The sequence below is a fragment of the Macaca fascicularis genome, chromosome 1 (genome assembly GCF_037993035.2).
Source record: "Macaca fascicularis isolate 582-1 chromosome 1, T2T-MFA8v1.1".
Lineage (NCBI taxonomy): Eukaryota > Metazoa > Chordata > Mammalia > Primates > Cercopithecidae > Macaca > Macaca fascicularis.
Genome location: NC_088375.1, coordinates 39,899,214 through 39,970,399, shown reverse-complemented (window position 1 = coordinate 39,970,399; position 71,186 = coordinate 39,899,214). Strand labels below are relative to the sequence as shown.

The following is a 71,186-nucleotide window of genomic DNA, read 5'->3' as shown; positions in this document are numbered from 1 at the left end:
ATTCTCATGGGAGCTTTGTTTTATTTTCCACCTGGAGCTCTTAGCAGAGAGCAGTTTCTCTTCTATCTCTTGAGCTGGTGAGAGGAGTTCATCCAGTCTCCCTTACGAAGAAGGGGCCCCATTTCCAAATTTCCTAATCCAGCTGTTATGCAGGAATCTGAGATTTAGTTCTCTAAGACCATATCTCCTGCCCGTCCCCATTTTTGCATGGAAACCCCAGCTATTAGGACTTACATCTGGGGCCAGTCTCACCCTGCCAGTCACAGGATCAACTCATGAACTTGTCTTCTAGCTATGAGTCACATGTTATAGTTCATCACCTGGGGATTTTGGTTTTCTTCTTTAGATCTTGACTAAAACCATCTTATTTATTTTATCCAGTATGTCTTTTCCTGCAGGGGTGGGAGGTAGGGGACTAAATCAGCCAGCCATGTTGCCGAAAATGGAAGTCCTTGGAGTAGGTATTACAGAAAAGTCTGTTTTCTAGAGAAAGTAAGGGCATTTGAGTCAGGGCAGCTCTCACATCTAGGTGGGTGCTTTGCATTCTTCTTAGAGCATGGTTCAGTCAAGCCATTGTGAGCATGTGGTGGGGAGGGGGTGTTCCACAATATGGAAAGAGCTACTCCTGGAGGCTAAGTTTCCTCCCACAGGAGGGTCCTTAGTGTGACTTTCTTTCCTCCTGTCCATTCTCATCAGGAACCTTTAACACTCAGGACAAGTCAGAGAACATTGCTGGACTGGAATGGACTCCTGGGCCACCTGAAAAGGATTTCCATTTCTCCTCTCCTTGGAAGGAGAGACATAAGACAGCCAAGTACAGAAAATCCAGACTACTTAAGTCAAGGTTAGAGCACGAGAAATCGCCTGCTAAACCCTTTTCAGTGTAAGGTTTAACCCGCTAAACCCTTTTCAGATCAAAAGTAAGATTACCTGCCCACTCTCCTTAGCATTATTTCCGCCACGGACTTAACCGTAAGAGACAGCCCAGTTTCTCAGGTGAGGGAAACAGATGAGGGTCTGCTACTTTAAGGCCTCTGAGAACCTGAAGTCCCTCCTAGGTGGTCTTACCAGTTCCCCTGCATCAACAAGATTCGGTACTGTGATGCTTTAGCCAAGTATTAATAGTTACCCAGCCCAAGATGTTCCAGAACAGCCTTGTGCCACACCACATTGAAAATCAGGCCTGGGCCCTGAATACGCCACTGCGAGAGGAAACTTGCTTGAGTTTCCCATCAAGAGAAGTGAGAACTTCCATATTACCCAGAGCAACAATTTGTAGTTACTGGGGTCATTCTGAAAGCTGACTCAGGTGCATCAAAATAACTCTCATCATTTGAATGGTCATAAGAATCAACAGCTTGGCTACGTGAACATCAGGCAAGAGAAGACATAGCTGTTTTTCCTGATTTTCTGCCTATGCAGATGTAAAACTTATACATAAACATTTTCACACTTTCTGAGCAGAAGTAATGTCACTTACCTTTTTTTTTTTTTGAGGTGGGGTCTCACTCTGTCACCAAAGCTGGAATGCCGTGGCCCAATCTCGGCTCACTGTAACCTCTGCCTCTCGGGTTCAGTCTTTAGCTCCCAAGACTGTCAGGAAATGGACCCTTCATCATCCCACCTCGATTTCCCCTTTTCTCTAAGAAACCCACAGCTAATACAGTCTCAAAATCTGTTGAATAGCCAGCCATTCTTAGAAAAGGGACAGGCATGAATAGTGCTTTTGTTGTTGCTACGGTAACAAGCCCCCACCCCACTTCCCCTCCACCTCTCACCCTCATCTACCACGGGGCACTGACTCCTTAGCTCCCTAGTGATGTAGCCCACTGAAATAAAGGGACTGCCACAGCTTGGTCCGTGCTCAAGCCAGCAGGGGCTTTTGAAGGAGGACAGCTCTCTGAGTGACCACATTCACCCTGGGCCACCTCTGACACCAGTGCTCCTTGCATGGGCCTCAGGGCCTTCTGTCTCACTGGATCCCATCAGCTCTTGCTCTTTCCTCTGACGTCTTGCTCAGAATGAGTGAGTGCATCTACTGTCAGTCAAACCCACAGTCTTGTGGCCTTCCCAATCTCTGGGATTTCTTGCAGGGCAGACTGCTGTTTGCTTTTTAAACTCCTAAAACCCAAAATGTCCATCTTGACCCTTCTTCAATAGTTTGAGTACTGTACCACCAGAAGGGGCTTGCATTTTAGGGAAAAAACAGAAAACAAAACAAAACAAAAAAATCTGTCTTCTCTACTGGGTGACTAGAAGGATCCAGACTTCAGAAACACAAAGGCCTATTTGCCACCCTTTTGGTATACCCAGGACAAGACCTTTCATTCCTTCTTTCTTTTTGTTTTTCAGTTTTTCAGTTTTTTTAAATTAATTTTTTTTGGCTGGGCACGGTAGCTCATGCCTGTAATCCCAGCACTTTGAGAGGTCAAGGCAGGTGGATCACCTGAGGTCAGGAGCTCAAGACCAGCCTGGCCAACATGGTGAAACCCTGTCTCTACCAAAAATACAAAAATTAGCCAGGTATGGTGGCAGGTGCCTATAATCCAGCTACTCAGGAGGCTGAGGCAGGAGAATCGCTTGAACCCGGGAGGTAGAGGTTGCAAGACAAGATAGTGGCTCTCCACTCCGGCCTGGGTGACAGAGGGAGACTCTGTCTCAAAAAAGAAAAAAAATTTTTTTTAAAGTATCATACATAGGCCAGGCATGGTTGCTCACACCTTTAATCCCAGCATTCTGAGAAGCCAAGATGGGAGGATGGCTTCTTCAGCCCAGAAGTTCAAGACTAGCCTGGGCAACATGGCAAGACCCCATCTCTACAAAAAGTAAAAAATTAGCTGGGTGTGGTGGTGCATGCCTCTAGTCCCACCAACTTAGGAGGCTGAGGTGGGAGCATCATCGCTTGAGTCTGGGAAGTCATGGCTGCAGTGAGCTGTGATTGTTCCACTGCACTCCAGCCTGGCTGATAGTGCAAGACTCTGTCTCAAAAAAAAAAAAAAAATCAAATATAATATACTGTGCCACTTATGCTTTGATGGCATAATAGCCATTTCTGCTAAATTTTTATTTATTTATTTTTGAAATATCTTATTGATTTAAAGTTAAGTTTTTGGTGATTCACTTTATTACACCAGAAAATGAGATGTGATGACTTTGAGATTTGAGTCTTCTGCTAGTCCTCTGATCTTAATAATGGTTATGCACACAAATCACTTTTTAGTGACAGTGAAACCTCAATTTACCTTCCATCAAATTGTTTAGGAATCTGGAATGAAAATAGTTTTTGTTTTTTTAGTCTTAAAACCATTTTAGACATTAATATTGTTAAAGTGTGTAAGCCATCTCTGCCATCTTTGATAAAGTATGTTGAATTTACTTAACTTTTAATTGTTTATTTCTCACTTACTTGTCCTGTCCCACATCATACAGGAGCACCATGAGTGGTGGGAGGAGGATATAGGGTGAGTGCTGTGATTATTTACACTTAGCCCCAAACTGTTAAGATTTTTTAGGATTCTGTTCTGCTTGTCAGAGTTTATTCTCTCATCAGACTGCTGTCTAGTTCTCTCCGCTGTCATTGCCAAATTTCTCCTTCCATTAGTATGTTTCTTATAATCTCCTATTATGTAGGGAATGAGTCAGTTAGGCAAACTGGTTAACGTTGTGTCTAAAGAAAGTAAATTGGCTCTGAGTAAAGTGGCTCTCTGCATAATTTTCACTGCCTGAAACTTTAGAACATTGAATCTAGCTGAAGTTTTTAAGGATAATCTTTTGTTCTTTTTTTTTTTTTTTTTTTTTTTGAGACAGAGTCTTGCTCTGTCGCCCAGGCTGGAGTGTAGTGGCGCGATCTCGGCAAACTACAACCTCTGCCTTCCAGGTTCAATCAATTCTCCTGCCTCAGCCTCCCCAGTAGCTGAAATTACAGGCGCATACCACCACGCCCAGCTAATTTAGTAGAGATGGAGTTCCACCATGTTGACCAGACTGGTCTCGAACTCCTGACCTCAGGTGATCCACCCACCTTGGCCTCCCAAAGTGCTGGGATTACAGGCATGAGCCACTGCGTCTGGCCTGTCCTTTCTTGAACATTCTCTATATTTTGGATAATTGAAGTTTCTTATATATGATTTTTTAAAAGATAGTGGAGTGCAACTGAATGTGGATTCTCAGCAATTCCATGATAACACCTAATTCCACGCACAAAAGTGTCAGTCTGGGCACCCTTTCACATTTCCTTCTTGTGTGACATTGAATATTGCCCTGTCCTCTTCTCTCTAAGCATTCATGCTGGCAGCATATTGTAATAAAAAAATTTGCTTTCAATGTTGGGCCATCCAGTTGAATTCCTAATTTTTCTCACTATATAAATTTGGAAAGTCACATAGCTACTCTGAACCTCAAAAATCATCATCTATTTTCGAAGACTGATAATTCTTCTTAGTCACTAGGGGGTTGTCAAAATTGAAAATAATAATGCCAGTAAGAGTATTTTCTAAAAATATTATCATTATCCAAGGTAACATTTTCACATGTCCATGTTCTATCCATTTTATTCTTTCTTTTTTATCTATTTATCTGTTTTATTCTTTAAGCATATAGTGCTGCTTTGCCAAGGTTTATTGTGAGTTACTCTGTGACAGATGCTAAGTTAGGTTTTATATGTTTTTTCTCATTTAATCTTACAAAAAATCCTAATTTATGTTAATAATAATGCCAATTAGTATCTTCATTTTGAGAATGAGGAAACTGAAGATTAGAAAGCCTAAGTAATTAACCCAAAGTTCATGCAGTTAATACACATTACAGTCAGGGTTTAAGTTCAGGCAGACCAATTCCAGACCCCAGCCCCAAGTCTCCGCATAATGACAGAATTCAGATATCTTGGCTGGGGGTGTTGGGGCTGGGGATCAGGGAAAGAGAAGAGGTGATTTAGGGGATGAAATTTGCAAAGGCCCCTCAGATCACATCCCAGAGGCAGTCCTGGCTGCTGGTTCCCATAGTCAGCCTTCAGAGTTCCACTTTGAAGGAATTCAAACTCCCTTCTAGAAGGAGGTGTCAGACTTTCTTCCCTCATAGGGCATGGTGGGCTTCTATGCCTGCCCATATGTAGCTGACACTGCAACTTCTCCATGGCAGAATGAAACAAGCAAGGCCATAGCACTCAGGGAAATATATCTGATGTCTAGATAATCCCAGCCAGGGCCTAAGACCTCTTCACAGCCCAGCTACTAACCAGACTTCAGATTTTTTTTTTTTTTTATTTGCAAGAAGAATTTGTAGCTTTAGATATTTCATTCCAAGTCAAACAGGTTTATTTGAATAGAAAAGTAAAAAACAGTTAATAATCCAATAGAAAGCTGTAGTTTTGAGCTGCTGATAGAGCCCAAACTCACCAGTTTACAAATATTTTCTTTGCCTACTTGTTCCCTCTGCCCATGCACCTGCCCAACCTCTCAGTATCAAAAGCCCCAAGATCAAAGTAGTCTTTATTCCTGGAATGCAAGATTGGTTAAACACACAAATCAATAAATGTGATTCACCACATAACAAGAATTAAAAACAAAACCCATATGATCATCTCAAGAGATGCAGAAAAAGCTTTTAATAAAATCCAACATTGCTTCATGATTAAAAACCCTTAACAAAGTAGGCATTGAAGGAACATATCTCAAAATAATAAGAGCTGTCTATGACAAACCCACAGCCAACATCATACTGAATGGGCAGAAGTTGGAAGCATTCCCCTTGAGAAGAGGAACAAGACAACGATGCCCACACTCATTGCTCTTATTCAACATAGTACTGGAAGTCCCAGCCAGAGCAATCAGGCAAGAGAGGGAAATAAAAGACATTTGAATAGGTAAAGGAGAAGTCAAATTATGTCTCTTCACTGATGATATGAATATGTACTTAGAAAACACTAAAGACTTTGCCAAAAGGCTCCTATAACTAATAAAGTTAGTAAAATTTCAAGGTTTAAAATCAGTGTAAAAAATCAGCAGTATTTCTAACACCAATAATAATCAAGCTGATAGTCAAATCAAGAAAACAATTCCATTTATAATATCCACATACACAAAAAATACCTAGGAATACATCTAACCAAGGAGGTGAAATATCTCTACAAGGAGAACTACAAAACATTGCTGAAAGAAATCATAGATGACACAAACAAAGGGAAAACCTTCCATGCTCATGAATTGGAATAATCAATATTACTAAGATGGTCATAGCAATCTACAGATTCCAGTGCTATTTCTATTAAACTACCAATGTCATTTTCCACAGAATTAGAAAAAATTCAGCCAGGCACAGTGGCTGATGCCTGTAATCCCAGAATTTTCAGAGGCTGAGGTAGGAGGGTCACTTGAGCCCAGGAGTTCAAGACCAGTGTGGGCAACATAGTGAGACTTCATCTCTATTAAAATTTTTTTTTTTTTTTTGAGACAAAGTTTCACCCTTATTGTCCAGGCTGGAGTGCAATGGCGTGATCTTGGCTCACTGCAACTTGTGCCTACTGGGTTCAAGTGATTCTCCTGCCTCAGCCTCCTGAGTAGCTGGGATTACAGGTGCCTGCCACCATGCCCAGCTAAGATTTGTATTTTCAGTAGAGGTAGGGGTTCATAATATTGTCAGGCTGGTCTTGATCTCCTGACCTCAGGTGATCCACCTGCCTCGGCCTCCCAAAGTGCTGGGATTACAGGCTTACAGGCATGAGCCACCACGCCGGGCTACTAAAAATTTTTAAAATGAAGAAGGTATTCTAAAATTCATATGGAACCAAAAAGAGCTCAAATAGCCAAAGCAAAATGAACAAAGTTGGGGTATCACATTACCTGACTTCAAGTTGTACTATAAGGCTAGAGTAACCAAAACAGACACAGAGACCAATGGAACAGAATAGAGAACCCAGAAATAAAGCCACACAGCTGCAATCATCTGACCTTTAACAAAGTTGGCAAAAATAAGCAATGGAAAAAGGACTTCTTGTTTAACAAATGGTGCAGGGATAGCTAGCTAGCCATATGCAGACGAATGAGACTGGACCCCTACCTTTCACCATATACAAAAATTAACTCAAGATGAATTAAAGATTTAGATGTAAGACCTCAAACTATAAAAGTCCCAGAAAAAAGCCTAGGAAATACAATTCTGGATACTGGCCTTGGCAAAGAATTCCTGACTGAGTCCTCAAAAGCAATGGCAACAAATTAAAAAATTGATAAATCAGACCTAATTAAACTAAAGAGCTCTGCACAGCAAAATAACCTATCAACAGAGTAAACAGACAATGGGAGAAAATATTTATAAACTTTGCATCTGACAAAGGTCTAATATTCAGAATCTATGAGGAAGTGGAACAATTCAACAAGCCGCTGGGCATGGTGGCTCACACCTGTAATCCCAGCACTTTGAGAGGCCAAGGTGGGTGGATCACTTGAGGTCAGGAGTTCGAGACCAGCCTGACCAATGTGGTGAAACATTGTCTCTACTAAAAATACAAAAAAATTATCTGGGTGTGGTGGTTCACTCCTGTAATCCCTGCTACTCAGGAGGCTGAGATAGGAGAATTGCTTGAACCTGGGAGGTGGAGGTTGCAGTGAGCTGAGATTGCACCACTGCACTCCAGCCTGGGCGACAGAGTGAGACCTCTGTCTCAAAAAGAAAAAAAGAAATTTGACAATCAAAAATATAACTCCATTAAAATGTGGACAAAGGACATGAACAGACACTTCCCAAAATAAGACATACATGTGGCCAAGAAATGTATAAAAAAATGCTCAATGTCACTAATCATCAGATAAATGCAAATCAAAATCACAATGAGATACCATCTCGCACTAGTCAGAATAGCTATTGTTGAAAACTAAAAAAATAACAGATGCTGGTGATGCTGCAGAGAAAAGGGAACACTTATGCACTGTTGGGAATGTAAATGAGTTCAGCCACTGTGGAAAGCAGTTTGGAGATTTTTCAAAGAACTTAAAACAGAGTAATCCCATTACTGGGTATATGCCCAAAAGAAAATAAATCATTTTTCCAAAAAGTCACATGCACTTGTATGTTCATCACAGCACCATTCACAATAGCAAAGAGATGGAATCAACTTAGATGCCCATCAGTGTGGGCTGGAAAAAGAAAATGTGGTACATATATGCCATGGAATACTACACAGCCATAAAAAAGAATGAAATTATGTCCTTTGTAGCAACAGGGGTTCATCTAGAAGCCATTATCCTAAGCTAATTAATGCAGGAAGAGAAAACTAAATACCATATATTCTCACTTATAAGTAGGAGCTAAACATAGGGAATTCATGGACATAAAGATGGAAACAATAGACAGTGGGGACTACTAGAAGCGGGAGGAAGATAGGGAGACAAAGGCTGAAAAACTACCTATTGGGTGCTACGCTCACTCCCTGGGTGACAGGATCGTTCGTACCCTAAATCTCAGTGTCACACAATATACCCATGTAACAAACCTGCACATATACCCCTGAATCTAAAAGTTCAAACAGAATCCCCAAGATCAAAAAGAATTATTGAGTCATAGTCTGAAGAATCCCGAAATGATGGCATCCTCTTGTTAGAGCTTTCCTGATAACCTGGACCATATGAACAAAATAGGATTGTCAAAGAGTAGACTGTCATCTGCAGCCGAGTGGACTTCACCAGGCAGAACTGGCAAGTTTAGGCCAGAAAACATCACTGTTTCTCCTGCAGTTCTCCACTTGCTCCTTCAGTTACCAACTGGCCTGAACAGGATGATATTTTTAAAAATTAGTATTGGTGATAAACATTCTTCTTATGCAACAAACACTGTAGATAGTTAATCTTCATAATCAGCATCATTCTTATTTGACATGCACAGTGATTGAGGCTCAACAACTTGTCAAAGGCCATGCAGCCAGGAGATGGAATTGGGATTCAAAGCCAGGTCCAGCTGGGGCCAAAGCCTGGTTTGCTTGTGGTGTGCCATACTCACTGTCTCTCGGACCCATCCTCACCACTCTATCCTCTGGTAAATGGACTTCGCCAACGCGTCTGGCCAATCTCAATATCATATGTGACAAGATGAATTACTGTGCCTCTAAGCTACTCAATTAGGTCTGAGTTTTCACTGTGTGTTCACCCGGATCCATGGAAATGGGAGAGGACCATTAAGGCATACATGCCCCTGTCTGAGAAAACAGAGCTTGCTGCTGACAGCCAGGTGAAAGGACGGTGCCTGGCTTTCTGCACAGTATGTTGTAAAGCCAGCATCCAATATACTCATTGAGGAGGACCCTTTCTCCCCAGGCCACCCTTAAATGCCTAAAGCGAGTTTCTATTTCCTATTACTCTTTATCTCCAGGATTTTACTCCCAAGATTGCCCTAACTCAGAGAAGAAACTGAAGGTTGGAGTTAGCATAAAAACATGCACTTCTCATTAGATTGTCCAGAGTGTCAGTTGTAACCTGCCCCTTTTCAACACTTGGAATAGAAGCACAGCACAGAAAAATAGAACTACATTCTCATTATGTCCCTGACTGCTCGAGACCTCTGGCTTGTTTGTTATTGATCAGACCTAACATAAACGCCACAATGGGGCCTTCCAGGTCTTCTGTCAGCTGTGTCTCCAGGTCCCTCTATTCAAGCCTTCTGGTTCTCCCACCCCTTCACCTCCCCTTATATCAACCCCTCTTCCCCCTGCAACTTTGGCAGGCAAACTGCTCCTCCCCAAACCCCTCTCCCTCCCATCTCTATGCTTTGGCTTATGCTTAACACACCCTTTCACCTCTATGTTCCTCCTCTAACATCATCATTTCTTTTAAAACCCAAACGAAACGATGCTCCTATTCCTGCAGTCCTTTTTACTAACACTTATTCAGTAGGCCTACAGTTACTGGACACCTCCCATGGGTCATGGAGCTCCTCTTTGGACAACATTTATTGAGTTTTTTTTATGTGCTAGGCACCAACTGCCTTGCATACCGCCTTATTTCTCTGCTCCTCTTTACAGGAAATCTCAGATATGCCATTTATAGTCATTTCTCAATCCCTGTCTTTCCATGCTGTTTGAACCAACTTCAAACAGAGTCTTGACCCCTCCTCTCCACTGAAATTGTTCAAAGTTGGTAATGATTTCTACACTGCTAAATCCAGTGGTCATTTTTTTTTTTTTTTTTTTTTTGAGACGGAGTCTCGCTCTGTCGCCCAGGCTGGAGTGCAGTGGCCGGATCTCAGCTCACTGCAAGCTCCGCCTCCCGGGTTTAAGCCATTCTCCTGCCTCAGCCTCCGCAGTAGCTGGGACTACAGGCGCCCGCCACCTCGCCCGGCTAGTTTTTTGTATTTTTTAGTAGAGACGGGGTTTCACCGGGTTAGCCAGGATGGTCTCGATCTCCTGACCTTGTGATCCGCCCGTCTCGGCCTCCCAAAGTGCTGGGATTACAGGCTTGAGCCACCGCGCCCGGCCAGTGGTCAATTTTTGATCCTCTTCTTCATTAACCTCTCAACAATATTTGATACAAGCATCTGACAACATGTTATTTTAATGAAGAAGTGTTATTTAAGAGAAGTAAGATAATGTTCAAGAAAATATTTTTCTTCTTCATATTTCACCTTATGAACTAAAGGCTGAATAAGTACATTTTTATATATATATACACAAAATCACTATAATTACATCAGCTATAATTGGAGTCTGATACAAGTGTGGTGATTCAAACAACTGGTATTGCTGCTAGCAATGTATTTTTTGTATGTGTTGAATAACTTTTGATAGAATTCTGAACAAAACAAAGTACAATGTTTCTTTGATTTAAATGATTTAATTTTAAGTGTATATTAAGATGTACTAAGAATACTTTGTACAGTGGAGACAGGGTGTAGGCTTAGAAATTACAGGTGTTTTGCCTGTAAACCCAGCATGTTGGCAGGCCGAGGAGGGTGGATCACTTGAGGTCAGGTATTCAAGACCAGCCTGGCCAATATGGCAAAACCCAGTTTCTACCAAAAAATACACAAATTAGCCAGGCATGATGGTGCACACCTGTAGTACCAGCTACTAGGAAGGCTGAGGTGGGAGGATCGCTTGAACCTGGGAGATGGAGGTTGCAGTGAACTGAGATTGCACCACTCCACTCCAGCCTGGGCGACAGAGTGAGACCCTGTCTCAAAAAACAGAACATTAAAAAAAATTATAGAGTTTTTGTTTTCCCCACTTAAGTAAATGCTTACCAGAACATTCAAAACTTGTGTGGGGCATGAGATAATTCATTTTGCTTGATACTCTCTCATACATTGTGGAATATCTAATATACCTGGCCCTGGCCCATGAAATGACAGTGGCACTGTCAGTCATTGTGAAAATCAAAAATGCCCTTTAAAATTTCCACAGTGCTCCTCAGGAAGGTAATACTTTGTTGAGAGACAATTTCCCACAGATCTGTCTCATTTCTGCATGGCTCATGAGCAGGGCCACTGACTGACTTTATTCTGGACTGTCTTTTCAAGGATAACTGTATAGCAAAAAGCATTGGGACATGGAAAGAGTGGAGCCATTGGAGCAAAAGGTATGTATGTTTCTTGCTCATTGGAAAAAGTTCAGGCCTCCTAAGCCTGGGGTCCTCTCCTCTAATGCGACTTACTGCATGTGCGGACATCTGCACTCTTCATGCTGCTTGAGGAATTGAGACCCTGGGATCTGGGATAGCAAACTGCAGATACTCTGGCTCCTGCTATTGCTGCAGTAAAGCCCTCGGTCTGTGAGCTGAGAGTCTTACATCTTCTGCAGCATTAATGAACCTGTGGCAGGCTAACTTGTTAGCATGCAGATTGGAGAAGAATCTCAGTTTCTTCATCGCTCTTCATACCTACTCCACTGAAAATCACCAGAACTATATGCTAACTCCCAAATCTATCTATACTCTCCTCCTGACCTTTCCTTGAACTCCAGGCTTTTATAACCAGCTACAGCCATTAATACTTAAACATCATTCAGGCATCTCAAATTTTTTATTTTAATTTTTTTTTATCACTCCTACTATTCTGAACACCTCAAACTTTAAATGCCCCCAAGTAAACTCCTAGTCTTTTCCCAAAATTCTTTTCTCCCCGAGGGTGTGCCTTTTATTAAAGTTGTCACTGTTCTCTACTAGCTCCTAAATTGCAGGTATTGGATCTTGTCTTTGTGGCTCAGACAGCTCCGAAAGGTATGGTAGATGACACAAGCTGTGGCTAACGAAATGAGCTCAACCCATCCCAGTGCAAGCTGATAGCAGTTTATCTTTCTTACCGCAGGCCCCTGTAAACCTGCCCTGTGGAACTAATTTTCTTTGCTCTTGGACAAAAACCTCAGTCACTCAGATAACAAAGGCCCAGTCCAGTGTAGTCATCAAATAATTCATCCCAATTCAAGGTAATATCTAAACTATAAACATCTTTCCAACTTAATACTCCCCTCCCCCTTGCTGGGCTGCTTCAGGCTGAGGAGTCTGCAGAGGTTGGAGGTGGCTGTGACAGGGCCTTAGTCAGCTTCTCTCTTCCTGGCTTCACCTCCTACCCACTCTGTAACTGCCCTCTGTTATCCTGCTCCCCCGGGGCCCAGGGAGGAGAGACTGGGGAAACAGCACTGTCTTCTGTGGCTGATGGATTTGCTCATGTCCTCTGAGTCATCTCTCTCCAGAGGTGTCTCTGTGGCTGCTGCAGAGATCCTGAGATCAAGCACTGAGGCACCCTGGATGTCTACAATGCCCCTCTTCCAGACAGTGAAATAGAAGAAGGAGACTTCTATTCCTCCTCTACCTCCAAAGGTCCCTTTTATCCCTCCAGGATGTCTTCTGGGGGAAGAACCCATGAAGAAGATCGCAATGCTGCTGGCTTTCCTGGGGTTCATACGTACACCCTACAGACAACTGCCACTGCCCTTCTCCCATCAGTGGGTGTGGGCCCAACTCCCACTCTGAGCCCCTCCTCCCTCTGACCAGGCAGGCCCAGCCCCACGTGAGGGTCAGACACAGCCTCTCGGTCCCTCAGACCCCGAAGAACACACACCTGTTCTCCACACGGCATCCTTGAAGCCTTTCTCACATGGCTGAACGGCAGGGGTGGGTACCCCTCATCTTTCCCACTATCCGGGGAAGGGTGGGCTGCAGAGAGTGCACAGGACACTGATAGTTCTTTGCAGAGAAATCTCCTTTGTCAACCTCTTGCCAACCTCTATTCCTTACATAGGCTAAAGCTGGGGATGACCAAAGACTAATGGCGGCATTGACTCTCGCCTCCATTTCAACCTCCTGTATAGGCGCTCCAGCACCACGCCTTGGAATGACGGTGGGACTTTCCACCAACACTTTCATTACTAGCTTCTGCTGAAACTCAGAGACAAGAGGGTTGGCTACTGTGAAGATCTTGTTTCAAATGTTTGTTGAAATGAATTCCAAAAATGGAAAATGACAAGGTACAGCTCCAAAGGAGGTCTGCTGCTCCCGAGCCATGCCCAGAAGACCAGTGCTGCCAAGAACAGAGCATCTGATGAATTCTTAAGCTTGCTGGGAATATCTTCAGACTGGGGAGGCAGGGAAAGAAATGTTTTTGAAAAAAGAGTTCTTTGGGGATGTGGATGTGGCAGGACACTGGGAAAAAAAGATCACACCACCCAGGAGGTTGTAACAAGGAGGGGAACAGTGGGGGAATTCAGCCTGGAGGTTCCAGTCCAGAACTCATTCTCCCCAGGACGCTAAGGTCTTTTATGACAGAAGGGAACTGCCCCTGCTGGGGGCTGCCTTTGGCAATCCCAACCCTCCTTAGTTAAAGATCAGTACTTCTCAACTTCTACCTGAAAGTGTATATTTAAAAGTGAATAAATAAATATCAGTGTTGATCTCCATTCTCCTTTTTGCCCCAAAACTCCATATCCCAGTAGAAAGTCTCAGAGATCTGCTTCTTACCAGCTTGAGGACTAGAATAAAGAAGGAGAAACAGAAATAGATGTGAGAGACAGTAACCACCATTATTTGAGCACATACAATGATCTAACTCCCTAGCCTATTACAATACAAATCATTTGACCTTTACAATTCTGAGGAGTGGATGGAACTAGCTTCATTTAACTTATAGGGAAAATGAGGCTTAAATTGATTGGGAGATTTTCCCATGAAAACACAGATGGAAGAAACAGGGTGAGTACAACTTGCTTCCCCCAGAACATTCCCTGGTCTTTCCTGCCCGTGCTCACACTGTGTGTTCCACCTAAAGGGCTACTATTTTTTTTTTTTTTTGACATAGAGTCTTGCTCCATTGCTCTGGCTGGTGTGCAGTGGTGTGATCACGGTTCGACCTCAACCTCCTGGGCTCAAGTGATCCTCCTGCCTCGGCCTTCCAAGTACCTGGGACTATAGGCATGCATCACCACGCTCACCCCGCTAATTTTTTATTTATTTTTTGTAGAGAGAAGGTCTTACTATGTTGCCCCGTTGGTCTCAAACTCATGGGTTCAAGTGATCCTCCTGCCCCAGCCTCCCAAAGTGCTGAGATTACAGGTGTCAGCCACTGCACCCAATCCCCATTATTCTTAAAAGGGCAGCTCTCATCTAACTCTTGCATCTGGCCATTTCAGATGACTCCAAGGTGGAAGCAAGCGCATCTTCCTCTATCAGATGGGACTTTGTACCTCTTTTATGACGTGTCACAGTCTTCTCCTAATGTGGCCACCTGTGTACGTCTTATTTCCTCTCCTAGAATGTGAAATCCTTAAGAACAGTGACAGTGTCTTATTCAACTAGGTATGACCCAAAGAATTTCATAGGAGCATTAGAGAAGTTTCTTGTTCACTGTAGGTGTTTGACACATGTTTGTTGCATGAGAAACACAGAGGCATTGCAAAAGATGAAATCTCAGGTATGCTGGTACCACAGCCCCTTGTTTGCAGCTCAGATGAACTAGATCTGAGGGTTCGCTGTCATCAAAAGCAAACGCTGGCCAGTTGCCAGAGGGCATCTACCCCATCCTGGCTTCTGCTTCAAAGTTTCTCCTAAGTCCCAGCCGCAGCTCTCTTGATCTTTCCCTATTTGCTCATTAAAGTTAATTTGGGACATGAAAAGATCCAGAACCAAATATTTCATTAAGTCCAGGTCTTAATGCAGCAACTGCAGACAAAACAGGTAAAAATAGGGCAGAGCTTCTGAGTATGAGGCCAGCAAATGTGGCACCTGTTTAAACCTCAGGCCCTCTGTTCATGGACTGATATCTTCAGTCAGCTTGGGGGATGCTGAGAATATCAAGGGAAGCCAATTATATCTCTTTATAGAGAAATTTTAAGTATTCAAGGAGCTCCTCAGTTCTCATTCTTGAGGTATTAAAGAAATAACAGGCCAGGTGCAGTGGCTCACACCTGTAATCTCAGCCCTTTGGGAGGCCGAGGCGGGCTGATGACTTCAGGTCAGGAGTTCGAGACCCACCTGGACAACACGGTGAAACCCCATCTCTAGCAAAAATACAAAAATTAGCCAGGCATGGTGGCGCACGCTTGTAGTCCCAGCTACTCGGGAGACTGAGGCAGGATAATCACTTGAACCCAGGAGTCAGAGGTTGCAGTGAGCTGATTGTGCCACTGCACTCCAGCCCGGGTGACACAGTGAGAACCTGTCTCAAAAAAAAAAAAAAAAAAAAAAAGAAGAAGAAGAAGAAGAGGAAGAGGAAGAAAAGAAAGAAAGAAACGACAATTTTTGTAAAAAGTCTCATTGAGAGTCCTGGAAAAGGACTAAGATACCAATTATTAATATTAGCTACCATTTTCTGAGTTATTACAAGGATTGTGCTGAGTATTCTTACATAAATTATGTTTTCTAATCCATACAGTAACAGTAACCCTCTGAAGTGACAGAAGTTAAGCTATTGGCCTGAGCTCTTATAACTACTGAATGGCAGAAAACATGACAAAGGTGAGGCTCCCACCATGGCAGAGTAGTCCTAGAGTCTGTACCATTAAACGCCTCACTGTGTTGCTTGTTAGGGTATCTCATAATGTCCTTTTCCTTCTTTTCTTTTGAGACAGAGTCTCGCTCTGTCACCCAGGCTGGAGTGCAGTGGTGCGACCTCTGCTTACTGCAAGCTCCGCCTCCTCCTGGGTTCACGCCATTTTCCTGCCTCAGCCTCCTGAGTAGCTGGGACTACAGGTGCCTGCCACCACACCTGGCTAATTTTTTGTATTTTTAGTAGAGATGGGGTTTCACTGTGTTAGCCAGGATGGTCTTGATCTCCTGACCTCATGACCTGCCTGCCTCGGCCTCCCAAAGTGCTGGAATTACACCTTGTCCTTCTTAACAGGAAGAAAAGACACTAGCCAATAACTGCTGCATTAGATGGTGCTGCTCTGAGTGAGATACCAGTGAGGTGAGGCCTTGATGTTAATTAAATCTCATATATAAAATTCATTTATTTGAGGAACAAAAGAGTAGGGGCTTCACACAAACTATTGGTGCTACGAGAAACCAAGGACATCTTTGCCTGTGACATGCCTCTATTGCATGTCAAGGCTCTTAAGATCCAATGGGATTGTTTGTAAAGTTTGACAAAGCTGGAGCTGGAGGAGTGAGGAAAGCTGGAGAACACAGAAATATGGTAAATTGTCCCCAATCTCAGGCTTCTCTAATATTTCATTCTAACACACTTATCTTTTTTTAGGGGAAATTTTAATTCTAGTAAGTGTAAGTTACTCATTCTTATGGAATTCTTTTTAAAGGAAGAACTGGGGTCCGAAATATATCAGTAAGTCTAAATACATTAATGATCACATTAAATTTAAGTATCTTAAATTCCTTTGTCAAAGTAACACAGATCTTCTGAATACCCTAAACTATAGTGTTAAACTATATAGTATTTAAAAGACATATTCTTAAACTAAGGGGGCACAAAAAGGCTGAAAAACAGGCATTAAAGTATACTAGATAAATAATAAAAGAAAGCACAGGCTATAATGCTAATATCTGACAAAAGAAAATGAAGTGAGAAGCATTAACAATTAAGAGGGGCAAAGATATTTTTCTTTCAATTGTATTCAATTCACCAAGAAGATAAAACAGTTATGAATCTTAATGCATTGACAATATGGCATTATATTTTTGTATATATAAACATATGCACTAAATAAATGCTGATAGAAATAAAGAGAAATAATACAGAGCCATGGTCAAACAACATAATACATTCGTTTCAGAAATAATCATATCATATATAAAATTAATAAAAATTAATTGTGTTTGAATTAATTTTAAAGATTTGAATTAATTATTTTGAAGATTTGAACACTGCTCAAGGAACATTTATTAAGAAAAAAATACATCCCCTTGCTCTCCCCCACTCCACTCAAAGCAGAAATAACATCAACATAAAAAGAATGGTAAAAGGAAACAAAACAATATATTTGGAAATTAAGACATTCTTCTAGATAACTTTTGTGTTAAAGAGAAAATAAAAATAAACCTGGAAAAACTAGTAAGAAGTGAATGGTAACTCCATATGTCAGAGACTCTAGATTGCAGCCAGAGTAGAATCAGGAGAAAAAGGAAGTCTCCTCCAAACCCTCCAGGGATTATGAGTAAGAGGTAGCTGAGCTAGTTGCCCCTTATAGGTTCATCCCACATTGCCAATTCCCCTGAGCCTTCAGACTTTCTTAGAGTGGCACTATCCAATACAGTAGCCGCTAGCCCCAAGTGATAAATTTAATTAATTAAAGTAAAGTAAAATTCAAAATTCAGTGTCTTAGTTGTTCTGGCCACATTTTAAGTACTCAATAGCCACAGGTGGCTGGAAGTTATTGTGCTGGACAGCACAAGCTACAGAACATTCCATCATAGAAATAGAAAGTTCTGTTTGGCAGTGCTTCTCTAATGTTTGCCAGGGACATTCCAAAATGTCAATTCCACTGACTATAGGCCACCACTGAGTCCAGGTTTCAACTGGCCAACCTAGCGGACTGTATGTACTACTTCTATTTGCTCAAGCCAACATATTAAATTCAGAATCTCAAGGAAGTAAACTCATATTGAGAAATGTGGTTAAGTCAGCTCTTCAATTTTACTTTAGATGGTTAAATAGCTTTAGGATTCATTCATAGCCATGCTCCCCAAACTCTGGCCAAAACTGATTGGTGAAGCCTCATAATTATTGTAGTGTGTCAGTTTCCTCTCCCACCTCAGACCAGGTCTTGTACATCCTTACCTGGGACCTACTGTTGTTATGATCTCGGAGGTACTTAGAGAAGTGGGAATGGATCCTACAGAAGTCAGCATCCCATGGGGATGGCATTCTCCCAGGTGCAGTCATTGAAAGGTGTTTATACAGAGGAAGGTGCCCTCTCTGGTGGGAAGAGGGGTTACCTCAATCAAAAAAGGAGGTCATACGGAATTGGGGAGTTCAAAGTTTTCAGCCTGCCCAGGCGCAGTGGCTCACATCTGTAATCCCAGCATTTTGGGAGGCCAAGGCAGGCAGATTGCTTGAGGTCAGGAGTTCGAGACCAGCCTGGCCAACATGGTGAAACCTCATCTCTACTAAAAATACAAAAATTAGCTAGGCGTGGTGGTGTGGGCCTGTAGTCCCAGCAACTCGGGAGGCTGAGGTGGGAGGATCACTTGAGCCTGGGAGGTGGAGGTTGCAGTGAACTGAGGTTGTGCCACTACACTCCAGCCTGGGTGACAGTGAAACCCTGTCTCAAAAAACCAAACCAAACCAAACCAAAAAACCCAAAGTTTTCAGCCTCACCTCTTTCTCCCTCTCATATCTCAGGATCTCCTTTTTTCTCCCACCAGTGCCCTTTTAGTCTTAGAGACTGGCAGGGGCAAGCATTTAATTGGCTCTGCCACTGTGCAAGTCATACAATCCAGAGCTTGATGTCATCTTTGCCATATCTGCCATGAAACTAGAAGAAATGAGGGATTCCTTCAAAGTTGGCATAACAGTGCTTTCATTTTCCACCCATCTTCTGAATTGATTATTTAAGGCCTTCAATTTTTCTTTTCACTCCGTACACTCTCTTGTGCAGCACTGTCCAATACAACCTTCTGCATGGATAAAAGTGTTCTCTACCTGTGCTGCCCTATAATATAGCAGTCACTAGCCACATGCGGTTTTTGAGCACTTGAAATGTGGCTAGTGTGACTGAAGAACTGAATTTTAACTTTTATTTAATTTTAATTAATCTTAATTTTAATATAAATAGCCACGTGTGGTTAGTGGCTACCAGACTGGACAGTGCAGCCCCAGGGCACCAAAAGGAGTTAGCTGACCCCAAATTTTTATAATCACTATTGTCATCATCTTACCAATTTGCCAAAGTCACTTCCTCTCCCAACCCCTTGTCCTCCACTTGCACTTCAGTCCATGCAATAATGGTGTGATTGTGATGCCACCATAACTTAGAAAGGAAATGTCTCCTTTTCCCTGGCAAGGAGGTTATCCATGCATTTCTAAGTGTGAGAGCAACCTAGTCCCAGAATTCTATCTTCAAGGCCACTCCTGAGGCCACTCTTGATATCTGTTACTCTATCCATCATTGATCTAGAATTGCACACTCACATGGGGTAAAACTGTTACGTGTTAACTAAAGGAGTCACTTAAAACACTGTTGGCAGGAAAGCTAACATATCCAAGAGTTAGCGACAGTAAAGAGCCATTAACTACACCTAGGCACAGGGAAGCAGCTGACCAGACCTGAGGGGTAGCTCTAGCTATAGGAGCTGGCCTCCTGCTGGAGCTGGGGCCCTCTATAGGTGATGCAAACAACCTCTGCACTCAGCAGAGAGGCTACCTGGGAATGGATATGTCAGACCCATTCTCCTCCTGCTCACCTCCCTCCTTCCTCCTTCCTGTGCCTTCCTTTAACAAACCCAACCAGAAGCCAGAATGTGAAGAAGGTTGTTATTGCCATCCATAAAGTGCGGCCTCCAGAGACATAGAGGGTGGGCAAAGGTGGAGGGTGGTTCTAAAGTTGCAAACAAAACATTTCTCTGTTTGTGCTACTACAGTAGCTCACCCATGTTTGAACTATTCAGAAAAAAGTCTGGACAGATGAAGCCTGGACTCTGACCTTGTGCTGATTCCCCATAGAAATGCCACCTGTGAATTCCTGATGAAGGCAGCTGGTCTTCCCTCTCCTAGAGCTATTTCCTAATGAAATAAAATGAGTTATAAACTTTAACAATGACAAACACAGTGAGGAAAACTTAAGCAACCAAAGAAGGACAAATTTAAAAGGTGATTTTGAAAGAATCTTACAGTAAAACATAGTAAAAGGCAGTTTTCTATGACAAGTCTAGAGATGATTCCTTGTACCTTCCCCAGAAACAAGTCTTGTTACTGAAATCCTCTAAAATGCATTCTATACATCACTCACCATGAAACTCTGTAATTCTAAATAATTCTTTAATATAGGTTTGTATATGTAGTGTGTGAGTATGTATACTACACTTTTAGTGATATCGTAAGCTCTGTGAGGACAAGATTACGTCACCACAATTAGTAAATTCATATTTACTGGATTCCTGAGGACCTTCTTGCTCACTGGAGCATTTCATGATGCTAGACACAGTGGTAAAGGCTGTGCCTGGGGCCCCTTGGGACTGTGGGATGGTGCATCGGGGAGACAGACGTTGGGGGAGTCTCACCATGGAGTAGACAGGCCACAAAGGACTTCCTCGGCTCTTTTGATCAGTCTGAGTTTCCCCCACGAAACAGCTTTCCTGGTACTCTGTGTCCAGACTCTGGAGCTGTCTGGCAGTTCTGCTAATCATTCACCACCTTTGGCTTCTTTCTCAGCTACTGTGGGCAGTGTGTCTGGTTTGGGATGGGTGATTCCTATCTTCAAAGTCCTGGGATCAGGATGTTCATGTTTTAAACGAACAACACGTAGCTTTGATGCCTGGCCAAGGAGGGGGACTGGACACCACAGATAGAAGGTTATTTTGGGGTTATTTATTCTGCATCCATATAATTTTCAGCCTCCAACATCTGGTGTTGCAGTGCACACTTCTGCCCTCCTCCTCCTCTGACTGTCGACACCCCTGTTCCAGTTGTCAGGAGTTAAATAGGGTAGCCAGAAGATGAATAGTATTTGTTTGTCCCCCACATCTGCTGTGTCCCTAGACCCACTTCCCAAAGGCAGTAGAAGTAATATTACTAGTGAACAAATTCAGCCCACCTGCATGCCTGTAGTCCATTCTAGGTAGAACTAGGTTACTCAGAAGCAGGCGCTGGTTCTTTGCTGATGGTAAACACTTATGGGAGCACTGGACTTCACTGCACCAGGGGACACTTTTCCTCAGGGCAGTTCAGTGATTTCCCAGAGCACAGGTAAGAACCAAAGAGAATCCCAAGCATGTCTCCTCCTTGGTCCACTCCATCACAACGTCACACCCACAGCTTCCCTTGTACCTCCTCTCCCTGAGCATGCAGCTCTTTGAAGTTTTCTGAATGTTTTGACCACTAGCTAAAAAAAGACAATTGTGGAGTAATAAATACTCCCTTTCTATGCAACAACTCCGTTCTCTCTCTCAATTTAGAGAATACATGTCAAAGTCTTTCCTTTCTCTAACAGAAATAAAGGCTTTGCTAATTAAGAGAAAACTGGGACCAGAACCCTGATCTCCTAATTTCCAGTCAATTTTGTTTTTCCATTTCATCACCCTGTCTTCCTAAAGCTGGGTTTCTACAACAAAATGTTAACAGTGGTTATCATCAGGTTATGGGATTGCAAGTGTTTCTTTTCCTCTCATTTTTGGATTCTGTATTTTTCCAGATTTTTCTATAAGAGTTATGTACTAGCTTTGCATTAGCTTGGATGAACTAGCTGCACTAACAAACAAATGCAATAATTTCCATTCCTTAATTTTAAAAAATTAATTTATTTTTATATTCATGCGTAGTCCAAAATGAGTGTTCACGATCTGTGTATAAGCCTCCTACAATGAGTAATCCAGGAAATCTGTCCCTTACATCTTGGAGCTCTTCCATCCTCAACAAAATATGACTTTTAACTAAGCTGGTATACTCTGTATTAAGCCAGAAGAAAGAAAAGTAACATAGAAAAGTATGTGAGGGAGGATTTTATAGATAAGAACAGAGAGTAATATATATCACTTCCTTCACACTCTATTGGCTAGGACTCAGTTGCAAGCCTGCATCTAACTGCAAGGTAGGATGGCAAACAAAAGAAGAAAAAGAAATGAATTCTATGAATTGCTAGCCAGTATATGCCATATTTGTATATACTAAAAAAGGAGGTTGAAGTTAAAATGGAATAAGGAAGTCAAGTCCCTCTGGAAAGCAATCTTACAGTCTCTTTCCTACAGTATTTTCACACTCAAATCTCCATTCTCCCACTGGTAAAAAGTGGCCTCCACCCTCCAGGGTATAGAGAGATTGGATTTTCCTGATACAATCATGTGTCACTTAATGACAGGGATATGTGCTGAGAAATGTGTCATTAGGTGACCTCATCATTGTGCAAACATCTTAGAGAGTACTCACATAAGCCTAGATGATATAGCCTCCCACACATCTAGGCTAAAAGGAATAGCCTATTGCTCCTAATCTACAAATCTGCACAGTGTGTTAGTGTGCTGAATACTGTGAGCAATTGTAACACATGCTAAGTATTTATGTATTTAAACATACCTAAACATAGAAAATATATAGTAAAAATATGGTATAAAAGATTAAGAAAAATAGTATACTTGTATAAGGCATTTAGCATGAATGGAGCTTGCAGGACTGGAAGTTGTTCTGGGTGAGTCAGTGAGTGAGTGGTGAGTGAATGTGAAGGCCCAGGACATTGCTGTATACTTTTATAGGACTGGCAGTGCAGTAGGTTTGTTTATGCCAGCATTACTGTTACAGGACCAACAGGTTCATATGCCCACTGTGCAGCAACAGATCAATATGCCAAGACAGCAGGGTTTGCAGCAGAGAAAGAGTTTAATGATTGCAGGGCAGCTGAGTGAGGAGATATGAGAAACCCTCAAATCTATCTCCCTGAGGAATTTTGGGCTGAAGTTTTAAGGGGATCATGGAGGGCACGAGGCTGGAAAATTGAGATAATTGATGATTGGTTGGGGTAAAGCTGATGAAACCATCAGGATGTAGGGACTGAATTCTTTAGTGAGTCAGTTCTTTTGGACTAGCTGACATCAGTAGTTTCACTGATATACAGGACCTGAAAGAATATCTCAAATGAAAAACATAATGTTTCACAATGTTCAAGTTGTTGTCTATAGAGCAGTTAAGGAGAACTACAATCTAGGCTCTGCATGATTCTGCGGCAATAGACAGCAAAAAACTATGAGGAAGCAGGTCAGAGAGCAAGCTGACCTAATGATTAATGCTGAATGTGCTGCAAGCTTGGTTTATTTTCATTTATCCCTCTTCCTTCTTCCCTGATTGAATTTATAAAATTTCTATGGATGGTTTCATCACCACAAACATGTGAGTAATGCGTTAAGCTATGATGTTGGACAGCTATGATATCACTACATGACAGAAATTTTTCAGCTCCATTATAATCTTATGGGACCATGGTTGAATATGTGGTCCATCATCATTATGAAGCACATAATGGTATTAAGTACGTGTGAGAAATATTTGGATGGATAGGATTAAGTGGGGACATAAGTAAGTGTGAGAAATATTTGCATGGGAGAGAGAGCTCAGAGGCAGCGCAGTGACCTAGGTGTAAACTCTCCTTGTGCCCACGAGGGGTGTCAGCACACAGATGCTGTCTCTCTGCCCTACAGCATTGCTTGTATCATGAAGACAGATGATACAAGATGTGGAGGATCAGAATCAGCATGATTTATGTTCTGTGATGAACTTCTCCCTTAAGCACACTTATCACCCTCAGAGAAATTCCTATTCCATGTACCCTCTGTAATAAACCCAGAAATATTTGTGTGCCTATGCCTCACGTTCCCTGTACCTTGTTCTCCATACCTTCTAAATGAAGACTTTCATATATTTTGGAAATTTGCCTCTTACCAGATATATGGCATCTTAGTCCATTTCTTGTTGCTTATAACAGAATACCTGAAACTGAAAAAGAATTTATTTCTTATAGTTATGGAGACTGGGAAGTCCAAGGCCAAGGGGCTGCATCTGGCGAGTGTCTTCTTGTTGATGAGGACTCTCTGCAGAGTCCTGAGACAGCATAGGGCATCAAATAATGAGGGAGCTGTGTGTGATAACTCAGGTCACACTTCCTCTTTTTTTTTTTTTTGACAGAGTCTCACTCTGTCACCCAGGCTAGAGTGCAGTGGCACAATCTCGGCTCACTGCAACCTCCACCTCCCAGGTTCAAGCGATTCTCCTGCCTCAGCCTCCCAAGTTGCTGGGACTACAGGCATGTGCCACCACACCCAGCTAAATTTTTGTATTTTTAGTAGAGACAGGCTTCACCGTGTTGGCCAGGCTGGTCTCGATCTCTGGACCTCAAGTGATCCACCTGCCTCAGCCTCCCAAAGTGCTGGGATTACAGGTATGAGCCACCTCACCTGGCCACCCTCTATGTTTCTTATAAGGGTTATGGTTTCAGGTCTTACATTTCAGTTTTTAATGCATTTTGAGTTGATTTTTGTATATGGTATAAGATGAGGGTCCAATTTCATTTTTTTTACATGTGAATATCCAGTTTTCCCTAAGACATTTATTGAAAAGACTATCCTTTCCCCACTGAGTATTCTCGGTTCTCTTGTTGAAGATCAGTTGAACATATATGTGTAGGTTTAATTTCTGGGCTCTCCATTCTATTCCATTGGTCTATGTGTTTGTTTTTATGTCAGACATAAAATGTTTTGATTACTATAGCATTGGAATATAATTTGAAATCAGAAGTGTGATGCCTCCAACCGTGTTCTCAAGATTGATTTGTCTATTTGGGATATTTTGTGTTTCCATTTGAATTTTAGAATTGCTTATACTACTTCTGTGAAAAATGCCATTGGAATTTTGATAGAGATTGTATAGAATCTGTAGATTGGTTTTAGTAGTATGGACATATTAAACATTTTAATTCTTCCAATCCATGAGTATGGGATATTTTTCCATTTATTTGTGTCTTCTTCTTTTTCTTTCTTCAATGCTTTATAGTTTTCAGCATACAGATCTTTTGCCTTTTTGATTAAATGTAGTCCCAACTTGAAAACAACAAAACAAATAACCAGTTTAAAAATGAGTAAAGAACCTGCATTTCTAGACATTTTTCCAAAGAAGACATAAATGGCCCGTGGGTATGTTAAAAGGTGCTCAACATCACCAATCACAGAAAAATGCAAACAAAAATCGCAAGGAGATATCACTTCACATCTTAGAAGAGCTATAACAAAAAAGACACAAGATAACGAGCATTTCTGAAGATGTGGAGAAAAGGTAACCCTTGTACAATATGGTGGAAATGTAAATTGGTTCAGCCGTTATGAAAAACAGAATGGAAGTTTCTGAAAAAATTTAAAAAGGACTATCATACGATCCAGCAATCCCACTCCTTGGTATATATCCAAATTAAATGAAATCAGTATCTCAAAGAGATATCTGCACTCTTATGTTACAATAATCAAGATACAGAAACAACCTAAGTTGGGGCCAGGTGTGGTGGCTCATGCCTGTAATCACAGCACTTTGGGAGGCTGAGGCGGGTGGATCACTTGAACCCAGATGGATCCACCAACAGATGGGTAAGTAAAGAAACATATATATAATGATATATTATTCAACCTTAAGAAAGAAGGAGGTCCTGCTGTTTGTAACAATATGGATGAACTTCAGCTGGGCGCAGTGGCTCATGGCTGTAATCCTAGCACTTTGGGAGGCCACAGCGGGTGGATCGCCTGAGGTCAGGAGTTGGAGACTGGCCTGACCAATATGGTGAAACCCCGTCTCTACTAAAAATACAAAAAAATTAGGCAGTATGGTGGCATGCACCTGTAGTCCCAACTATTTGAGAGGCTGAGACAGGAGAATTGCTTGAACCCACCAGGCGGAGGTGGTAGTGGGTTGAGATGGTGCCACTGCACTCCAGCCTGGGCAACAGAGAGAGACTTAGTCTCAAAACAAAAAAAAAAAAAAAGAAAAAAAAATATGTAGCACACTTCAAATACAGTGGTCCCCCTTTACCTGCAGTTTCATGTTCTTAGGTTTCAATTACTCGCAGTTAACTGCAGTCTGAAAATATAGTATTTTGAGAGAGAGAGAGAAATTATATTCACACAACTTTTATTTCAGCATCATTTTATAATTGTTCCATTTTTAGCTATTATTGCTAATCTTCTGCTGTGCCTAATTTGTAAACTAAACTTTATTATAGGTATGTATATATGTATAGGGGAAACCAGTATATGTAGGGTTCAGTACTAACCTATCCCAGGTTTCAGGCATCTACTGGGAGTCTTAGAAAGTATCACCCATGGATAAGGAGGGGCTATACAGACATTAATTTTTATAAAAAAATAAATGGGGGCTGCTTTGCCTGTGGAGTAGCAATTCTTTCATTCCTTTGTTTTCTTAATAAACAGGATTTCATTTTAAAAAATAAAAAATAATGAATAAATAAATAAATAGGGCCAGGTTTGGTGGCTCACACCTATAATCCCAGCACTTTGGGAGGTTGAGGTGGGTGGATCACTTGAGCTCAGGAGTTTGAGACCAGCCTGGACAACATAGTGAGGCCTCATTTCTACAAAAAATACAAAAAATAGCTGGATGTGGGGGCTCATGTCTGTTGTCCCAGCTACTCAGCAGCTGAGGCAGGAGGATTGATTGAGCTCAGGAGGTTGAGGCTGCAGTGAGCTGTCATCAAGTCACTAAGCTCCAGCCTGGGCAACAGAGCGAGACACTGTCTCAAAATAAAAATAAAAATAAAAATAAATAAATGAAGACTCTTGCCTTGGATGCAATCCATCATATGCAACTGGTTGCTACCTAGTGCCTAGAACTCTTTCTGCCTATATGTGTTAACACATAGTAAATGATAATTAAAGAGAGAATAAAGTCGAGGACCTAATTCACATTAAAATATAAGCAACTCATTGGATCTACTTATCTCAACATATCTGCATTTTAATAAAAAATTACAGCTTAACATTCCAAAATTGATCTCAAAAGGTGACATTTTACGTTCATCTACTGTTCAGTGGAAAGACAATTTGGGGCAATTGAGTGGTTTTCTTTGTGGTCCCCAAAAACTGTTACAGAAGAATAAAGAGAACAAGAGCTCAAATATATGAACACACACCCAAATGTTTTCAAACTTTTATGTCTGGGAAGAATATATTTGCTCTTAGTATATGACCCAACATATGAGTAAGGAGTCTTTTTTTTTTTTTTTTTTTTGAGACAGTCTTGCTCCGTCACCCAGGCTGGAGCGTAGTGACATGATCTTGGCTCACTACAACCTCCGCCTCCTGGGTTCAAGTAATTCTCCTGTCTCAGCCTTCCAAATAGCTGGGATTACAGGCACTCATTAACATGCCCAGCTAGTTTTTGTATTTTGAGTGGAGACGGGCTTTCACCATGTTGGCCAGTCTGGTCTCGAACTCCTGGCCTCGAGATCTGCCTTGGCCTCCCAAAGTGCTGGGATTACAGGCTTGAGCCACCAAGCCTGTCTGAGGAAGGAGTCTTTTTTTTTGTTGTTGTTGTTGTTGTTGAGACAGAGTCTCGCTTTGTCGCCCAGACTGGAGTGCAGTGGCCGGATCTCAGCTCACTGCAAGCTCCGCCTCCCGGGTTCACGCCATTCTCCTGCCTCAGCCTCCCGAGTAGCTGGGACTACAGGCATCTGCCACCTCGCCCGGCTAGTTTTTGTATTTTTTAGTAGAGACGGGGTTTCACCGTGTTAGCCAGGATGGTCTCGATCTCCTGACCTTGTGATCCGCCCGTCTCAGCCTCCCAAAGTGCTGGGATTACAGGCTTGAGCCACCGCGCCCGGCCGAGGAAGGAGTCTTAAAGGATGCATGAAGGTTTGTGAGTAACCCAGGTCTTCTCTGGATAATCTCCGTGCTCAGGCACCTCTCTTTTCCTACTCTGAACATTGAACAGGGGCAGAAGGAAGCAAGCCATGAGAGAGAGGGACAAGTGTGACCAGAAGGTCCTCAAGGGCCCAAAAGCAGAGCTCCTGAGAGCACAAATTCCCACAGGTGCATACTAAAAAATATTTATGTTTCTACTTTGGCAGAACTCAATTAGTTCCCAATGTACTGGAATGAAATGGAATAATGAGACATACCTCACTAAAAATCTAGGCTCCTGTCCAGAACTTTCCATTCTGTGAGACAGCAGTGGGCAGAAGGAGATGATAAAAGTAGGTAGAACTTAGCTCTGTATATATAGACCCAAAACTCCAGGGGCCTGTGAGGGAGAGGAGGGTAGAGAGGTCCTGAGTATCGTTCTTCATGCTTCAGTCAGACAGGCCTCTATTCCATGGGAAAGTTCATTGGCCATTTTTACCCGGGGCTATTTCTTTTCTCTTATGGACTATATCAGGCCACAGTGGTCTCCAAGGGCATGATACTCAAAGGTTGTGTCCTGTATCCTTTGTGCTCTCCGAGGAATAAGCAAAGATGTTCCAGGCTGTGGAAAATATCCTATGGAGGATTACTGAAGATAGTGACTGGCTCCCTCTTAACATTTTATGTGGTACTCTGTCTTGATAGCGGGATGGTGCTTATGAGCAAGCAGGTGCCATCAAGGTTCATGTACCCCAAAGAGTGGCAGCACCTCACCATGTTCATCCTCCTCACTCTCAATGGCTGTGTGGACTTCATGAGCAAGAACGTGCTGCCTCAGAGGTGTGTGGGCCTAGAAAAAGGTACCCTGGTCCTGATCATCTACCAGCTCCTGCTGCTGATGGTGTCACATGCTAAAGACTCAGAAGGGGTGGAGCTGCACGTTCACTCTCTGCTCATTTTGGTGGTGTTCCTGCTGTTGCTGGTGTTGACTGCACAGCTGTGGGCTCCCAACATGTGTCATCTCCAGCTGATGGAGACCTTTCTGATGCTGATGATGGGCTCCTGGCTGATGCAGGCAGGCTTTATTCTATATAGACCTGTCTCTGGCTACCCATGGCAAGATGATGACATCAGTGACATCATGTTTGTCACCACCTTCTTCTGCTGGCATGTGATGATCGATGCCTCATTCCTGTTGGGAATCTATGGCTTCTCTTCCTTTTGGTATCATTGTTACAGTCCCAGCTTGAAGCTGACCGGACCCAAAGAAGCTCCGTATTATGCAAGCACTCCAGGACCCCTCTACAAGTTGCTACAGGAAGTGGAGCAGTCAGAGAAAGAGGACCAGGCTCTCCTTTTTTCAAAGAGCTCCCCCTGAGACAGGGCCTACAGTGACTGGCACGTTGTCCACCTCATCTTCCTCCTGTGGGCTTCTTAGCCATGAAAATGGCACCCTCTTTGGTCCCCAGTGAAGGGAATGGCCCTGAAGGACAGTAACTGGCCCCGACTGTTGTCCCTGTAGCTGGGCCTCAGATTGCTGAGGACATAGGGAGAGAGAAACCTGAAGAGGGGGCACAGATGGGGTTATGTGGATGGGGCAAAGTGGAAGAGGAGGAAGAGGCCCAAAGGGGTAGGAATGTGGCCAAGAAATATCCATAGCGGGAAGAGAACAATCAAAGGGAGGCCTCTGAAAGGAGGAGGGTGGAGCCCAGCAGTGATGCCCTCACCAGCTGTCTGGCCTGGTTTTTACCTAAGGAATAAAGACTTCTCACAAATCAAGATTGCAGTGATGGGTATTTCTGTTGGCCAGCTAAGGCGAAACAGCATAAATAGATGGAGTACCATTCACTTAACCCACCTGATTGAAATAAGAATCTCATATATATTTTTAACTTGGGTGGATTAGCATAGTTTCAAATTCTACACATAAAGTGAGAATTAAAACTGTTTACATCATAGTTTTTCAAGTCTCCATAAACCAAACTTTCACTAAATGCCACCACATCTCTAACTCCTGACCTCTAACCCAGCCAAAGCAAAGTGTTTTTCTACTTGTTTAACCACCACTAGCCCCAGCAGCAGTTTACTAGATCCTGATTTACTGGAGCCTACACTTGAGCCTTTCCAAATAACGCTCTCTACAAAACCCATCGGCAGTCACATTTTTACTACACAGTGTCATTCTACACTCAGCAATAAATTTCATGTACCACTTCCACCAAAAAGACCTCCTCCAGAAAATTCTCATAGACTCCTTGGGTCTGGAGATCTTCAGAAACTCTGTAAATCTGTGTTGCTATTTGCCCGTGCTGCTGATATACTCTCCTTTGCTCTGTATCTCATATTGCCCCTCTCCAGGAGGTTTTGCTCCACCAACTACAAGGCAGGCTCCCGAACAGCAGGGAATTTATCCTATCCTTGTTACCCATTTCCGCTGCATGTTCCAGAAGAATATAACATTGTCCTCTGCACAGTTCATGCGTAATAAAGTCTCATTTGCTTCAGGCACCTCCCTTTCCTGTCTCTTCTAAATGTAGTGTCTGCTCTGTGAACTCTCAGAGGGGCAGTCATGGGCTAAGACTGCATCACATAGCAGCAGGTCTGAGTATAAAATAAACTCCACTGACCTGTTTAGGAGATCGGTTTACTCTGTGTATCATCTTTTACTGGACCTCTATGAGGTATGCCCCATTGGCTTCCCAGATGTCTCCATTTTACATATAAAAAACTGAAGACTTCCACAGGTGTCTGTGCCCAAAGACTCACGGCCGCCGGGCGCGGTGGCTCAAGCCTGTAATCCCAGCACTTTGGGAGGCCGAGACGGGCGGATCACGAGGTCAGGAGATCGAGACCATCCTGGCTAACACGGTGAAACCCCGTCTCTATTAAGAAATACAAAAAACTAGCCGGGCGAGGTGGCGGGCGCCTGTAGTCCCAGCTACTGGGGAGGCTGAGGCCAGAGAATGGCGTAAACCCGGGAGGCGGAGCTTGCAGTGAGCTGAGATCCGGCCACTGCACTCCAGCCTGGGTGACAGAGCGAGACTCCGTCTCAAAAAAAAAAAAAAAAAAAAGACTCACGGCTGGTCAGAGACAGGACAGGAACATATGCTCTGAAAGTCAAGCCCCTGCTTCTGTTGTCTGGGCTCAAATGACTTCTCTGCAGAGAAAGGTGGAGGAGTGTGACTGATGTGGAAAACAAGATGGGCAGAAAGCAGGTGGCAAGAAGCCCCGGTGTGCATGAGTAGAGCACTGCAATGACCCCTAGGCCTCCTAAAGAGTATGTGCACATCATACCTTCTGTCTGTATCTTAGGCTGCCCTGGGTGTGCAGAGGATGCTGGGCTTCCATACCCCTGGCAGGGCTAATGTTTTGGGTACAGGTCAGACTGGAGCCTGAGACAAGATGCTTCGAATCCTTCTTGTTTATTGGATTATGTCTAATTACTGGGCTCTTTTTCATTATTTATCATCTGGGCTCTCATTTTTTATTGTCTTTTTTATTTTTTTTGTTTTGTTTTGTTTTTGAGATAGAGTCTTGCTCTGTCACCTAGGCTGGAGTACAGTGGCATGATCTCAGCTCACTGCAACCTCCGCCTCCCAGGTTCAAGTGATTCTCCTGCCTCAGCCTCCCAAGTAGCTGGGACTACAGGCATGTGCCACCATGCCCAGTTAATGTTTGTATTTTTAGTAGAGACAGGGTTTCACCATGTTGGCCAGGCTGGTCTTGAACTCCTGACCTCAGGCGAGCCGCCCACCTTGGCCTCCCAAAGTGCTGGGATTACAGGCATGAGCCACCGCACCTGGCCTTATTGCCATTCTTGAATATAGTCATGGTAAATAATAAAGAAACCACTTCCTTATTGATCTCATCAAGTCATTCATATCCTAATTCTAAACTGCTAAGCAAATCTCTGATAATTAGTGAATTTCTCCCAACATAATATCTCATAAAATATGTCTTCAGCTAATATATCTGCATTTGTAGAAACATTTAAATTGAGTGTACTCCTCTCCAAAAACATTCCCAATATAAGTTTAACAAAATTCAGCAAACCCATTGTAAAATATATCTGAGAAAGGAACACTGAGACAGCTCAAGCATTTTTTTCCCAGAAGAAAAAAATGAGGGAGAAAATTGCTTTGCCAGCTTTCATAATCCATTATGAAATTAACTAAAGAATTAAAACAGTGTGGTATAGGAGGAAGCAAGTAACATAGGTCCATAAATCAACATGGTATAGCTTAATAGAGGCTCCAGAAACAGAAATATGGAATGTGAGAATTAAATACATATTATGAATGGTTTATTCAATTAATGTGAGGAATAACTGGCTTTTTGCTTGTAGAAACAACAGCTTTGTTTCAAGGTGTAGGCAAGGTTTGTTCCTCATAGATGCTCTGATGTAAAATATGCTGCGTATCTCCCTCCTAGCTTCCAAAGACTGCTGGTAGTCTGGCATTCCTTGGCTTATACCGGCATCACTCCCAAATATGCCTCCAGCTTCACATTGTCTTCTCCTGTGTGTTTCTCTGTGCCTTTAATCTCCTTCTGCTTTTCTCTTACAAGGACACCTGCCATTGGCATTAGGGCCCACCCCAAATCCAAGGTGAGCTCATCTTGAGATCCTTAACTTAATTATATCTGCAAATACTCTTGTCCAAATAAGATCACATTCACAGGTTCTAGGGGTTAGGACTTGGACCTATCTTTCTGGGTGCCACCATTCAATTCACTATCCTTTCATATATAAAGAAGTCTCATGTCCCATGTCCTACTTGGGGCCTAGAGGCAGTTAACAGCTCCAACTATTACTCAAGTATCCTTATGGTCTCCTTATACTCTGTCCACATCTGTAAAAGAAGTACCTTTATTTATGTATTTTATGTATTTATTTTTGAGACAGAGTCTCGCTCTGTCACCCAGGCTGGAGTGCAATGGTGCAATCTCTGCTTATTGCAACTTCTACCTCCCAGGTTCAAGCAATTCTCCTGCCTCAGTCTCCTGAGTAGCTGGGATTGCAGGTGCCCGTCACCAGACCCAGCTAATTTTTTTTTTTTTTGTATTTTTAATAGAGATGGGGTTTCACCATGTTGGCCAGGCTGGTCTTGAACTCCTGACCTCAGGTGATTCACCTGCCTTAGCCTCCCAAAGTGCTGAGATTACAGGTGTGAGCCACTGCACCTGGCCCAGAAGTACCTGTATTAAACCCTCTGTGAACTATCCCAATTTGGGTTTCCATCTATTTCTAATTGAAACTGTACCTGAAACAGCAGTGGAGGAATTATACTGCAGGCCAAAACCTTAGAAAGAGTTTACCCTCAGATGTTGGTAAGAGTGAAAAAAGAAAACTTTCACTACTGAATTTCACAAAAGTGAAGATCCAGTGAAGGACACTTATTTGTAAACATGTGGTTAATAAATAGAGATTTTTCACCTCCAATCAAAATGACCAAGGGATTAATTAATATATTTAGGAATCCTAAAGAGCTACTCTTTTCAAGGAACTATGCAAGGATTGGCAATAAAATAATGAGAAAAATACAAATAACAATATACATAATTATATTGTAACTATGGTAATGGTTGAAAAGGATAATTAGATAGTTTGGTAAGCAGAATTCTAAGATGGTCCCCAAGATTCCTGCTTTTGGTGTACATATTCAGGTTAATCCCCTCCCCTTGAGTGTTGCTGGGACCAGTTCATATAAGGAAATATAAAATCTAAGCTTAGTTACTAATCAGTTGACTTTGAATTAATCAAGAGGAAGATTGTCCTGGATGGGTCTGACCTAGTCAGATGAGCCCATAAGAAGAAGGTGAATCATCAAGGATTCACTCCTGCTGGCCTGGAAGAAAACTCACAGCCATGTCATGATTTGTCTATGAAAGCCATGTGCCAAGAACTGAGAGCAACCTCTAGAGCAGAAGATTCAGCCGGCTCCTGTTGGATTCCTGACCCATACGAACTGTGAAATGGTCAGTTTTCATTGTGTGTGCTCCTAAATTTGTGTTAATATATTGTTACAAAGAAATAGGAAACTAGTAAAGGTGGTGTTAAATTTTAGTAAAGGTTTATCCAGCACTGTGAGCAGTAGAAAACACTGTATCATACTGAGACTTGTGGCCCTGTAACAGAAAGATTTTATCCAAAATGAAGTAGGTGTACAAAGAGGAGCTAGTACCATTCTTACTGAAACTCTTGCAAAAAATCTAAGAGGAGGGATCTCTTCCTAACTCATTCTACAAATCCAGTATTACCCTAATACCACAGTCAGGCAAAAATACAACAGAGCAAGACTCCATCAAAGAAAAAAAAAGAAGAAGAAGAAGCAGGAGAAGGAGAAGGAGAAGGAAGAATCCAATGTCATTTTCTATAGCCACACAAAAAAATAAAAACTAGAAATACATTTGACCAAAGAGGTGAAAGATCTCTACAAAGAAAACTACAAAATACTGACAAAATAAACTGTAGAAGACACAAATAAATGGAGAAACATCCCGACACCCCATACTCATATACTGAAAGAATCAATATGGTTAAAATGACCATATTACCCAAAGCAATCTACAGATTCAATGCAATTCTTATCAAATTGCCAACATTATTTTTCACAGAATTAGAAAAGCAATCCTAAAGTTCATATGGCTCTATAGAAAAGCCTAAATAGCCAAAACACTCCTAAGCAAAAAGAATAAAGCCAGAGGCATTACATTGCCTGACTTCAAATTATACTACAAACCTAAAGTAACTAAAACAGCAAGGTATTGGTACAAAAATAGACTCATAGATCATGGTACAGAAATAAAGCCACATACCAACAACCAATTGATCTTTGATAAAGTGGAGAAAAATAAAGAGTGGGGGAAAGAGATGCTAAATGGTGCTGGGTAAACTGGCTAGCTATATGCAGAAGAATAAAACTGGACCCCTATCTCTCACTATATACAAAAATTAAAAGGAAATTGATTAAAGACCTAAATGTAAGACCTGAAACTATAAAAAAAAAAACCTAGAAGGACACCTAAAAAAAAAAAAAAAAAAAAAAAAAAAAAACTCTTCTGAACATTAGCCTAGGCAAAGAATTAAAGAATTTATGGTAAAGACTCCAAAAGCATTTGTGCAACAAAAACAAAAATAGACAAATGGGACTTAAACTGAGATGTTTTTGCACAGCAAAAGAAATCATCAACAAGATAAACACACAACCTACATAATGGGAGAAAATATTTACAAATTTTGCCTCCAACAAAGGATTAATATCCATAATCTGCAAGAAACTCAATTCAAGAAGAAATAAATGAACAATTCCATTAAAAACTAGGCCAAGGACATGAACAGACATTTCTCAAAAGAAGAAATACAAGTGACCAACAAACACCTGAAAAAATGATCAACATCAAAAATCATCAGAGAAATGCAAATTAAAACCTAACTGAGATACCAACTCTCAGCAGTCAGAATGGCTTTCATTAAAACGTCAAAAAAATAAATAAATAAAACCCAGATGTTTCCTTTTATTTTATTTATGTTTTTATTATTATTATTTTTGAGACAGTGTCTCATCCTGTCACCCAGGCTGGAGTGCAGTGATATGAATACAGCTCACTGTAGCCTAGAACTCCTGGACTTAAGTGATCTTTCTTGCCTCAGTCTTCCTAGTAGCTGAGACCACAGGTGGGCATCAACACACAAGGGTATTTTTTTATTTTTATATTTTGTAGAGGCAAGATCTTGCCTTGTTGCCCACAGCCAGTCTTGAATCCTACTCTTAAGCTAGGATTGGCCTTCCAAAATGCTGGGATTACAAGTGTGAGTTACCTCACCTGTCCAAAAAACAACAGATATTGGTGAGGATGCAGAGAAAAGGGAACATTTGTATACTACTGGTGGGAATGTAAATTAGTTCCACTTCTATGGAAAACACTATGTACATATTTCAAAGAACTAAAAATAGAACTACCATTCAACCCAGCAATCCCACTATGGGCTATCTACCCAAGGAAAAGAAATCATTATATAAAAAGACACCTGCACTCATGTGTTTGTTGCAGCACTATTTACAAAAAGCAAAGTCATGGATCCAACCTAAATGTCCACCAAGAGTTGATTGGAAAATGTGGTATATATACACCATGGGATACTATGCAGCCATAAACAAGAACAAAATCATGTCCTTTATAGCAACATAGATGGAGTTGGAGGCCATTATCCTAAGTGAACTGACGCAGAAGCAGAAAATAAAATACTGCATGTTCTCAATTACAGGTGGGAGCTTTCTTCATCTTTATGTCCATGAGTGCCATTGTTATTAAACAAATGATACTCATGGACATAAAGATAGAGAAAACAGACTCTGGGGACTCCAAAAGATGGGGGGTAGGGACATAGGGTTTAAAATTACCTACTGGGTACGATGTCCAATATTAGGTGATGGGTACACTAGAAGCTCTACCCCCATCATGATGCATGTAATACCAATGTCCAATGCAACAAACAAGTACCCCCCAATCTAAAAATTAAAAAAATAATAAAATGAAGCAGATACTGTTGAGAAGCAGCAGCTTCACAGCCATTTACTTCTTGTGCTCCTTACTTCATAAGGAAGCTTTTGTGAACTTAGGTTCCTGAGCCCCAGAAAGCAGGTGACTGAGACAGGGCACATAAGTATTGTAGACCTGAGATATTGAAGGCAGGGGAGAGGATTGGGTGAGAATAATTAGCTTAACCCTTCAGGTAGTTGGTCATAACTGATGGCCAGGAGTTGCATTTACATGATCTTCCTGTAGTCCTCTTAGAGAAATGGTAGACAGCATGTATTAACTAACTGATTTAAAGAGATAAACCCTTCAATCTTACTGGCTTAACACAATAGAAAGTTATTAATCCCTACACATAAAGTTGAATGCCAGCATTCCTAGTTGGCAGGGAGCCTTCCATATAGTCTTTCAGAAGCCAGGGTCCACCCATCCTGTGTCTTTGCCCTTCCGCAGAGCCCCCCAGTTCTCTATGTTCAGCCAACAGATATGAAAAAAGAAATGAGCAAGAGGGAGGCTTCCATGGGCCATGCCTTGAAGTGGAATACAGCACTTCTACACACATTCCATTGGCTCGAGCTCAGTCTCCAAGAGGCTGGGAAATGTAGTGCCTGCCTGGGCAGCCCCCTTCCACTGCTCTACCTGGTGTAGAGTGGTCACATAGCTGTATTGTCCACATGAAACTTGAAGTTTAGAGGGATTCCCAAACTGCAGAATGAAGAATCCTGAACAAAAGGAAGCAAAGGTTAACTCCTAACTAGGGGATGCATATTCTGGTTTGGAATAGAAATGATCTTGAAAAAACAGATTCACGGAGCTTGAGTTCTGTCCTCAGCCACAGGTTATGAGTCCATAGCACGGTCATAAGAGAAGATACAGGAATAACAGAGGTAGGGGCCAGGTGCAGTGGCACTTTGGGAGGCCAATGGGGTGCAGATCACTTGAGATCAGGAGTTCAAGACCAGCCTGGCCAACATGGTGAAACCCTGTCTCTACTAAAAACACAAAATTTAACTGAGGTCGTAACATATACCCGTAGTCCCAGCTACTTGGGAAGCTGAGGCAGGAGAATTGCTTGAATCCGGGAGGCATAGGTAGCAGTAAGCTGAGATTGCACCACTGCACTCCAGCCTGGGCAACAGAGTGAGACTCCGTCTCAAACCAAAAAAAAAAAAAAAAAAAAAAAAAAGGAATAACAGAGGTAGGGTGAGTACATGCTTCCACCTTGACAAAAGTTTCCATAAGAAAAAGAAGTTTGCAGCTATTGAAATGTGATCATTGAAAAGCACCTGAAACCAATTATACAAATGGTGAAAATGAAGTCATGGTTATGCAATGGAGGTACAAAGCTCACATTATACACAATTTTGAAGAGAAAAATTATGAGCTAGTGTGCCAGGTGAAATCAAGGATATATGACTCTTTTTTTTTCTTTTAACAGAGTCTCACTTCGTTGCCCAGGCTGGAGTGCAATGGCACGATCTCAGCTCACTGCAACCTCCACCTCCCAGATTCAAGCAATTCTCCTGCCTCAGCCTCCCAAGTAGCTGGGATTACAGTCACCCACCACCACACCCAGCTAATGTTTTGTATTTTTAGTAGAGACGGGGTTTCGCCATGTTGGCCAGGCTAGTCTCGAACTCCTGACCTCAGGTGATCCACCCGCCTAGGGCTCCCAAAGTGCTAGGATTATAGGCGTGAGCCACTGTGCCCAGCCAAAGGATAGATGACTCTTGAACTAAAAAATTAGAATGTTGCTTTCCATTTCTTTTATTTTTTTCTCTTTGTCTTTCCTTTTTCTTTTCTGATCTAATTTTTTGCTGTGCCTTACCTGAATGCCTGGGCCAGTGGTGCAGGTGCAGGCAGCAGGAAGTTTTCCAGCTCTTATAAGCCTTGTTTTCATAAGTCAGTGACAAATCCCAAAGCTTAGTAAACCTTACTTCAAATAAGATGAAAGTTTGAAACATGAGCAGATGAGCTCTCTCTGACCTTGTTCTGATTTCCCTGGACCCACTCTCTGTACGGCTTTCTCAAGCCTCCAGCCTTCTGACCTTCTCTTCCTAAGGTGTACTTGGCTTTGCCAACGATGCCCCTCCTAAACAAAGTTAAATTAAAATATGTCTTTGAAAAATATCACAGTCTGTGGAAAAATCCCACAGTCATTAAGTTTATAGTGTAGTGCTCTAGATGCCATTTCTGATCAAACTTCTACCTCTTCAATGAACTGCTTTTTTCACTAAAATTTTAAAATGGATATTTCCCTCAACAGGTCATTCAATTCCATCCAATATCTGTGCAATCCAACATGGTAGCCATTAATCACATGTGGCTATTGAGAACTTGGAATATGGTTTGTCTAAATTGAGATGGGCTGTAAGTGTAAAATATACACTACAGTTTGAAGATTCTGTATGAAATAAGAAAGATAAAATACTTCATTCAGGCTGGGCATGGTGGCTTATGCCTGTAATCCCAGCACTTTGGGAGGCCAAGGTAGGCAGATCACCGGAGGCCAGGAGTTAGAGACCAGCCTGGGCAACATAAGGAGACCCTATCTCTGCACAAAATTTTAAAAATTGGCTGGTGTGGTGGTGTGTACCTGCACTCCTAGTTACACAAGAGGTTGAGGCTAGAGAATAACTTCAGCACAGGAGTTTGAGACTTCAGTGAGCTATGTTTGCACCCCTGCACTCTAGCTTGGGTGACAGAGTGAGACCCTGTCTCTTAAAAACAAAACAAAATAAAACAACTTGTGGCTCATGCCTGTAATCCCAGTGCTTTGGAAGGCCAAGGCAGGTGGATCACTGGAGACCAGGAGTTTGAGACCAGCCTGGCCACCATGGTGAAACCCCATCTCTACTAAAAATACAAAAATTAGCTGGGAGTGGTAGTACACACCTAATCCCAGGAGTTGGGAGGCTGAGGCATAAGAATTGCTTGAACCTGGGAGACGGAGGTTGCAGTGAGCTGAGATTGCACCATTGCACTCCAGCCTGGGTGGCAGAACAAGACTCTGTCTCAAAAAAAAAAAAAAAAAAAAAAAAAAGTAATTCATAACTTTTATAACTTTTATATTAATTACGTTTTGAAATAGTATTTCTAATATATTGGGTCAAATCTCACTAAAATCAATTTCACCTTTTTTATACTTAATGAATGTAGGGGTTGGAAAATTTAAATTTACATGTGACATTTGATTTCTATGAAACAGAAGTAGTCTAAAAAGTAGTGTAAATAGTTCCCTAATGTGTGTGTGTATGTGTGCATGTGTGCATGTGTGTGTAGAGGTGTTTGTTGTGCCTTCAACTAAACAGTGAGCTCTTAGAGGGAAAGAATTTGTCTTTATACTCCTTTATAAGCCCTGCAGACTCAGAAGGGTCCACGGCAGTTAGGAAATCCAATGTTTACTGTGTTCCTGAGGACGTTCTTGAGTACTCTGGCATTTCACGATGCCAGACAAAAGGCGGTGGTTTTACCTGGGCTCCCTCGGGAATGTGGGGCGGCAGATGGGGAGGCAGGTCTTGGTGGAGTCTCACCATGGAGCAGCTGGGCCAGGAGGGACCTCCTGGACGCCAGTAGTAAAGCGATTTTTGGAAATTCAGTTTCCCATTGTTTAGGAAAAACTTTTAAACTGTGTTTTTCCTCTGCTTTCACACCACAGCATTCAACACAGAAGACTTCTGTAAGCAAATGTGGGGGTTTTCCTTCACGCGCACCAAGTGGCAGACACCAGCAGGGTGTTGGTAATTAAATTCCAAGACTATCTACCTGGAGATAGCGTCACATCCCACAGGGTGAGGGCTCAATCGCCAAAACTGCCCCTCCAACAGCAGCTGCAAGCACGGACTTTCAGAACTTCTGAAGACCAACTTTAAGTTGGGGTTCCCATAACCCTGCTCTTTGGATTTGATTAATTTGCAAGAGCAACTCACAGAACTCAAAGAAACACATTTGCCAAGTTACTATAAAGGATATTGCAAAGAATACAGATGAAGAAATGTGTAGCGTGAGGTACGGGGGAAGGGGCACAGGGCTTCCATGCCCTCCATAAGTGTGCCACTCTCTAGGAACCTCCACCTGTTCAGCCACCTGGAAGCTCTCTCAACACTTCTTTGGCCTTTGGGCTTTTTTTTTTTTTTTTTTTTCTGAGATGGAGTCTCACTCTGTGGCCCAGGCCAGAGTGCAGTGGCGTGATCTCGGCTCATTGGAACCTATACTTCCCAGGTTCAAGCAATTCTCCTGCCTTAGCCTCCTGAGTAGCTGGGATTACAGGCATGCACCACCTTGCCCAGCTAACTTTTGTATTCTTAGTGGAGACGGGGTTTCACCATATTGGCCAGGCTGGACTTGAACTCCTGACCTCAAGTGATCCACCCGCCTCAGCCTCCCAAAGTGTTGGGATTACAGGCGTGAACCACCTCACTCAGCCCTTTGGGCCTTTTAAGGAGACTTCATTGATCGTCCATGAATGATGCATGGATAACTATGTCAAAATGTGATTGGACAAAAAGGGCATTATGGAAACCCAGGAAGGCCTGTCTGTTCAGATTCTTCTTGGTCTCTCCATGCAACATTCCTTCCTGCAGAGTATGGGGCAGGACCCTCTCTGGAATGAAGGTCTTATGACCTGAAATCAGATTAGGGTCCTGCCTTGGGCAATTGAAAGGAGGGGAGGAGAAGGTCAGAGAGAGATTCTGTTTCCTGAGGTCTGCTTCTGAAGCCTAAGGTGCTCCCAACATTATGACAAAAGACTGTCTCAGGGTTAAGGGAGATATGAGCTAGGAGCCATGGACAAAAGCCAACATGTATATACTCATAATATCACACCCATGAAACAGCTTTCCAGGTGCTTCGTGTCCACAGACTCTAGAGCTGTCTGGCAGTTCTGCTAATCATTCACCACCCTTGGCTCCTTGCTCAGCTGCTTGTGGGCAGTGTCTGGTTTGGGATGGGCGATTCCTATCTTCAAAGTCCTGGGATCAGGATGTTCATGTTTTAATGAACTATGTGCAGCCTTGATGTCTGGCCAAGGCGGAGGACTGAACATCCCAGACAGGACTGTAAGTGGGGCTACATGTCCTGCATTCATGCCACATTCAATCTCCCGTTGCTGTTGAGTCAGTGCTGCTGTTCTCCCTCCTCTTCTGACCACTGGTGCCCAGCTCTCCGCTGCCAGGAGCATCTATGGCAATGAGTGTGTGAGCCGGAATAAGCTCTGCTACTCCCGCCTTGTGTGGACCACAGACCTGAGGTTCAAGAAGCAATATTAAGAGTAACCATTGTGATAGATGCCATATACTGCCCCCTCCACCAAAAAAGAGTGACCAAATGCAATTATTCTTGAGGCCTGAAGACCACAGCTCCTGGAGGAGCAACAGACTGCCTACTTCTCCCAGGACAAATTCAAGAACCAAGGAGAGTTCCTGGGGTTCTCTTCTCTGTGATTCACTTCGGAAGTATTGCTCTCAGATTTTCCCTTTGAATCTCCTTCCTCTGAGCATTCAGGTCTACAGTGCTTCCATGTATTTTGATAGTTCACCAAAAGGGAGAAGGAGACAGGAGACAAACATGCTCACCTCTGTGTCGCAACATCTATGCCTTTTTATTTTCACTGTAGGAAAAATTAAGTCCAATGCTCCTTTTTGTAGATAAGGGTATGACATTCAGGAAATCAAGAGAAAACTAGAACTAGAACCCAGATTCTGACTTCACATCAGTGTATTTTCCACTTCCTCATGGTGCCTTCTGAAGACTGTCTCTACACCTCCCTGGTGACAATGGTCACATCCAAGTTGTGGGATTATCGATGATTTTTTTTTTTTTGAGATGGAGTTTCACTTTTGTTGCCCAGCCTGGAGTACAATGGCGCTATCTCAGCTCGCTGCAACCTCCACCTCCCAGGTTCAAGCAATTCTCCTGCCTCAGCCTCCCAAGTAGCTGGGATTACAGGCATGCACCACCATGCCCGGCTAATTTTGTATTTTTAGTAGACACAAGGTTTCATCATGTTGGTCAGGCTGGTCTTGAACTCCTGACCTCAAGTGATCTACCCACCTCAGCCTCCCAAAGTGTTGGGATTACAAGTGTGAGCCACAATATCTGACCTTACAGATGATTCATAATGTTCTTTTCGCGTATATAATTTATGTTGTACTGAAGGGGTGTGGAAAGAAATGAAACAGAAACAGAAAGAAAGAGAGACAGAGAGAGAGAGAGAGAGAAAGAAAGAAAGAAAGAAAGAAAGAAAGAAAGAAAGAAAGAAAGAAAGAAAGAAAGAAAGAAAGAAAGAAAGAAAGAAAGAAAGAGAAAAGAAAGAGAAAGAGAGAGAAAGAAAAGAAAAGAAAAAAAGAAAAGAAGGAAGGAAAAGAAAGGCAGGAAGGCAGGCAGGCAGGAAGGCAGGAAGGGAGGGAGGGAGGGAAAAAAGGCTGGCACAGTGGCTAACACCTGCAATCCCAGCAGTTTGGGCGGTAAGGCAGGAGGATCACTTGAGCCCAGGAGTTCAAGACCAATCTGGGCAACAAAGTAAGAATCTATCTTTGAAAAGAAAAAAGAAAAAAAAATCTGATTCTTCTACAATGACTGTATATTAATTCTATAAGAACACCTAAAAATTAAAATTAAATAAGCAAAGTAAATTCCTTCAGAAAGCAGAATTAAGTTTTGTTTTTATAGCCTACCTTCACATTCGACTCCCCAGCCACACCAGATCTCACAACTGCAAGAAGAAGTATGAATTATTGTCATGCTCAACTGCAGAGAGTGATATCTAATTTTTCTGGCATAAAGTGGGCTTGAGAAAGTGTAAGTAAGTTAGGCATTTGGATGGGAGAGAGGGCTCAGAGGCAGCACTGTGCCCTGTGTGTAAACTCTCCTCCTCCCCACTGGGGGCGCCATCAGCACACAGGTGTTGCCTCTGCTTTACAGCATTGCTTGTAGTGTGAGCAGGGATGATTACGCAGAGGACTGAGTCAGCAAGGTTCACCATCTGTGATGAACTTCCACTTGCCTCAGCACACCTATTGCCCTCAGAGAAACTCCTGCTGCAGGGACCCTCTGCAATAAACCCAGAATCACTTGTGTGCCCAGGGATGCTTCACATTCCCTGTATCTTGTTCTCCACCATCCCCCTTTCTCAGGCTCGGAGGGCTGTTACCCAATACCTAGAACTCTGTCCTCCTAGATGCATTAGACACTCATCAAGTAATCACTGAGAAAGGAAGCTGGTGGCTATTTCATATGAAAATATCAGTGGCCAATACCAGCTCACTGGGGTGATTCCTCTCAGTGGTATCCCCATTTTCAGGACTCATCTTACTTTCTTATATCAGTTAGGGATGGCTGATGGAAGCAGAGTGATGGGATACGGATGCCTGATAGAAACTAGACCTTACACATGGGAGCTGGGGACAACATCTACGGAAAGCTGTTTTCTCTCTGCTGTGTTGGGGACCTGAAGTCATTTCAGGTTGAGGTGGCAGCAGTCAGCAAGAACCATATTATATGAATGAGGGAAGGCCAAAGACAAACCAAAACCAAAACCTACCAGGACAAACTGGAGCCCATGTCCTCTCCCTATCTCATACTTCAATGGCAGGCAACCTGCAGAAGGAATTGGCGCCCTTCACGCAAAGAGTAGCTCAGGGCAGCTCTAAGCCTGGCCGCTGCTCATCTGGGAGGTGAGCCTGCAGAACAGTGATGCAATGCATGAACTACAGCAGTACCCAGCACCCTACGCCTTAGGAGTATTCTTAGGTTGCTGCTTCACTTCCGGCTTCAGATTCTCATGTAAATTCCACCTGTAGCCAAACCTAATTTGGAACCACACTGGGAAGGAAATTCTGGGTTCAAGCTCAGTTATGCTGACACTACTACAAAATCACCACAGCCCCTAAAATCAATACCCAGGGGCGGCTTTTCAGATTCATCTCCTGGCCGGTAGAAATTTTGAAGTGGTAGGCCGGGCGTGGTGGCTCAAGCCTGTAATCCCAGCACTTTGGGAGGCCGAGACGGGCGGATCAAGAGGTCAGGAGATCGAAACCATCCTGGCTAACACGGTGAAACCCCGTCTCTACTAAAAAATACAAAAAAACTAGCCGGGCAAGGTGGCGGGCGCCTGTAGTCCCAGCTGCTCGGGAGGCTGAGGCAGGAGAATGGCGTGAACCCGGGTGGCGGAGCTTGCAGTGAGCTGAGATCCGGCCACTGCACTCCAGCCTGGGCAACAGAGAGAGACTCCGTCTCAAAAAAAAAAAAAAAAAAATTTGAAGTGGTGGTGGTTGGGGGAATGTGAGCGGGTAACAGGGGGATGTTCAAGGGGGCTTTCTTGGAGGTCTTCAAGATGAGTCTATCATAGATAAGTAGAAAAGCCAGATAGGTGCTAAATATACTATATATCCAAATGTTCAAAAGTATCCATAAAGAAAATGTTTGACTTTACAATTGGAACAAAATGATGTCTGAGAAGGACTAAAGTATACTCAAGAGTTTATGAGTGTCCATAATTTGTTGGATATCGTCATGGCAACCCACTCCATTTTCCTCTCCTTTTCTCCTCCGAGCTCTGGGAAGGACAAGAGGAAGGAAGCCATGGGACGTAGGGATGAGTATAACCAGAAGCACCTCAAGGGCTGTAAGAGGGTCCTCTGAAAGCCCATTCACCAACTTCTTTGGCAGAAGCCAGTGCATTCCCAATGTACCAGAATGGAATGGAATGATAGACCATATTCCACCAAATGTGTAGGCTTGTCTTGAGAAACATTTCCTTTTTGTGGGGGAGCAGTGGGTGCAGTGAGATGATAAAAGTAGGTGGAAGGCAGTTCTTTCCAAAGCCCAGAACTTGAAGTGGCTGCATAAAGTGAGGCTGTGCCTGAGTATTGCTTTTCTCTCCTTCAGTGGACAGATTGATGGTTCCATGGGAACCTTTATTGGTCATGTGTATCCAGGGCTGTTTCTGTTCTTATATGGACTATATCAGGCAGTAGTAATTTCCAAAGCTATAATATTCAGTGACTCTCTCCTATATCCTTCATCCCCTCCCAGGAATAAGGGAAGATGTGCCAGGCTGTGGAAAATATCCTATGGAGGTTTGTTGAAGATGGCGACTGGCTCCCTGTTGACAGTTTATGAGGTCAGTTGCATTAAAGGAGGGTTGATATTGATGAACAGGGAGCTGCCACCAAGGTTCATGTACCCCAAAGAGTGGCAGCACCTCACCATGTTCATCCTCCTCACTCTCAATGGCTGCGTGGACTTCATGAGCAAGAACGTGCTGCCTCAGAGGTGCGTGGGCCTAGAAAAAGGTACCCTGGTCCTGATCATCTACCAGCTCCTGCTGCTGATGGTGTCACATGCTAAAGACTCAGAAGGGGTGGAGCTGCACGTTCACTCTCTGCTCATTTTGGTGGTGTTCCTGCTGTTGCTGGTGTTGACTGCACAGCTGTGGGCTCCCAACATGTGTCATCTCCAGCTGATGGAGACCTTTCTGATCCTGATGATGGGCTCCTGGCTGATGCAGGCAGGCTTTATTCTATACAGACCTGTCTCTGGCTACCCATGGCAAGATGATGACATCAGTGACATCATGTTTGTCACCACCTTCTTCTGCTGGCATGTTATGATCGATGCCTCATTCCTGTTGGGTATCTATGGCTTCTCTTCCTTTTGGTATCATTGTTACAGTCCAAGCTTGAAGCTGACCAGACCCAAAGAAGCTCCATATTATGCAAGCACCCCAGGACCCCTCTACAAGTTGCTACAGGAAGTGGAGCAGTCAGAGAAAGAGGACCAGGCTCTCCTCCTTGCAAAGTGCTCCACCTGAGACAGGGCCTACAATGGCTGTCACATCGTCCACCTCATCTTCCTCCTGTGGGCTCCTCAGCCATGAGCATGGTACCCTCCTTGGTGAAGGTAATGGCCTTGAAGGCTAGGAGTTGGTCCTGTCTGCTGGTTCATTTTCTTTTTTCTTTTTTCTTTTTTCTTTTTTTTTTTTTGAGGCGGAGTCTCACTCTATTGCTCAGGCTGGAGTGCAATGGCACAATCTCAGCTCACTGTAACCTCCGCCTCCCGAGTTCAAGCGAATCTCCTGCCTCAGCCTCCCAAGTAGCTGCAATTACAGGAGGCTGCCACCATGCCCGTGCTGGTGCATTTTCTGTCTCTGAGCCTCTAATTACTGAGAAGATAAGGGGAGAGGGATTGAGAAAGAGATGCTGATGGGATTTGAGGGAGGGAAGGAAAAGGACCAGGAGAACAAATTAGTGTGCAAGAAAAGCCACTGGGAGAAGAGAATGTAACAGAAGGAAGAGCTGTGAAGGGAGGAGAACAGAGTCTAGCAGTTATGCTGTCACTAGCTTCTTCGTCAGGCACAAGGGATTGCCTTTTACCTGAGGGAATCAAGACTTCTCACAACTCACAACTGGACCCATTCAAGTCCCATCTTGATAAAGAAAAGTGGGCACTTTATGTGCTCACCAAAGTGGTGTCACCACGTGGAAGCAGCATGATAGAATTTATAATTAACTCATACAGGCTGAAATTATGCTCGTTTTGCCTCCTTCTCTTCCCCTAGCTTTCAAGAATTGGCTTCATTTCAAATGTTACATATAAAGTGAGACTTTTAAAATACTTAATAACATTTCAAATTTCCATAATTTAAATTTGTATAGAATTCAAATGCTATAGCATTTTTATAGAATTCAAATGCTCGGTACTTTCCTGACTTCTCATTTTATTACTCTTACTCTAGCCCAAACTTTCCTATTTCACCATGACCACCCTTGCACAAGCAATTTAGCAGATACCATTCTTGGGTCTTTGCAAATTTCTTTTCCTTGCATGTCACAGTCAGTCATACTACAGTCACATATTTACCATGTTATTCGATTCCCAGAATAAACCTACATCCACTCCCACCACACTGAGTACCCCCAAGGTGGCCTTCTCCAGAACTCTTATTGATTCCCTTGTTTTGGAACTCTTGGGCACTTACATTAAATCTGCCTTGTTATTTTGCTCATACAGGTGACACACTTTCTTTTATACTGCTGCTGAAATCATTTTCTTTTAGGAGGTTTTTCCTCACCCACTAAAGCAGAGGCTTCTAAAGGGAAAAGGCTTTGCCTTATCCAAGTTACCAAATTTCCTATGTATACTCCAGCTATGGATCATGGTTATGTTTAATAAAGGCTTCTTTGCTTCCAGAATCTTCCCTAATCCTGTTTCTTCTAAATGCGTTGCTGGACAGGTTGGAGGTTTTGTGAACCTCTCTGGGTGACAACAACAGTCCTGAACACTGAGTCATTGCCTTAGTAATGCACCCACTCTCTTCCTTGTTTTGGGGTATAATAAAATCCAATAACTTGTTCCTGAAGTTGACTCCGTTATTGTTTTTAATCCTCACAAATGTTTCTATAAGGAATCTCTAGAAAACTGAGACTCCAGCAGGTTGACTTGCCCAAGTCTCACAGCTGGTATGAAGCAAGACAGGAATTTAAGTGCAGGTGTGTCTGACGCAAGCGTGACTGTGTCCTCTGGGCCACAATGACTTTGCTAATGGCAATGGAGAAGCAAGTTATCTCAAAATGAAAAAAATGAAATTGTGAAAGAAAGAAGAAAGAAAGATGGCTCACGCCTCTAATCCCAGCACTTTGCAAGGCCAAGGCAGGTGGATCCCTTGAGGTCAGGAGTTCGAGACCAGCTTGGTCAACATGGTGAAACCCTGTCTCTACTAAACATACAAAAATTAGCCAGGCGTGGTGGTACACACCTATAATCCCAGATGCTCAGCAGGCTAAGGCAGGAGAATCACTTGAACCTGGTAGGCAGAGGTTGCAGTGAGCTGAGATTGCACCACTGTACCCTAGCCTGGATGACAGAGTGAGACTATGTCTAAAAATAAAAAAAGAAAAAAGAAAGAAAAGAAAAGAGAAAGAAAGAAAGTCAGCCAGCCAGAAAGCCCAGGTGAAGCAAACAGTACAGTGTAAACACCCTAGACCTCCCTTAGGAGTGTGTTTATGCAACACTTTCTGTCCTCTACCCCGACCCCCATCTCCCCTAGGGGGTGAGAATCTGGCAGACTCTCAACTTCTGGCTGGGTCTTACATTTCTGGGCTCAGATCCAGAGCAAGTGCTGGGGATAAGACTTGTTTGTGACCAAGGCTTCTAATGCTTGCCATTTCCCCTTTACTCTTGGTTCCTAGACTTTTTTCAATTACTTTTCTTTGGGAGCCTTCTTTTTCTCTTTACCTCTCTTACACATTGACGGGAGGGGATGAAAAAGCACAAACACTTAGCTGCCTGTTTCCTGTAATGAGGCCTAATTCTATAACAATAAACCTCTGGTAATCAAGTGATACCCCCAACATAATAGCTCTCAAATATTCAGTGTAGGCAATAAGCCTGCATGTTATTAACTTACTAGATTTAAGATGCAACAGAAAGGTCCTCCCACTAAAGGCTACTCAGGAAAAAACTCAAAACACTCAAGCTTTTGGGGAGAAGTTTGTCATTCTCACAAACTTCCACCAGAGGGCACTAGGTTCACACCACCCTGGCCAAGCTTCTGATTCTCCAACCCCAGTAAACAAGTCTCCCCAGAACGGGTTTAAAAGAAGTGGGAGAGGAGAAAGGAGAGGAAACATCCAGAACCGGACTAAGAATTGCCCAAGCATCCGGAAAACATACCCTAGGGCTGTTTGTTTCCCATTAAAATTTGGCGAGTGAATGTGAAATAAACAGGGATCCAAATTAACTAATGAGGTGGGAGGGGAGGAAGGGCTGTGGATCCCATTGAGGATTTCTTTGGGAATGGTACCAACTAAAGCACATACTCTGATCTAAATAATTTTTTGATCAGAATGCTAAATTCCCTAAATTTTTTAATTAGCTTCAATAATGTTCCAATCTACAGAACAAAGATCTGTACAGTGTAAATTGAGAATAAAGGACTAAATGTATCTACAAAAACCTCAGATTCACAAAACAATGAAACCGGAGGCAGATTATCAGATGTGAAAAATGATCTCCAAAGAGACTTTCAAAGAGAATCTGTCCTACGGTGTTTTTTTTTTTTTTTTTTTTCTGATAATTTAGTTATTCACAAAGAAAATATATATTACGTGTCTGCTATACGGAAGTCACTGGGTAAGCACACCAAGATTGAGAGGGAAATGGTTGGTTCCTGTCCTCTGCACCTCCCTCAGTGAGGACTGTAGGAATTTCAGTATTTTAGAGATGGTGGCCCTGGAACAGATCACCCACAGACCAAAGAGACTAAAGGAAAGGGAATAGAAAAAGAACAGCACCTTGAAAGTTCATTAGGCTCTAAAATACTGCCCTCATGTGACTTCATCAAGTTATTATGATTTATCTAAGCTTCAGTTCCTCCTCTTTAAGATAGAATGATGTGAAGATCTAATTCTAGAATTGTAAGGCTTTAATTTTCTCAATAGGACATATTTCCCCATGTTGTTAACTAAGTTGAACTTCATTCTTCCCAACTTTCCACGTAATTTCCTGCTAGAGACATGATTCAGGGTAGAGCTCAAATAGACCCAAACCTTCCATCATAACATGCAGTTGGGGAAATGAAGCGTTCCTTGTATTTGACTGATTTCAGTAGGCATCCTACAAAACTCAAATCAGGCTAGAGATATGGCTGAGACTTGAATTTCCAATTTCCTGTCCTGAACTGAAAAATACCAAACAATCAAAGACTATAAAGAACAATTCCTCCATTCTCGATGCTAGTTATTGAACTGAAGTATAATGTAGTCTTTCCTTCTGTAACTGTATAAAGTGAAATTTGAAAGCTTTGCCAACTACAGCTTTTCCCTAAATTATGGTTTAAGAATAATGCTATCAAATTCCAGAGCTGTTTCATTTCTTCTTCATTTTTATTATTATTATTTTGATTTGGTTTAAGATTCTACTATGGTCCATTCTTTTGGAAAGAATTGATGTTGGTTTATTACATAATAATAATTTTTAAAAGAATATTATACAATTCTGGGTTGGGTTTCCAGGGTGTTCCCCAACGCTGAGTCTCAATTGTGTCTCTTTAACATGATTTAAAGGTCTCCCGGAATGCCTGTTGAAATCATTCATACGCAGGGAAAATTCCATTTCCTAAACAGAAAAGGTTTGTTCGGTGTGAACCCTACCCTAAATTTCGTGTCGAATGTGTACAAGGCAACCACAGAGGCCCTGGGAAGGCACTCCAGATCGCCAGGTAAAGGATTCCTTACTTGCAGAGTGAGAATGGACCCTTTAAAAAACAGAGACAGGGCCGGGTGCAGTGGCTCACGCCTGTAATCTCAGCACTTTGGGAGGCCAAGGCGGGCGGATCACAAGGTCAGGAGTTCAAGACAAGCCTGGCCAATATGCTGAACCCCGTCTCTACTAAAAATACCAAAAAATTAGCCGGCTATGGTGGCACACGCCTCTAATCCCAGCTACTCAGGAGGCTGAGGCAGGAGAATTGCTTGAACCCGTGAGGCAGAGGTTGCAGTGAGCGGAGGTTGCAGTGAGCCGAGATCGCGCCACTGCATCCAGCCTGGGCAACAGAGTGAGACTCTGTCTCAAAAAAGAAAAAAAAAGAGAGAAAAAGTTGTTTCCTAATAGAGATAAGATTTGGGGGTAGAGCAAAATCCTAATACAAAGCGTTTATTTCAGGCAGCAGAATAACATTGAAGAAATACTTTTAATCTCAGGCTATTTCTGCAGATTTGGAACAAAATCTTTCCCTGTAATTGCTCTCCCACTCCACCCACCCCTTGGACATGGCAATTCTACTCTAAGAGAGAAAAACATGACTTCAAAGCACATGCAATGGAACCCCTTGTCAGCACTGATACGGTGTGTACCAAGAAACAGAAAAGTTCATGGGTTCAAGCATTCTAATGCTCTTTTTATGGTGGGGGTGAAGAATGGGGGTGGGTGGCAATTTAGGGAAGAAGGGGAGGGAGAAGAAAGGGCAGCAGACACAGCAAAGTCAAACTGGATGAAACAGGCTGTTTTACTTTTAACTTCTCTAAAAGTACAGTCTGGGTTTCTGGGGGCGAACCAGTTAGGGGTTTTCTTCCGCTTTTACTTCTTGCCTATGCTCAAGCCTCCCTGGTCAGTTCTTGGACTCATCTGGGCCCTAATTTCGTCACTTTAAGTAAATGTGGGGTTGGCCGAGGAGGACAAGACCTCTTGTTCACTCCTGAAAGAGTCAGTGGTCATTATATAGGTATTACGTTCCTAACCTTACAAAGCGTGCCCCTGGTCACATGAATGGATCAAAGCAAATCCATTTCCATTATCAGAAAAGCAGCTCAAAGCACGTGTTCTCTTGATAGTGCCACAGTCACTTCTGTATGGTTAACAAATACCATTTATTGAACACTCACCCTGGACACTACTGCGGGATATGACAATGAATAAACTGCTCAATGAGGTCAAGACATCTAGCAAGGGAAGCAGGCACTCAAATGGCAGAAACACTGTAAGCCTGCAGAACTGGACTCCCACCTTACCATTCCGTTCTCTGTTATGTTTGCCATCCCCACCTCAGGTGCTGGTGGTGTGTGCAGCAGAGGCTCTGGCTTATGGTTTGGTAGTTTGGTATCTGGAAATGATTAAAAACATCTTGTAAAATAAAAACGTCACTTTTCTCCTCCTTTGCTTCCCTTCCTCAACCATTTAAACTCACACCTTTACAGAAAGAAATGAAGACCGCACACTGTGTTACCAAGGTTAAGTCCAGTTCGATACAATGAATGGTAAAGCATTACACTGAGTCAGAAAAGTTGTATTCAAAAGTCGCTACAGGGAAAGAAAGAATCCAGTCACCTCAGATTATAGAACTTGGCCTATGATAATTATAATTGCTCTTTTCTAAACATTTAGGATGCACCAGGGACTACTCAATCTCTTCTGCATGTACTATCACAATTAATCCTTTTATAAGGTAACAATTATTACCCCTCTTTTATTATAGACAAAACAACAGGCTTCATGTGGCTAGTGATTTGGTATGAAGGGAAAGCCTGGATTTGAACCTAGGTTTGCCTGACCTGCAGCCGTGCCTGTAGCCACCACAATGGAATGCTTCAAGGGGAGGCACTGAAATTTAACGAGGAATTTGTAAGGCAACCTACACAATCCAAAATGTCACCAGTCTGAAACATCCCAAAAACCCCTGTTTGAGATGAATGCTGCATCTGTCATTTAAAAGTACTACAGTGTTATACACTCTTAAAGGAAAGGGTGTTGACCAAAGAAGCCAAGTTATGTGTATGTGGTCGCAGGCAACATTTCTTTTCCATATTTGCGGTACAAAACAACCAGAAGAACAAACTTCTTCCCTTCCTCTTCCAAAGGCACTGGAAACATAAATTCTTGCTCTTTAAACTGAAAGAAGCAATAAAAGCTGGACACCATCAGGTAGATTTCAGGCACTAAAAACAAAACGATCGAGTAACAGTACGGATAGCAATATCTACCTACCTACCTATCTACCTATGTTGTGTCTCTAGGTACACATATAATTATTGTGCATCTGCTGACAAACATCCATTTCAAGATTGTGTTCACATACACATTTTCCCAACCATCACGGCAAGCTGAGAGGAGAGGTATGTATTCCCATTTTCCAGATTAACAAGAAGCCGCACTTGATAAAGCAAAACCAGGGAGAATTCGTTTAAGACATTTCTTGACAATTCCTGGACTTCGAAAGGGGCAAGTGAACACCTCGATTTCCTTTCGGCTGCTCAGGGGGCAGTCTGCACACAGAATTTCAAATCTAGTGGGCGGCTCCACAGATCGTTTTCGATGACCACTTTATTTTGCAGATGAGGAAACTTGGGCCCTGAGAGACCTGCCTAGGGTCTGGCCAGCGGTATGACACAGGTCTCCAGACTTAGTTTCTACCGCTCTCCAGAATCCTCTGTGAAATTAGAGACACAGCACGTTGATTTCAAATGTGAAATGGCAGAGTTCTGTTTATTTCCCCAGAGCCAACAGAGCCGGAGCGGGCGGCTCTTCCAGGCTTTGGGAACCCGGACCCGTCCCCAGGCCCAAGCGGCACCCACGCTAGCCCAGGCCCGCCCAAGGTTCCCCCGGGTCCCGCGGCCCGCGCTCCCTCTCAAGCTAACCCCTGCCCGCGGGAAGCGGGGTTCGGAGGCTCCCTCGCAACAAAAGGCTAAATTCGGTTTCCCTGGTTCCGCATTTCCCCAGGGAGCTCTCCTCGTAAAACTATTGCCCGTAAAGACTGCAGGGCAGAGGTCCAGGGCGCTTTGCTGGGAGCCTCGGGGCCCCGGGCTGGGGGCCGTCGGGCGGCACCTGGCGGGCCAGCGAGCGGGCGGGCGGGCGGCGAGCGAAGGCTTCCCGGCCTGGCAGCAGCTCGCCCCTCCGCCCTCCGCCCTCCGCCCTCCCGGCTCCGCTCCCCTCCCCCACGCCGCCCTGCCCCTCCCCCACGCCCCTTTCTCTTTCTTTCTTTCCCAGCTCGCTTGCCCCCACCCCAGCGGCGCCCGCCGGGCTCCTCGCCCAATGGCCGCGGGGCCGGGGAATGCATCAGCTGATCGGCCCGGGCTCCCGGCCGCTGGGAGCCAATCAGGGCACCGGGGGCGGCCCCCGGCCGCGGATAAAGGGTGCGGGGCCGCGACCGGCCTTGCAGAGTCGAGAGTGGGAGAAGAGCGAAACGTGTGAGCAGCACTACGGCCTCCTCTCCTCCTAACCTCGCTCTCGCGGCCTGCCTTTACCCGCCCGCTTGCTCGGCGCCCAGGTAAGCCCCCGGACGGCCCGGTGGCACCCAAGCGACACGCACCGCCCCTGCTACCCCGCGAGGCGCGCCACCCAGCCTCTTTTTTCGGCCGCCTGCCCCTCCAGTCCCAGCCCTACGCTGCGGCCTCTCTGGCCCGGGCCTGAGGTCCGGCTCCAGTCCTCCTCCCGCGTGCTTCCGCCGCCGATGGCTTGGACCCTCCGGGGCTGGCGCTGGTGGGGCGCGTCGTTGGCCAGGCTCTGGGAAGGGCGGGGTGAGTTGTTTTGATCTTCTTTTCACTACTTGCGGCCCAAGCGCCGCCCCTGGAGGCCTTTGGGCTGGCCCGCGCCCTGGGGCTCACAGTGGTATTTGCGCTGTGGATGGAGTGGCGGTGCGGTCCCCTGCAGACCGCAAACAAGGCGCTTGGTTGGCGCGGGCGCCTCGCTGCTTTCCTCGTGGTGGGGCAGTCGTCGTGGTTCTGGCGATCGTTGAGACGCCTCGATTGCGGCGTGTAACAGTGAGCGTTGTTTGCGCGGCCGGCTCCCGCCTCGGGGTCCCGGGGGCCTTCCAGTGTGACCGAACAATGGAGAGCCCGGGCCTCGGCGCAGTCGGTGGAGAAGCTGGGCCGGGCGGAGGCAGCAGCAGCGCGCGGTCCCTCCGGCCTGCGCCCCCACCCTCCCCGGGGACCCCGCAACCCCTCGGCTGTGGGGTATGGCCACCTCCGTGAGGCCCTGAGATTCAGACGGGGGCCCGAGGGGCGGGGCGCCCGCTTTAGGGACATTTCAGTGGGAAGGGTCTGCTCTCAAAGTGGATAATTACAACTCCCTCGGGGGCGGGAAGCGGGGATCCTCCCCCAGCCGCAAGTTCACGAAGAAAGCAACCAATGAAAATTATGAAGACGACGAGAAGTCAGACTCCTCCGGGTCGCCCTCCAACTGTTTCGGCTTCGTCGCCTACTCCGTGAACTCCGGGGAGAAATCTCGAGTCAAGATTAAGACCTTAACCCACCAACCGGCCTGTTTCGACACCCCCCGGGCCGACCGCTGTGTGTCCCCTTCGACATCGCCCTCGCCCAGAAAGCTCCGGTGCTTGGACCAGCTCGAGTCTGAGAAAGAGGAGAGGCGCGAACGCCACTCCAAAAAGAGAAGGGCTAAGGAGGGCAACCCTAACAATACGCTTGACTTTCTGTGGCTGGGGTGAGTGAGGGGGCAGGGAGGACGACCCCGGAGTTGGTGAGAGCTGCAGAAACGGCTAAAAGCTTCAGAATCCATTCCCCCCACATAAACTTGGCGCCACGGCAGCAGCAGTTGATAGAGTGCTGGCATCCAACTGGCTCACGGAAAAGAGCAGGAGATCCGAAACAGGCTTAGGACAAAGTGTGCATGATATTGGTGGTGTAACAGGTTGGAGAGGACAGCTGAGAAATTGGGTTGTAGCTTTTTTTTCTTTTTTTTTCCCCCACCGACAGAGTCTCGATCTGTCGCCCAGGCTGGAGTGCAGTGGTGCAAGCTCCCGGCTTACTGCAACCTCTACCTCTAGGGTTCAGGCGATTCTCCTGTGTCAGCTTCCCGAGTAGCTGGGATTACAGGCGGGCACCACCAGGCCCGGCTAATTTTTGTATTTTTAAGAGAGACTGGGTTTCACCATGTTGGCCAGACTGGTCTCGAACTCCTTACCTCAGGTGATCCGCCCGCCTAGGTGGGTTGTAGTTTTTAGCGGGAGCTGAAGGGTTCTGGGACGGAGGTGGGAAGTAGGATTTGGCCGACTGAATCTTCTAGAGGCAATATTGGGGTGTTGGTCTTCCCCAAGGGGAAGGGTGGTGAGGCTGTCAGAGGGAGAAGCAGTTATGTTTTCAGCTGGGCAAACATGGACGGTTGCCCATAGAAACTTTGCCACTGTACTTCAGAACGTTGCCCTAGTCGTTGGAGGAGAACAATGTGTTCCCTTTCTAGCCATCCTGGGCCACGGAGGGAGGAACGTTTCCTCTTCGGCTGTTGTGGCTTCAGAATTTCTGTTCTTTCAGAGGTTTTGTGGTAGTGGTTGGCAGTTATTAGTATGCCTCATGGCTTTTAAAATTCCAGATCTTTTTGATTTCGAAGTGGAAATTTCCTAATTACTTGAAGTCTTCTTGTGGAATTCCATAATGTTGTGATTCTTGCTCACTATCTTAAGTGAAACTTTGCATGAGACCTATGGAAAGTATGGCAGCATGCCCCTTAGAATCTGGTTTGAATCAGCTTTTGTTGTAGGAAACTGCTAGCCTTTAAAAAAAAAAAATATTGTAACCTTGTTTCATCCTCAAATCTAAATGTGTAGTGGGTTTTCTTTTGGTGGGGAGTGGCTGTGGGTTTCAGTTAAGACCACAGCTAGGATGAAAGGCAAAGAGAAAAACAGAAACCTTGGAAGCCAAGCCTGTTCTGTGGCTGGATTTTACTTGTATTGGAAGAAGTTCTATGTTTTGTAAATTTGTGTATTGGTTTGGTTTGTTTCCTCTGATAGATTAGTATTTGGATAGTTTAGTGTTACCTCAGCTACACTGAAGGAATAGACAGTCCTCACAAGTGTAAGTTCCAACTTGGAAGCCTGGGATCTGCAGTAGCTGTGGAACTTAAGCCTTTGAGCTCCGAGATGCAAGAGGCATTGAGTTACTACCAAGGGCCTGATCTTTTCTTTAGCAGGCATCTGTGTTAATTGCTTCAAAAGGTGGTGATCAGTTTTACAGTCTATTATAAAGGAGATTTTCGCCTACTATAAAACTAATCCCCCTGAAAGAGTGAGTAAACATAACTTTCTGTGCGTTGACTTCCACAGGGGAAGGAGTTGGCACTTATACCTTGATTCACAACTTTTGATTCAGTTGTCCCTCTGAAGCCATTTTTGCAGGAGATCAGTTTGGAGTGGGCGTTAACAATGTTATTTTTTCTCTCTCTCCAGAACACCTTCCACCATGACCACCTCAGCAAGTTCCCACTTAAATAAAGGCATCAAGCAGGTGTACATGTCCCTGCCTCAGGGTGAGAAAGTCCAGGCCATGTATATCTGGATCGATGGTACTGGAGAAGGACTGCGCTGCAAGACCCGGACCCTGGACAGTGAGCCCAAGTGTGTGGAAGGTGAGACAGCAATGTGGAGTGGAGCACACGCTGGGTGGGATCTGCAGAGGGGTGGGCCTTTGACTCAGCCTCTGGATTAGGCCTCTTTATTCTGTTTGTAAAGCTTTTCTAAGGCAGGGCTTTCCAGACTTCATTCAGTCAACATTAAGCTCCTACACTGCCTCAAAGCAGAGCAACAATGGAACCCTTTATTTAAATGGAATTGTGCATGTAGGCCAGTGTATTGAAGAAAAACTACGTCTGGTTTATGGAGAGTTGGCATGGGGCTTAGAGACTGCCGACCTGGGCATCCCCACTTACCTGACTCTAAGGCACCCTCAGAAAACCACTGCTCTAACCTGAGAATGCCATCTAGTTTACAAACTCTTAGAAAACTGTGCTTAATACTCACATCACTGGGCTTCTAGATGTGAAGCAAATGCTCTAAAATGGTTTTCAAATAGGACTGATTTTTAGTTGATGGCACTTTTGGAAATTCTTAAACTGTCTTAATTGCTTATCCCTCTAGGAGCTACAGTTAGATTATAGTTGTGACCTTCATTTTTCAGTCTAAAACAAGCCATAGTCTTCCCTCTTCCAGAAAGGGGCCAAGTATCACCTCCTACCTAATTTAGGATAGCTTTTTGAATAAGTGAATGATCATAATACAAAGCCTATATTGTGTACTTGTTATGTGGCAGATAGTTCACAGACACTGAAGATACAAAGTGAGAGTCTGGTCTCTGCCTTCAGAGAACTCAGTCAGCTAGAGAGACAAAGCAGTCTTTAAAACAGTGGGAAAGGTGGATAGGTAATAAGGGAACATCCTTGAGTAAGTCATCTTTCTAGGATTGTCTGTTCCCTCATCTATAAAATAAGGACATTACTTGCCAGAATACACTGGGGGCATGAGAAGAAGGAAGCGACACATTGCCTAATGGAAGAATCAGAATCCTTCACTATCTCAGTATTTTAAGTGACTGATAGGCTGGTAATGGTAACAGAATGCTTCAGTTTGTCTCCTGGAAGACATTTGGGAAGGGAGTGTCTGATGTATTTAAGGAAGTGGTACAGTGGTCTTACTTGGAACTCAGATAGGAAGGGCTGTAGGATCAGGTACAGGTGCCAGGGTATACATATTAATGATGGCATTTATGCCTTAATAACTTCCTGGAAAAGAGATCTTTAGAGATGGGAAGGTGAGTGAAGGGCTGGCTGTATTTGCATTGCTTGGAAAGCTCCTGTACGTTTTAAATGTAATTTTCCCTCTTTTTGCCCCAGAGTTGCCTGAGTGGAATTTCGATGGCTCTAGTACTTTACAGTCTGAAGGTTCCAACAGTGACATGTATCTCGTGCCTGCTGCCATGTTTCGGGACCCCTTCCGTAAGGACCCGAACAAGCTGGTGTTGTGTGAAGTTTTCAAGTACAATCGAAGGCCTGCAGGTATGTATAGCACAGCTATAGATTCCTCTCCTCAATCTGTAAATGCTGTGAAGGGGAGGGAGGAGACATTCTGCAATCAGTATTGGGAAGACTAGGCTATTTCATGACTGTTTTAAGAATCTGAGTGATTGAGCCTCTTCCCTGAACTTCTCCTTTGAGGAAGAGATAATATGGCCCATCTTTCTATGGTCTTGTCTGTTGGTAGCATAAAATAGCATTTGATTTGTCCAGATCTGTTTGCCGGTCTTGGAGTCCCCAGTAACAGCCCTCCTGCCTGGAATGTAGGCCAGGACAAATGTAAACCAATGGACAAATGATTCTCAAAAACTATAGAATGGCTCCAAGTGCCTGAGAAATGAAGAATAAATCTAACAACCAGAAGCAGCTGTCTTGTGAATAGAGGGTTAAGTGCCTGGCATTTGGTGCTTGGGAGGTGGCCAGAATGCAGATAAGGTGAAAGTTGCCCTGTTCTAAATCCATTCTCATGTGACTTGGTTGTAACTGAGTTTAGTTAAAACTGAAGTCTTGCAGAGTCTTCCTACAGATGTACAGTTATAGCTTCTCTCATTTTTCTGACTCAGTGACTCAGTGATCCCAAGAAGGCCTATACTGGGTCATTTCAGCCCATAGTGCACACCTCAGTTGTATAGAATCCAAAGACTGTTCTCCCATCAGCATCGGTATTCAGCATCAGATCCCTGATGGCGTATTGTTCACTCTTTTTTCTAGAGACCAATTTGAGGCACACCTGTAAACGGATAATGGACATGGTGAGCAACCAGCACCCCTGGTTTGGCATGGAGCAGGAATATACCCTCATGGGGACAGATGGGCACCCCTTTGGTTGGCCTTCCAACGGCTTCCCGGGGCCCCAGGGTAAGTCTTCTTGAGTTAGAGGTGAAATTCCCAGAAGTGTCTTAACTGTTCCAGAATGCCCCTTCCCAGGGATGGGAGTGACTTTCTGAATAAGAAGCAAAATAATACAGTAAAGGCGAAACAGCCCTCATATCACCAAAGTCCAAAAATGGATATAAATGTATAAAGTAAGGTTTTAGGGGGAAGCTTTGGCCCCACAGGTGAAGAGGAACTCCCCTGTTGCCCCTCCCCTGCCCTGTACCTACAGATGAAGGCAAGGATAGTGATTCAAGAGGGCAAGGCTTAAGGGCCTTCTGATCTCTGACTTTGGGATTCTCTGGATTTCTTGACTCTTAGCGTTTTGTCTTGATGCTTTTGTAGGTCCATATTACTGTGGTGTGGGAGCAGACAGAGCCTATGGCAGGGACATCGTGGAGGCCCATTACCGGGCCTGCTTGTATGCTGGAGTCAAGATTGCGGGGACTAATGCCGAGGTCATGCCTGCCCAGGTAAATATAGCTCCAGTCCATCAATGATGAAGGGCAGGTAGGTGCATATAGGACTTTTGCTAGTAAGGGCTGCTGATACACCACTCACTAACCCAAAACCTAAGAATGGGTTGGAGTAGAGGTGAGAAGAGAACAGGTTTAGGAGCTTCTGAGTTGGAGTGAGCAGTTGGCTTTGTTTTAATGGCCAAGCTTCTCGTTTCTAGTGGGAATTTCAAATTGGACCTTGTGAAGGAATCAGCATGGGAGATCATCTCTGGGTGGCCCGTTTCATCTTGCATCGTGTGTGTGAAGACTTTGGAGTGATAGCAACCTTTGATCCTAAACCCATTCCTGGGAACTGGAATGGTGCAGGCTGCCATACCAACTTCAGCACCAAGGCCATGCGGGAGGAGAATGGTCTGAAGTGAGTACCTTCTGCTGGGGCCATCTTTAATCTCCTGTGGCAGAAAACTTGGGAAGAGACTTATCAATCTCTCAGCAAAGTCTCCTTTGCAGGATGACTTGCAAATATTTACCAGAGTTAAGTAAACTTGACTTCTCAGTCTGGACATACCTTAGCTGTTGACACTTCAAATTCTCATTTTGTTCCTATTTGAAAAATACCAAGTAATACTTCTGATTCACAGTGATAATTATTATATAAATTATAACAAATAATTATTAGTCATATATCATTATATAAACACATTGATATATAATATATATTTGTGACATATATATGTCGTGACAGGGAAAAGTTGACAAATTCATGCATTTGAAAATCTTTTAGAACTAAATTAGTTAATAATACAGGCATGTGGATAAGCTTAATGCTTATGAGGGGGAGAAAGTTTCAAATGATTGGTCTTTTCAACAAATACTTTCTACTGCTTGTCGGGCACTGTTCTGACCACTGAGACACACAGGTAAGAAGACGAAGCCACTGCCTTCATGAAGTGTTTGTACCACTGGTATCATATTTTGGTGCACTTCATTCTTGGCTCCATACCTGGAGACAAGGTTGGACTGCCATCTTTTCTGTTTCTTCTAGGTACATCGAGGAGGCCATTGAGAAACTAAGCAAGCGGCACCAGTACCACATCCGCGCCTATGATCCCAAGGGAGGCCTGGACAATGCCCGACGCCTAACTGGATTCCATGAAACCTCCAACATCAACGACTTTTCTGCTGGTGTAGCCAATCGTAGCGCCAGCATACGCATTCCCCGGACTGTTGGCCAGGAGAAGAAGGGTTACTTTGAAGACCGTCGCCCCTCTGCCAACTGTGACCCCTTTTCGGTGACAGAAGCCCTCATCCGCACGTGTCTTCTCAATGAAACCGGCGATGAGCCCTTCCAGTACAAAAACTAAGTGGACTAGACCTCTAGCTGTCAAGCCCCTCCTAGTTCTTCATCCCACTCCAACTCTTCCCCCTCTCCCAGTTGTCCCAATTGTAACTCAAAGGGTGGAATATTAAGGTCGTTTTTCTCATTCCTTGTGCCCAGTTAATCTTGCTTTCTTTGTTTGGCTGGGATAGAGATGGGTCAAGTTATTAATTTCTTCACACCTACCCTCCTTTTTTTCCCTATCACTGAAGCTTTTTAGTGCATTAGTGGGGAAGAGGGTGGGGAAACATAACCACTGCTTCCATTTAATGGGGTGCACCTGTCCAATAGGCATAGCTATCCGGACAGAACACGTTTGCAGGAGGGGGACTTTTCTTCGAGGTAGCTGAAAGGGGAAGACCTGACTTCCTCTGGTTAGGTTAGGACTTGCCCTTGTGGTGGAAACTTTTCTTAAGAAGTTATAACCAACTTTTCTATTAAAAGTGGGAATTAGGAGAGAAGGTAGGGGTTGGGAATCAGAGAGAATGGCTTTGGTCTCTTGCTTGTGGGACTAGCCTGGCTTGGGACTAAATGCCCTGCTCTGAACACGAAGCTCAGCATAAACTGATGGATATCCCTACCTTGAAAGAAGAAAAGGTTCATGTTGCTTGGTCCTTGATTTATCACACAAAGCAGAATAGTATTTTTATATTTAAATGTAAAGACAAAAAATTATATGTATGGTTTTGTGGATTATGTGTGTTTTGCTAAAGGAAAAAACCATCCAGGTCACGGGGCACCAGATTTGTGACGAATAGTCCGGATTAGAAACCAAGCATCTCCTTTTGAGTAGGGAGTGAGGGAGGTGGTGCTTAGAAAGATGGTGCTCTGGGGTTAGGTCCTCATGACCACTTCTGGGTTTCTGCCCTGCCCACCCTCTGGAGAAGGTGGGCACTGGATTAGTTAACACGTTTCTAGCAGTCACTTGATCTCTGTGGCTTTGGTTTAAAAGACAGACACTTGTCCACATGGGTTTAGAGATAAGAGTTGGCTGGTCAACTTGAGCATGTTACTGACAGAGGGGGTATTGGGGTTATTTTCTGGTAGGAACAGCATGTCACTAAAGCAGGCCTTTTGATATTAAATTTTTTAAAAAGCAAAATTATAGAAGTTTAGATTTTAATCAAATTTATAGGGTTTCTAGGTAATTTTTACAGAATTGCTTGTTTGCTTCAGCTGTCTCCTACCTCTGCTCTTGGAGGAGATGGGGACAGGGCTGGAGTCAAAACACTTGTAATTTTGTATCCTGATGTCTTTGTTAAGACTGCTGAGGAATTATTTTTTTTCTTTTATAATAAGAAATAAACCCCACCTTTATTCCTTCATTTCATCTACCGTTTTCTGGTTCTTATGTTGGCTGTGGCAGGCCAGCTATGGTTTTCTCTTGTCATGACAACTTCTAATTGGCATGTACAGTATGTTCAAAGTCAAATAACTCCTCATTGTAAACAAACTGTGTAACTGCCCAAAGGAGCACTTATAAATCAACCTAACATAAGATCTCTCTGATGTGTTCGTGGTTCTTTCAAATCCCCATGTACCATTATATTCCTTTATTTCCTAAAACAGGCAAAATAAGCTCAAGTTTATATACTCTGAGTTTTTAAAACACTGGAGTGATGTTGCTGACCAGTCCTTTCCTGTACCTCTCTAGCTTGGGTATTTGGGACTACTGGGATTAAGTTTTTCACCTAGACTTAATAACACACAATCTTGGCATTTCCTAGCCTAGAGTTTTATAGCAGGGTACAACCCCCACTCCTCCCCATTCTGTGCTCCCCTGAGTTTGGTTTTGGCTTACCATAACATTGTTTTGACCATTCCTGGCCTAATAGCCTAAAATACTTAATGTATGATTAACTGGCTTTATAATTTCTACTATCTGTTGTCAGTGATTCTTTTAAGTAACATATTAGCTACCCTGCTTCACTGGTTGAAGCCTTCCAAGGCTGGCCATGCCCTAGGCATGAGCTCGTCCTTGGGTGTATCTTGCCTTGCAGGAAGACCAGTGGACTGCTTGTGATTCTCAAAAGCTCTGTGTTGTCACCCGTGCCCTTGCCCCTTGCTCTACCTTGGTCCGTGTATCTGGAAGTTCTTCCACTTTATCCTGGCCAATTCCTACCTTCATTCATTCCTCATGAGGCTGGGTAAAAGCTCCCTCCAGCTTCCATGATGCTGTGCACATACCTAGCAAAAAGCAGTTATTCGACACGGCGTGCAATATTATTAACAACATTAATACTACTAATAATGTGGGCAATAATGATTGTTTTTAAAAGGCAGAATACTCTTATCAGTTTGAGATAGCTGGGGCCTGTGATAGTATTTAGATATGACACAGTTCTTTAGGCAACTGTATTTTACACTAGTCAAGTAATCCTAGATATCCATGGTTTTTCTTAAGAAAGTTGGCTCCTGGTATGATTTAATATTCAAAGTAGAGTCATCTACCTATTAGCTTGCTGGCATGGTCCTAGTTTATGCCTGTTGTTTCAGCATGATTGTTGAGTACCCTCTTTCATCCTTAGCATTTTCTTGATTTTGTTGTTAAATGATGCATACCCTTATTTCCATTGAATCTCTACTTCCACCTCCCCAACAGAAGTTGTCTTCCCTTTGCTTAGTCACCCTTACAGCCTCTTGGATGGTGTCTCCTACACAGTGTAAACACTAAACTGAAGAGGCAGTGACCTGAGCACTTTGGATTTCGTTCATTGTAATCAATTCCCTGACAAAATGATTGCATGAGAAGGAATTTTAAGTTCATAGGATCAGAATTTAGGTGAAAACAACCAGCATATTTGTTTCTCCCCCCTCTCACCTAGAATTAACTTTGACCTAGAGGTCACAATGCAATCCCCTTGTATTTCTAAAAAATTCTATCTCATTTTACAATATGCAGATATATGTCCATACACATGCATAATATAAATGTATACCATATTTGTAAACATATACCATATTTGTATACATTTATATTATACATTTGTATTTCTAAGGTGTTTTTTATAGTTCATTTGCAGACACTGGGTTATGTGATAACTTTTATCAGTAATAGATTAAACAGAATAATGACCAAATTTTCAACCTTAAGGAATCAAGCCAGTATTTACAAAAGGAGGTCTCCATGAACTCCTTAAACATGAGTTCCCCTAATATCATCTTGCCAGGTACTAGATAACAACTAAGTGACAGCACAAGCTATAGGGAATTTGAAAGAATTCCATGGATGGGTGCTGTATAGGGCCTTTTGTTGTTTTTGAGACAATCTCACTCTCGCCCAGGCTGGAGTGCAGTATGGCGTAATCTTGGCTCACTGCCACCTCTGCCTCCCAGATTCAATCGATTCTCCTGCCTCAGCCTCCCAAGTGGCTGGGACTTGGCACCACCATGCCTGGCTAATTTTTGTATTTTTAGTACAGATGGGGTTCCACCATGTTGGCCAGGCTGGTCTTGAACTCCTGACCTCATGTGACCCCCCTACCTCCGCCTCCCAAAGTACTGGGATTACAGGCGTGAGCCACCGTGCCTGGCCTAGGGCCATTTAAAAAGCCAGATCTGTGCTGCTGTGTAGAATGGTAGACAGGTGGATGAGAAGTTCCTGAACTATTCTTGGCCCTTTTACCACTAAGTGAAAGTAACTTGCTGCCCCAAAGAAAGATGTCTCATCATTCAATAGGACTTCCTAATTGAACTTCATGAAAGCAAGAGATCCTGTTTTTCTTGCTCACCACTGTATCTTGAGACCAGTTGTAGTGCCTGCAATACTTGTTTAATAAATTATTTTTAAGTATCAGTTTTGTGAGCTTTATGAGGTCTTTATTATTTGACTGTATTTTCACTCTGGCCATGACAGGAAGACAAAGTTCCATTTTTATTGAACTTAAAAAGAATCAAGGCCAGGTGAAGTGGCTTACGCCTGTGATCCCAACACTCTGTGAGGCTGCAGCGGGAGGATCTCTTGAGCTCAGGAGTTTGAGACCAGCCTAGGCAACATAGTGAGGTCCAGTCTCTACAAAAAAAAATTTTTTTTTAATTGCACGCCTGCAGTCTCAGCTATCAGGAGGCTAAGATGGGAGGATCACTTGAGCCCAGGAAATTGAAGCTGCAGTGAGCTGTGATTGCACCACTGCACTCCAGCCTGGGTGACAGATTGAGACCTTGCCTAAACAAAACAAAACCCCCAAAAACAAGTTGAAAATGTTGATTCTTTTTACTACCAACATTATGGCAGGACTAAAAACTTCGTGGGAGTGTACTGTGGAAAATAGTGATAATTATTTCTGGTTGTAATCAGGCTACCAAGAGCCTCGTGTTGCTTTAAGAGTTATAACTGCCAGGCACAGTGGCTCATGCCTGTAATCCCAGCACCTTGAGATGCCGAGGCAGGTGGATCACCTGAGGTCAGGAGTTCGAGACCAGCCTGACCAATATGGTGAAACAAACCCTGTCTCTACTAAATACAAAAAATGAGCCAGGCGTGGTGGCATATGCCTGTAATCCCAACTACTTGGGAGACTGAGGCAGGAGAATTGCTTGAACCTGGAAGGCGGAGGTTGCAGTGAGCCAAGATCACACCATTGTACTCCAGCCTGGGCAACAAGAGGGAAACTCCATCTCAAAAAAAAAAAAAACGTTATGACTGAGGCCGGGCATGATGGCTCATGCCTGTAATCCCAGCATTTTGAGAAGCTGAGGCAGGTAGATCACTTGGGCTCAGAAGTTCGAAACCAGCCTGGGCAACGTGACAAAACCCCATCCCTACAAAAATTTTGAAAAATTAACTGGACATGGTGGCATGTACATGAAGTCATAGTTATCTGGGAGGCTGAGATGGGAAGATTACTTGAACCCGGGTGGTGAGCCATGGTTGTGCCACTGCACTCCAGCCTGGGCAACAAAGTGAGACCCTGTCTCAAAAAACCAAAAAAAATTATAACTGATGTAAACTGGTAGTTTAGGCTGGGTGCGGTGGTTCAAGCCTGTAATCCCAGCACTTTGGGAGGCCAAGGCAGGTGGATCACCTGAGTTCAGGAGTTTGAGACTAGCGTGACCAACATGGTGAAACCTTGTCTCTACTAAAAATACCAAAAATAGCAGGATGTGGTGGTGGGTGCCTGTAATCCTGGCCACTCAGGAGGCTGAGGCAGAGGTTGCAATAAGCAAAGATCACTCCATGTCACTCCAGCCTGGGCAACAGAGTGAGACTCCATATCAAAAATAAATAAATAAAGTGACAGTTCATCATTTAACTCCAAAGACTTCGGGTACATTTCTACTGTAAACAATCTGAGCTGATTAGAGCCCTGCCATTTTATAGCGTTTAGCTCGATCTCCAACAATTCATTTAAAAAAATTGTAACTCAGGCTGGGCATCATGGCTCAAGCCTGTAATCCCATCACTGTGGGAGGCCAAAGTGGGCAGATCACTTGAGGTCAGGAGTTTGAGACCAGCCTGGCCAACATGGTGAAACCCCATCTCTACTAAAAATACAAAAATTAGCTGGGCATGGTGGTGGGCACCTGTAATCCCAGCTACTTGGCAGGCTGAGGCAGGAGAATCGCTTGAGCCCAAGAACCAGAGGTTGCAGTGAACCAAGCTTGTACCACTGCACTCCAACCTAGGCAACAGAGTGTGACTCCATATAAAAAAAAAATGCGATTTCATTTTACAATGTGTGGATATATGTCCATACACATGCATAATATAAGTGTATACCATATTTGTGAGAATATGCATATATGTACACATTAGATACACAATACAAGCACAATACATATGCCTTTTGCTCAAGATACAGCGTCTTATAAAGGAGACAGGAATTTAGGAATATATGTTCCAGAAACAGTACACGAGAGAATTCGCTGAGATGAGCAAGTTGTCACTAGGAACGGGGAGTGGTAAAATGTAGAAAGTGTAATTGTTATTAAAGGTCTACTGCCAACTCTTTCCAGTTAATTACCCACTCTGCCATGCTTTATGGACAGCAGGTTGTCAGCCACTGTCAATAAGTCTTTGCGCATGGTACACTGCCTGGAGCGCCTCTAATATAGGAGAGCGATATCCTAGTCCATGTTACAGAGGGAGTGTCCACACAGTTCCTATTGTCATTTGATGAGTTACTTTTCAGGGTCCTTGTACCTGAGCAAGTTGTCCTCTTTTGGATGGATTTCAGATTGAGTTACCTGCATTGTCTTGAGATTGCAGCCTGTCTCCTCCACTATACGGCATAGTCAGCAGATCTATTAGGTAAATCTCAGTGGGCCCTCAGTCACTAAATCCATCCTCTGTGCCTTTCTACATTTGCCTTTTGATAAAGGTTTAGAATAACTCCTTCTCTGTGACTCTATTTTACTCCTCTATTGACACTAAATTGAATCAGCATTTAAGATATGAAAAAATCAATAATCAAATGAAATGGGAGTCAAATAGGCACTATTTTTGGTGTGTTGGGGAAAGCATATGAATGAGGGGTGGTCAAGTGAATGGTCAAGTCTCCTTTACGACTCTCCTCTTATAGCTAAAGGTTGTCACTGGCAGCACCAAATGGAAGGGGACTCCTGGGCCCATTGCTATGTATCTCAGTTTATTCTCAAACGATTTTGTGAGCTGTTTTGGTAACTGTTTAAATAAGGCTACAGAATGAAATACAGTATCACATTTAGGAGGAGAGGGAAAAGGATTCGTTTTTTCATTCTTTGGAAGAAGTGAACACTTGCCTGGACTCTGGGAAGGAACCTGTGATCTAATTAACTAAATTTAGAGAGACAGTACAGTAAGAGAATGCAATTTTCCAGAGCTTCCTTTGCAAGAGAGGATCCATCTCTTCAAACAATCCACCACCAGCCTCATTCCTAGGTGGGCCTAAGATCCAGAAACTACCAATCTATTAACGTTTTTATATAAATACTTCTATGGCATAGCACTTAGCCAAGGAAGCCTTCAATAAATGTTTGTTGAGTTACATTATCAGAGAAAGGTCACTACTATGTCACTGGCTAAAGAAAGTAGATAGAAGGCTGGGGCGTGAGGCCTATTAATCATAATATTAATCATAGGTGTTAATGGTTTGTATATGAGCTGCCTCACTCCTGCAGTAAATTCCAAATTACTTAATTCAGAAATATCCTCCTTTCCCTGATGCCAAATGCAGGGCCTTTAGGGTGGTCATCTGAAATGCTATATCCTGTAGGCTGCTGAGTTTCCAGGTTCTTCCCTTCTCTTGAAAGAGGATGGTTGAGAATATACTTAGATTATCTGTGTCATTAAATGATTCACTACTCCAGGAATTGACACCATTCTTTACAAAATCAGCCTGAGATAATCTATGACATCCCCAAAATTCCTTCCAAATTTGGAATTTTATGCTGTGAACTGTCATACCCAACACTGAAGTTAAGCAGTTTTTGGTTAAATGTGCCATCTTAGAGGGTAAAAGAGCTCCTCCAACTTATGATCGGTTATTTGTCATCAAGGTTCACAGCTGAATTCAATGTTGGAGAAGTTGGAAAAAGATGAACAAGTCGTTTTGTTTTGTTTTGTTTTGAGACAGAGTATTGCTCTGTCGCCCAGGCTGGAGTGCAGTGTTGTGATCTCGGCTCACTGTAATCTCTGCCTCCTGGGTTCAAGGGATTCTCCTGCCTTAGCTTCCCAAGTAGCTGGGATTACGGGTGTGCACCACCACACTCAGCTAAATTTTGCATTTTTAGTAGAGATGGGTTTTCACCATGTTGGCCAGGCTGGTCTTGATCTCCTGACCTCAGGTGATCTGCCCACCTCAGCCTCCCAAAGTGCTGGGATTACAGGCGTGAGCCACCATGCCCAGCCATATTTTAACACAGCATTTTGGTTTTGTGGAGGGGTAGGGAGAGGCATAAGAGGCAGCATTTTATATTAGTAGTGACAGGAATATTTAATCATAAAATGATTTAGCATACATTTATTTCAGGTTAGGAAGAACCATTTCTCTATGTTGCAGGGCTCTGGCTTCTGTACTTTAGGAGTCCTAAACTTATATAACCATCATCCTCAGGTAACTCAGCCCAGCACTCTCTATCCCTGAGGGTTTACATATCATTAAAAAGCATCACGAGTGTACTGTCTATTGCTGCATAACAAATTACCCCAAAATGTAGCAGCTTAAAATAAGAACTATTATCTTATACAGTTTCCAAGCATCAGGAATCTGGGAGTGACTTAGCTGAGTGCTCTTGCATTGAGGTTTCTTAGCAGGTTGCAGTCAAACGGTGAGGGCTGCGGTCTCTGAAGAGCTGACTGGGTTCAGTTCCTTGCCATGTGGGCCTCTTCATAGTGCTGCCCATGCCATGTCTTTTTCGAGTGAGTGATCCAAAGAAGAAAATGAAAGAGAGAAGCCACAATTCCTTTATAAACTAATCTTGGAAGGGACATCCCATTGCATTTACCATACTTCATTTGCTAAAAGTGAATCACTAAGTTTTGTCCAATTCAAGGGGAAGGGAAAGCTCCATTATCAAAGGAAGAAGTATCAAAGAATTTGTGGAACTATCTTTAAATCTTCCACAATGAGCAGTTTGGCCCTGAGAAAACAGTCAAAGTTAAAGCGTTATCCTAGAGAGAAAGGTTTTGGTTTCCTTTGATTCCTTTAATATCATAAGTCCTTTAATAATATCCTCTTGGCTGGGTGTGGTAGTTCACGTCTGTAATCCCAGCACTTTGGGAGGCCAGGGTGAAAGGATCACTTGAGCCCAGGAGTTTGAGACCAGCCTGGGCAACATAGTGAGACCCCATCTCTACAAAAATTAAAAATGGGCCGAGTATGGTAGTCCCAGCTACTTAGGAGCTGAGGCAGGAGGATGGCTTCAGCCTGGGGGATGGAGGCTTTGCTAAGCTGTAATCCCACCACTGTACTCCAGTCTGGGCAACAGAGTGAGACTGTGTCTCAAAAAAAAAAAAAAAAAAAAAAAAAATGGCTGGGTGTGGTAGCTCACACCTGTAATCCCAGCACTTTGGCAGGCGGAGGCAGGTGGATCACCTTAGGTCAGGAGTTTGAGACCAGCCTGGCCAACATGGTGAAACCTAATCTCTACTAAAAATACAAAAATTTGCCGGGCATGGTGGCACATGCCTGTAATCCCAGTTACTTGGGAGGTTGAGGCAGGAGAATCACTTGAACCTGGGAGGTGGAGGTTGCAGTGAGCCGAGATCACGCCACTGCACTCCAGCCTGGGCGATAAGAGCGAAACTCTGTCAAAAAAAAAAAAAAAAAAAAATTAACACACCAACATCTTTGAGCACCAACAGTCAATGCAATTTCCATTGAGCATGCACTGGTGGGAAAAGAAGATTTTTTATATGCTTGGAACATTAAATAGTGGGTTATGTTCTTCTGAAATACAGAATAGGAGAAAGGCCTCAGGTCTCCAGGCTCTTTCATGCTTCCCCATTCACCAGCCTCCAGACTCATATAGTCAGCATGGAGTTGTGATGAAGGCTGGGTGGATGGAGGCAATGTCATTCATGCCTGTTTGCCTTCCACCAAGAACTATCAGTGCCACACCATGCTAGGCAGCTGCTGCCTCCAATAGGGATTCCTGCAGGATGCTGGCACTCAGCTAGCTCCCCTCAATAGTGAGAGCTGAAGACCTGACGCCCAGCTAAAATGAGGGAAGAAGAACTTTTCAGGTAGCATATCCTGTCCACTAGAG

The 71,186-nt window shown here is 43.6% G+C and overlaps 3 protein-coding genes across 5 annotated transcripts; all 3 read left to right on the top strand.

Moving 5' to 3' along the window:
- The first annotated feature begins 28,339 nt into the window (after window positions 1-28,339).
- On the top strand, window positions 28,340-47,862 carry LOC102140938 (transmembrane epididymal protein 1). Of its 2 annotated transcripts, XM_065535651.1 has the most exons (2): window positions 28,340-29,313; window positions 46,285-47,862. In XM_065535651.1, the coding sequence occupies exons 1-2, from the start codon at window positions 28,438-28,440 to the stop codon at window positions 46,312-46,314; spliced, it is 906 nt and encodes a 301-aa protein (XP_065391723.1). In that variant the 5' UTR covers window positions 28,340-28,437; the 3' UTR covers window positions 46,315-47,862. The 2 variants fall into 2 exon arrangements, with proteins under 2 accessions (XP_065391723.1, XP_005540221.2); XM_005540164.3 differs by lacking the exon at window positions 46,285-47,862 and having other exon boundaries at window positions 28,522-29,343.
- LOC102140552 (transmembrane epididymal protein 1-like) lies at window positions 45,098-46,340 on the top strand. Its single transcript, XM_065535646.1, has one exon. It carries the CDS (start codon window positions 45,409-45,411, stop codon window positions 46,312-46,314), a length of 906 nt encoding a protein of 301 aa, XP_065391718.1. The 5' UTR covers window positions 45,098-45,408; the 3' UTR covers window positions 46,315-46,340.
- A 6,287-nt stretch (window positions 47,863-54,149) lies between the features above and the next one.
- GLUL (glutamate-ammonia ligase) lies at window positions 54,150-62,997 on the top strand. 2 transcript variants are annotated; one of them, XM_045393607.2, is made up of 7 exons: window positions 54,150-54,261; window positions 57,172-57,350; window positions 58,611-58,772; window positions 59,502-59,648; window positions 60,009-60,136; window positions 60,340-60,539; window positions 61,167-62,997. In XM_045393607.2, exons 2-7 carry the CDS (start codon window positions 57,185-57,187, stop codon window positions 61,483-61,485), a joined length of 1,122 nt encoding a protein of 373 aa, XP_045249542.1. In that variant the 5' UTR covers window positions 54,150-54,261; window positions 57,172-57,184; the 3' UTR covers window positions 61,486-62,997. The 2 variants fall into 2 exon arrangements, with proteins under 2 accessions (XP_045249542.1, XP_005540219.1); XM_005540162.5 differs by having other exon boundaries at window positions 54,150-55,433.
- The last annotated feature ends 8,189 nt before the right edge of the window (window positions 62,998-71,186 follow it).

What these genes read in the sequence shown, in the direction of transcription:
- LOC102140938 (XM_065535651.1), top strand. Translation starts at nt 28,438, where the DNA reads ATGGGAAAGTTCATTGGCCATTTTTACCCGGGGCTATTTCTTTTCTCT. An exon ending in AGTCAGAGAAAGAGGACCAG is followed by an intron (nt 29,314 to 46,284) that starts GCTCTCCTTTTT and finishes AAAGAGGACCAG; the next exon opens with GCTCTCCTCCTTGCAAAGTG.
- LOC102140552 (XM_065535646.1), top strand. Translation starts at nt 45,409, where the DNA reads ATGGGAACCTTTATTGGTCATGTGTATCCAGGGCTGTTTCTGTTCTTA.
- GLUL (XM_045393607.2), top strand. Translation starts at nt 57,185, where the DNA reads ATGACCACCTCAGCAAGTTCCCACTTAAATAAAGGCATCAAGCAGGTG. An exon ending in CGGCTTCCCGGGGCCCCAGG is followed by an intron (nt 59,649 to 60,008) that starts GTAAGTCTTCTT and finishes ATGCTTTTGTAG; the next exon opens with GTCCATATTACTGTGGTGTG. An exon ending in CCGAGGTCATGCCTGCCCAG is followed by an intron (nt 60,137 to 60,339) that starts GTAAATATAGCT and finishes TCTCGTTTCTAG; the next exon opens with TGGGAATTTCAAATTGGACC.